This window comes from Arachis ipaensis, chromosome B3, assembly GCF_059453495.1.
Source record: "Arachis ipaensis isolate K30076 ecotype BB chromosome B3, ASM5945349v1, whole genome shotgun sequence".
In the NCBI taxonomy this organism is placed as follows: Eukaryota; Viridiplantae; Streptophyta; class Magnoliopsida; order Fabales; family Fabaceae; genus Arachis; species Arachis ipaensis.
In genome coordinates this window covers 23,513,718-23,581,784 of record NC_142438.1, presented here as the reverse complement: position 1 = coordinate 23,581,784, position 68,067 = coordinate 23,513,718, and the positions used below count along the sequence as shown (strand labels likewise).

At 34.8% G+C, this 68,067-nt stretch overlaps 3 protein-coding genes across 3 annotated transcripts; 2 read left to right on the top strand and 1 right to left on the bottom strand.

Annotated features, from left to right (window-relative positions):
- Nucleotides 1-10,578: 10,578 nt before the first annotated feature.
- Nucleotides 10,579-11,474, top strand: LOC107634225 (glutaredoxin-C9). Its single transcript, XM_016337789.3, has one exon. It carries the CDS (start codon nucleotides 10,724-10,726, stop codon nucleotides 11,228-11,230), a length of 507 nt encoding a protein of 168 aa, XP_016193275.1. The 5' UTR covers nucleotides 10,579-10,723; the 3' UTR covers nucleotides 11,231-11,474.
- Nucleotides 11,475-12,957: 1,483 nt separating this feature from the next.
- LOC107629814 (phosphorelay protein) lies at nucleotides 12,958-17,314 on the bottom strand. Its single transcript, XM_016332708.3, has 5 exons — nucleotides 16,739-17,314; nucleotides 15,434-16,013; nucleotides 14,932-15,044; nucleotides 13,870-13,974; nucleotides 12,958-13,666 (listed from the first exon to the last, which is right to left on the bottom strand). The coding sequence occupies exons 2-5, from the start codon at nucleotides 15,846-15,848 to the stop codon at nucleotides 12,995-12,997; spliced, it is 1,305 nt and encodes a 434-aa protein (XP_016188194.1). The 5' UTR covers nucleotides 15,849-16,013; nucleotides 16,739-17,314; the 3' UTR covers nucleotides 12,958-12,994.
- Nucleotides 17,315-28,824: 11,510 nt separating this feature from the next.
- LOC107632601 (uncharacterized) lies at nucleotides 28,825-31,437 on the top strand. The gene is made up of 3 exons (XM_088507869.1): nucleotides 28,825-29,165; nucleotides 29,257-30,249; nucleotides 30,328-31,437. Exons 1-3 carry the CDS (start codon nucleotides 28,862-28,864, stop codon nucleotides 30,768-30,770), a joined length of 1,740 nt encoding a protein of 579 aa, XP_088363995.1. The 5' UTR covers nucleotides 28,825-28,861; the 3' UTR covers nucleotides 30,771-31,437.
- Nucleotides 31,438-68,067: the final 36,630 nt, after the last annotated feature.

Genomic DNA, 68,067 nt, shown 5'->3' with positions numbered 1-68,067 from the left:
GCGTTTGTTGCGTTACTATTGCTTTGATTTGTTATGCCGATTTCACGACTAACCGGTTTCACTATTTTGCTGCAGTGGGAATGTCTGCCAAAGTGACCGGTCTTGAAAATTTATTCAATACCTTTCTGGCTAGCGATAGCGACGAGGGACCGGCCAACGAGAACCAGGAGGCTTCACCCGAAAATAACGAGAGCCAGGCAGTGCCACCTCCCAATGCTGCCGAGGTGTCGGCCCAAAATGCTGATGGAGCGCGTGTTTCTCCCATCCATGACGAGGCCGTCGGTACTGGCGATGACTCGACCTCCAATCCACAATTCGAGGAGGATGATGTGAAGGTTATCAGCAACCCAAAGAGGAAGAGGTCGTCCTCCAGTCCTGAAAGAGCCCTCATTGTGATGGAGATGAACTTCGATGCCGGGAACTTTATAGACTCCCAGTTGCTTCCCGGCACGGAGGAATATTTCCACGGCTCTGACCTCCCTGGGCAGGCGAGGTGGATGTACCGTTCTCTCCTTCGCGGCGCCGCCATAGCAAGGAAGGCCAAGTTTGAGCTGTCGGGAATGCAGTCAGTGCAGAGGAAGCTCGAATCCTCTGTTAAGGCCAACAACCAATTTAAGGTGGAAGTTGAAACACTTCGGGAGTAGCTGTCCAAAGCAAATGAGAAGCTCAAAGCTGCCGAGGAGAAGGCCACGGTGGCTGAGAAAAAATTGAAGACTTCTGATGCAGCCGTTTCCCGGTTAACCGAGCGAGAGCTTACTTTGGAGGGTCAGCTCAACACCGCGCAAGATCGGGTGGCTACGCTGGAGAAGGAGCGCGACGAGGCTCTCTCTTCGGCTAAGGCTGCTCAGACTGAGGCTAATGAATTTCAAAGGAAGTACAAAGAGGTCGTGAAGCAGGGGAAAAGCGCCACACTGATGACCGAAGAGGCTCTTAAGGCCCAAGTGAAGATCGTGGCTCCTGACTTCGACACATCGGCAATTGGGGTCTTCAAGACCATTCGGGACGGCAAAATTGTCGATATGCCGAAGAAGTGATTTCTGTAATCTTATGAATTTTGTAATTTTCGTAGACCTTGTCGCATAGTTCGGTGAACTTTGTTGTTGTGCATGTTGGATATAACTTTAAACTACTTTAGTAGTCGCCTGGTCAGCTTATGATTAGTGTTCTTCCCCTCTTACTCGGTAATGCTTTTTGTTCTATCTTGTTGCCGTTTTGTTGGTATTGGCTTGTCACTTGTGTTTGTTTACCATTGCATTGGTAATTTGACGGAGCCGAGTCATGGCTTTATTGTTGCCATGGCTGCTTGTTATGGCATTAATTTGGTTGGTTCCCGGGGTGATCAGTCCCGGACTACCGTATCGTCGTCTCATTTACCATGTATCGTGAGAAATTTGTTGACATGGGATGTGTAAAAGGGAAAAAGTAAATTTAATCACAAGTGAATATTAATCGGCAGTTAATTAGATCTATGACAATAATAAGCATTCAACAAGAGTAATTTATTTAACCATAAAGCGACTTGGGTCTTACTGAGCCTCGCAGGTCGCCTACTCAGCGTATCTGGTCTAAGAATAAAACCTTCTTAGGTTACTTGCTTTCCATGTTCTAGGGACTTCCTTTTCGTCAAGTCTTTCCAGCTTGTAGGCACCCCTGCCGATTACTTCCTTTACCCTGTACGGGCCTTCCCAGTTTGCTGCTAGCTTGCCTTCTCTGTGAGTCGGTAATCCGATGTCGTTCTGCCGCAGGACCAGGTCATTTGGTTCGAACACTCTCTTGAGTACTTTGGCATTGTAGCGCAGAGCCATCCTTTGTTTCAGTACTGCTTCTGACAAATGGGCCATCTCTCTAGCCTCGTCAAATAGGTCTTTTTCCACAGCTTCTTCAACTCCTCCCAAGAGTAACCGTGGGCTCGGCTCACCGACCTCCACGGGTATTATGGCATCCACACCGTATGTTAGGCGAAATGGGGTCTCTCCAGTAGACGACTGCTGGGTTGTGCGGTAGGACCAGAAGACTGAGGCGAGCTCGTCAGCCCATGATCCCTTCCTTTTATCAAGCCGTTTTTTGAGGCCTAGCAAGATGACCTAATTCGCGGCCTCGGCTTGGCCGTTCGTCTGGGGGTGTTCCACGGATGAGAACTTTTGCTTTATGCCCAAATCGGCGAGGAACTCTCCAAACTTCCTATCAGTGAACTACGTCCTGTTATCGGAGATAACGACCCCGGGGATGCCGAATCGAGTTACTACTTGTCTCCACATGAACTTCCGACAATTTGATGAGGATATGCTGGCCAGTGGTTCGGCCTCTATCCACTTGGTGTAATAGTCGATAGCAACTATCAGGTACTTGACTTGCCCCGGACCGACTGGGAAGGGTCTGAGGAGGTCGATTCCCCAGTGTGAGAAAGGTCGGGAAGACGTCAATAGACTTAGCTCGGTTGCTAGTGCTTTGTGGAAGTTGGCGTTCTCCTGGCACTTGATGCATCTTCTTACGAATTCTTTAGCATCCTTCATCATCGCCAGCCAGTAGTAGCCAGCTCTGATGAGCTTTCTCGCCAGGGCTTTTCCCCCGATATAGTGACCGCAGCATCCCTTATGGACCTCTCTGAGCACATAGTCCGTTTGATCGGGACGCAAGCATTTCAATAAGGGTTGGATGAGTCCTTTCTTAAACAGCTGGCCTTGTATGATTTCATACTTGGCCGCCTCCCTTCTCAACGCCTTGGCCGACTTCTCGTCTTCAGGGAGCTTACCGCTTTCCAAGAAGTCGGTGATCGGGTCCATCCAAGAGGGATCTACCTTTGTTAGATGGAGGGTGACTGTTGGTTCTTTTATTAAGCCCTGGATGAGAGACCGATTTCCCGCTCCTGGCTTTGTGCTTGCCAGCTTTGACAGGAGATCTGCTCGCGTGTTCCTCTCTCTCGGGACGTGCTGCACCAAGACTTCTTTGAATTGCCTGGTTAACTCCCTGACCTTCTCCAGATATTTCTGCAGCAGCAAGTCTCTGGCTTGGTATGTCCCATTGATCTGCGAGGTCACGACCTGTGAGTCACTACATATTTCTAATCTCGTGGCTCCGACTTTCCTGGCCAGGACCAATCCCCCCCAAAATGGCCTCGTACTCTGCTTGATTGTTTGATACTGGGAATTCGAACTTAATCGACTGCTCATATACGACTCCCGTCGGGCTTTCCAAGATTATCCCGGCACACCCGAATGTCTGGTTGGAAGCTCCGTCCACGTGGAGCTTCCACCGTGTACTGGGTGTCTCGGTTGGGTCCCTTGTGACTTCTACCAAGAAGTCGACCATGGCTTGAGGTTTAATCGCCTGCCTGGGTTCATATCGTAGGTCATATTGGGACAGCTCAACAGCCCAAGTCATCATTCTTCCCGCTAGGTCGGGTTTCTGGAGTACCTGGCGAATTCCCTGGTCCGTCCTCACGATCACTTGATGGCCTTGGAAGTACTGTCGCAGTCTACGGGAAGTGGTCAAGAGGGCGAGCACTAGCTTCTCTAGTTTGCTGTATCTTAACTCTGCTCCCTGCAGCGCTCTTCTCACAAAATAAATTGGTTGTTGGATTTTTCCTTCCTCCCGCACCAAGACCGCTGCCATCGCTTCATCCGTTATGGACAAGTATAGGTATAGCGGCTCGCCACACTTGGGCTTCCCGAGAACAGGTGGTGTCGCAAGTATCTTCTTGAAATGCTCAAATGCTTCCTCACACGCCAGGATCCATTCAAACGCTATCCCCTTCTTCATCAAGTTGAAGAATGGTAGTGCCTTAGCAGCCGACGCCCCGAGGAATCGGGATAGCGCGGTGAGCCTTCCTGCCAACCTTTGAACGTCTTTGATGCACTCTGGGCTCTTCATCTGGAGTATTGCTTCGCACTTTTTCGGGTTGGCCTCCACCCCTCTTTGGGTTATCATAAACCCCAAGAATTTTCTTGCTTCCATGGCAAAAGCACACTTAAGAGGGTTGAGCCTCATGCCATGTTGTCGGAGGGAAGCAAATACATTTTCCAGATCGCTTATGAGGTCTTCAGGCCGGGTGGTCTTTACCAGGATATCATCTACGTATACTTCTACTGTTTTGCCTATAAGGTCGCTGAATATCTTGTTCATCAACCTTTGGTAGGAGGCCCCTGCGTTCTTCAGCCCAAACGGTATTACCTTGTAGCAATATATTCTCCTTGGCGTTATGAATGCCGTCTTTTCCTCGTCTGGCCGGTGCATCGGTATCTGATTGTAGCCGGAATAAGCATCCATGAAGCTCAGATACCGATATCCCGCCGCCGCGTCAACGAGCGCATCTATGTTGGGAAGGGGGTAGGAATCTTTGGGACATGCTTTGTTAAGATCGGAGTAATCCACGCACATTCTCCATTTTCCGTTGTGCTTTCTAACCAGGACTACGTTCGACATCCAGGTCGAATAGTCGAGTTCCCGTATGAATCCTGCTTCAAGAAGGCTGGCCGTCTACCTGGCCACCTCCTCTGCCCTTTCTTGTGACATTTTTCTTCTCCTCTGAGCTACTGACTTAGCTTCCGCCTTTACAGCTAGGTGATGAGACATGAGCTGGGGGTCTATCCCCGGCATGTCAGCTAGCGTCCAGGCAAAGAGGTCGCCGTTAGCCCTAATCATTTCCAATAGAGGTTCTTTCAAATTGTGTGGGAGGTTTCTGTTCACGAAGGTGAACTTCTCCTCAGAGTCGCCAACCCTGAACTTTTCCAAGTTTTCCTCCGGCTCGGGTCTAGGCTTGTTGTCAACCCCAGCGTCCAGGTCGGCGAGGAATACTCCCGATGCCACTTTGGATTTTTTTCTTAAGGAGAGACTGGCATTGTCGCAGGCGACTGCCGTTTCCAAGTCTCCCTTTATGGATCCCACAGATCCGTCATCAGCAATGAACTTCATTATCAACATCTTCGTACTGATCACTGCTCCGAGATCGTTGATAGTCTTTCTTCCGAGGATGATGTTGTAGGCCGTGGAGTCTCGTAGAACCACGAACTCCGCCATTACCAACCTTCTCCCCTGTCATAGTCCTATGGATAGCAGTAGGGAGATTATCCCATCAGGCTTGATAAAGTGGTCGCCCAAACCTACTACACCGTGCTGGTGAGTCTTTAAATCGGCATCTCGGAGATCCAAAGTATCGAACACGTTGCGGAACATGATATTTGAGTCGGCGCCGGTGTCTACGAGGATCCGTTTGATCAGGCCGGTTCCCACTCTGGCCGTGATGACCATCGGAGGATTTTCCGCGATCTCATCGAACCATTGGTCCTCTGGACCGAATGATATGGACGGAATCCTCTTGGAGTTTGGCGCGGGGTTAGATGATGAGACCGCTAGGACTTTGGCGTCCTTCTTGTGCGCCGACTTTGACCTTAGAGCCACGTCTCTTCCGATTACCACGTTTACTATGGTAAGGCCGTGCTCCTGGTCCTCGGGTTCTTGTCGCTGCTTTACTGTGCGGCTCTTATCCTCTCAATCTCAGTCCCGATCTCATCTTCTCGGCTCCCTGATGAGATGGAAGAATTCGGCTAGTTTTCCATCCCGGATCGCTTGTTCCAGCGCATCCTTTCGGTCAAAACAATCATGTGTTTTGTGCCCATAGCCCTTGTGATAATCACAATAGAGGTTCTTGTTTCCTCCGGTTCTGTCCTTTAGAGGTCGGGGCTTCGACAGAATCTCCTTCTCGGCTATCTGCTGATAAACTTCTACAATGGGGACTGTGAGGGGGGGTATAGTTGGTGAACTTTCCCACTCGGGGAAACGACTTGAATGTCTTGGCCGGCACTCCGTCTTTGGCGTGCTCCTTCAGCCTCTCCCCGCTACCGTGCTGCCGCTTGTTGGCTGCCACCACTTGACTAACTTCTTCATCGTTAATATATTCCCGAGCTACGTTCTGGATTTTCTGCATCGTCCACACCGGCTTGGTGGTAAGATGCTTCCTAAAATCCTCGTTCAGAAGTCCATTCGTCAAACATAAGCTGGCCACCGAGTCGGTTAGGCTGTCAATTTCTAAACACTCATCGTTGAACCTATCCAAGTATTTTCTGGTCGGCTCGCTGGATCTTTGTGTCACCCTGAGTAGGTTAATCGGGTGCTTTGCCTTTGCAATGCGGGTAGTGAACTGGGCCAAGAAAGCACGGCTGATGTCTGAAAACTTGACAACAGAACCTTGCTGGAGGTTATTGAACCACCGAATTGCAGGTCCTGCTAGGGTGACCGGAAAGGCGCGGCATATCACCTCGTCGCCTACTCCTTCCAAGTTCATCCGGGCCTCGAAGGCCGTCAGGTGTTCTTGTGGGTCTTGGGTCCCATCATACCTCATGTCCGTTGGCTTATCAAAGTGTTTTGGTAGCCGGACCTCGAGGATCGAATGATGGAAGGGGGTTGCACCCATGATCACAGGACGTCGCGTTCTCTTCGGTCTTTCAGCGCCGTCCTCACGACTTCTCTCGGGGGTTGGTCTCCTCACAGGTCGGGTGTAGATTACGGGGTCGCGCCGTCTTCTTGGCACTTCCTGGTTCTCCTCCTGGAGACTATCCGATCCAGATCGCGGGCTTGGTGTACGCCTAGAACGACTTCTCTGGGGAGTTCTCCCTCGGGAGAACGCGAATAGTTTGGTTCGGTAGTCTGTTGACGACATCCCTAGTCTGTCAGCTGGTGTTCCAGGTTCTGTACCCTATGTCGCAGTTCTTGCATTATTCTGGCACTATCGCTACCTGCTCCCCCAAAGGGGCGTCTCTCTTAGGATCGTGAGGGTGGCTCGGGTTGTCGCAGAGGAGACCTTGTACGCTCGCGGGAGGAAGCCACCGAGGCTGCCCCCCTGGATTCGGCTCCACTGACAAGCTCTACAGGACCCATCAGGAAGTCCATTTGGGCGGATCTCCCACAGACGGCGCCAATGTTCGGAAGGCCGGGTACCTGACGGTTCGTGGAGGTCTTGAGTTTGAGTGCGGGATCCCGCCTGGTAGTGAGGTGTAGGAGCGAGGGTAGGAGCGGCCGACTTCCCGAGGAGTGGGGGGTCACCTGCAAAGACACTCCGACGCCCAAGTTAGGGGAGTGTATAGGTGATGTGTAAGCAGAGTAATGGTGATGTACCTTGGGGGAGAGGTAAGACCCTCCCCATATATACTCTGTCAAGAGTGGTCCCCGCGAGGGCAGACCCACCTTCCTCGAAGCTTCTCAATATAGTTGTAGCAGTGAGCTGTAAAGGACGCGTGTCCGGGTCGGTTGTTGAGCGTCTCATGTCCGCCCGTTCAGGTCGGGTGGTCTATGGGCTGAATCGGCCAGCATGACGTTTGGGTTGGGTCGTAACAATATAATATAACGAATAATTAATATTAATAAAAAACTAATTAACTATTATCGTTGACTGATGAGAGATTCGTCGAATTAATTAAATTTTTTATTTTTAAATTTTGAAAACACATTTTATCGATAGTTTGCTAATAATAATCCATTTTACCGATAATTTTTGGACGTAAAAATTATTCAAATTACCAATGGAATTTTGAGGCCAAAATTTTAATATATGAATATTTTTAATGTAAAATACAACAAATATTATTTTAATTGAAAAAATACAAAATGTCAATGACGTTTTGTACATGATTATAGTAGTATTTAACACACAGTTTGATTCATTATGGAGAATTTTATCCTTAATAATACAATATTAAAAAAGAAAAAGTTCGAATTTTGACCTACAATTTTTTATTGCCGATACTTTACCAATCTAAGTAGTGTTTGATATATTTTTTTACAAATGAGAACAATTAGGGAACCAAAAGCATATCAGCTAAAAATCAGCCAAAATGTGTTTGGGTTCCATGAAAAATCGGGTTTTGGTTTGTGTTTCGTGATCTCAGGAGCGGTTTTCAAACATATTATTCAAAAAGTGATTTTAATTAAACGGTTTTGTTTACTTTTTGGCTGGTCACATTTTGGTTCCATATACTTTTCCTTTACAAATATAATTTAAAAAGAAATTTATTTTAATTACTAAAAATTAATTACGTCATTTGATTTGTTTTCTGAAAAATTTTTTTAGTTGACTGAACTTTTTTTAAAAAGCTTAAAAAATAGATGTAAGATAGAATTTGTCCAATCTTTTAGATGTATTGTTTAAAAAAAGTATTTATTAAATAAAAAAATTATTTTCTAATATAAATTTTTTTTTTATAAAAAATCTTATTTTTATTATTATTACCAAAATTAACACGTTTTCAAAAGTTTTTTTTCGCTTTAAGATGTTAGATTATTTTTGGATAAAAATTTATATACAATTATTTTAAATAAAATTAATACTTAAAAATTATTAAAGAATAATTTAATTTAATTAAATATTAAAATTATCTAACCATGTCTAACTAGTTTGCACCTTACTTTTGACCTTTAAATATTTATATACACGTTAATGTAATTTTTCCGGACGTGGTGGCGAATTACGGACGAAGAAGGAAGCTTCCTCAACCACAGTTTCTGCGCCTGCCGCTGTTGATTTAAAGTGCAAGGCCCATCGCATCAACGCTCAACCACGGCGCTTACGTCATCCTCGATTGATTTCTGAGCTACGTGGCGCTTCCTGTGCAGGTTGGCGACAATACAATGACGTCATGTTATGGTAAGAGAATTATCCGTGCCACATGGTGGGCCCCAGTCACACCCTTACGTCATGCCACGCGGCTCCCGTGCGCGTCATCCCTTTTCATTCATTAACGTGTGTCTCGCGGCGCTCTTGGTTTTCATGCTTCCTCATGAGTTTAGTTTTGTTTTATTTTTATGAAAATATATTTAATAGCACATTATGTCAGAAAAACATTTATTCTTTCTGCAGATATAATTATATAAAGATAGTATTTTCATATAACTTCAATTGTTTTGTTTAATTTTTACCTCCCTCCTCAAACATCTTTCAAAAGTAATTTCTAATTTTATTGTTTTAACGTAAAACTTATATTTGTTCTAGAAATTATTTTTAATATGAAAATAAAAATTATATTTTAGTTAAATATTGATATTTAAAATGTATTATAGAAAATATAATCAACATATATTCTGTATATTAGTTAAAATATTGATACATTTTTAATACATACTCTGTGTATTATCAAAATGATAATACGTATCTAATACGTATTTGTATATTATTAAAATATTAATACGTGTTTAATATATATTTTGTGTGTTACAACACGCAAAATATATATTAACTTTTAATCTGTAAAATTTATCCACATGTAATTATATTAAATAATTTTATTTTCAACAAAAATATTAATAATTTTTTTAATAAAAAAAATTAGCCTATTTATCCAGTTACTCTTGTTTAAACATCTAATTAGATCATTTCTTTTTACAATTACGTGCAGATAAAAGCTAACAATATAATAAGATTTCTAAAGATAATCCTTAATTTTACCTCTAAAAATTAACGTCAAATTTAATTTAATCTTTAAAATTCTAATAGACTTAAATTAAACTCTAAAATGTATAATCGTAATTCGTATTACTTCTTGAATTAGTTTTTGTTAATTACATATTAATTTAGTACATTAATTTATTATAATTTAAATTATTCATTTAAATTTTATGTGATTGAAATTTATTAAAATTTTTAGAAATTTGACTGCAGTTTCTAAAATTCCAAATTTTTTAAATTAAATTTATTGTTGTCGTTTTTGTGAAAATATTATAAAGTTAATCAAGTTTATAAAAAATTTAGTACATCTTATTCATAAAAAACTTAAATGAAAAGTCCAAATTTTGATAAATTACGTACAAAATTAACACGTAATTCATAAAAACTAATTCATTGTTAACGTAAGTTATTATTGTAAATTTTAAAATTTAAATTGAATTATTTATAATTTTATAAATCAATTTGGATTCAATCTCAAATTTTAAAAGGCAAATTGAATATTAACTCAACTTTCATATCCTATCTATTTTCCATTTGGGGTACAACATCTTTTTTCTTGTTTGTAAAGGAGAAAGAATAATTATTCAATATTAAAAATAATTTTGTTAAAAAATTAATTTTTGTTTACCTAATAACTATTTGTAATAGATGAACAAAAATTTAAAAATTAATAATAATAAATAAAAATTATATTATTAACCGAAAAAATTAATTCACTAAAATAAAAATTATAAATATATCATAAAAAATATTAAAATTATCAAAATTTATTATTTTTAATTATTATTTAATTACTAATTTAATTTTTTTAATTTAAATTTTTTAGTCTAATAATTTAATAATATATTTTATTTTATATTTTTAAATATTAATAATTAAAAATAATAAATTATAATATTCTTACAATATTTCTCTAAGTTCACAACTCATTAATCCAAGAAGGATAGGGATATGCAATTGCCGTCCCGTGAATAATTAAAACGTACGTAATAAAATAAACAAAGGAGGAAGTGACACAAATCCAATCAAATGCTAATACTACCAAAAAATAAAAATAAATAAAAATATCACCTTTAATCTTTGGAACCTTAGAAAAGAAAAATATATGCTTATATTGGCGTTGACGTTATCATCATCATCATTGTAAGTGAAATAAATAATATCACCCACTCACCACCCCACCTCTTCAATTCAATACCCCCATATTTTATATATAAGCCATGGCTCCCCTAAGATTCAGCCACCACACATTAATAATTTGATCATATTCATTATAATAACCTCAACACCATGCAACAAGCAATACCTTACAGGTCATGGCGAATTGATCCACACACCCACACCACCACCACACACTTCACAACCCCACCGCCACACTCAGAAAGCAGGGATAACAACAACAAGAAGAAGAAGAGTAAAATGGTGGAGAGAATAGTGTTAGAGAACGCGGTTATAGTGTTTGGGAGGAGAGGGTGCTGCATGAGCCATGTGGTGAAGCGGTTACTTCTTGGACTTGGTGTCAACCCTGTGGTTCATGAGGTGGAAGAGAACGATGAAGAAGGCGTTGATGGAGAATTGCAAGCAGCGGTTATTGCTGCCAACAACAAGAACAATGAAGATTATTCTGATGAAGGGTATTTTAGGAATAGCAGTAATAATAATAATAATAATAAGGTGCAGTTTCCAGCAGTGTTTATAGGTGGAAAGTTTTTTGGAGGATTGGATCGAATTATGGCTACTCATATTTCTGGTGAATTGGTTCCCATTCTCAAACAAGCTGGGGCTCTATGGCTGTAATTAACTCATATATATACCATGGTTTAATTTCCTTTGATTAATAAATTATGATCATTTTTCTTCTTTTCTCTTTTCGTTTTATTTTGTCATAATATGTATTGATAATGGTAAGTGAAAGCTAACATACTTATTTTGATTTCATGATGATTTCAGTCTTTTGGACATTTGGTATATTTAATTATTTTTTGTAAAGTTGAACCTGGTACATAGCAATAACACTACCGCCTAATAATGGTTTTCTGATTGAGTTTTTGTTAATTCATAGATTAATATCATTGAAAATTTTCTCACTTAAATTTTCTTTCATGAATTCCTTTTTTTTAGTTTAAATTTAATTAGTAATCAATATAGTGTTTTAATAAGTGACGAATGAAAGTTGAAGAAATATGTTCAAATGTATTAGAAAAGGAATGTTACAGCTTACAATGCTGTTAAAGTGAAGCTATTCATCGCATGTGCAAATTATAAATTGTAAAACAAATAGAGTTATAAATATGACTCTATTTAATAAATGGTACTCCAATGAAACATTTTAAATGAAAATAGGTCCTAAACTGGGTTTTTTTTTTTCCTCCATTTTTGCAGAACAAATAAATTCCTTTTATTTTCGGATCTGTATACAATTCAATTTCATCTTCTTTGAACCACCATATATGATCCATCGAGTCTTAAAGAGTATATTCAGACTCTGTTAGAAGTTAGTACTTTTTGTTAGTTGCCAACAGCTGAGCACTCATAAAGTCTATTTTCCATAAAGTTCAAATTAATTAAAATGATGACTTAACGTAGTTTTTACTTTCTACCATCTTGTTGGATGACTGTTCAATGCTCAATAAATAAAAACGCAAATTGTCGAAAAGAGAAAAGAAAAAAAAAAAAAAAAAAAAACCTGATCATAGTTAAATCAAGAGTGTGCCATACTAGAGATGTTCACGGGTCAGGTTGGTTCAAGTTTGGGTGAAATGAGAACCAAACCAATTGAATTGTAATTGGTTTGTATTGGTTTGATTTGGTTTTACATTTTTTTTGTGGGTGTATCTAAATCAAACCAAACCAATTAAAAATAAGTTGGTTCAATTCAAATAATTAGATATTGATAAAACAGAAATTCAAAAAAAAGAATTGAAAAATCAAAAATTTTATTTTAAAAATTCTATAAATATAATAAACATGTAAAATCAATAAACAAGTCAACAATATTCTAACAATATCAAAATACTCATAACAATCTGCAATTATAGCTAAATACTAAAGTCATTATCATAATGAAAAGTCTAAACACATTAAAATCCAAACTAAGGAACGACGGCGATGCTGTTGGAGAGAAGACGAGGCTACCAGAGAAGATGACGCTGAAGACCAAACACTAGATAGATACTCTTAAAGTGTTGCGCTTGTGAGAATATAGTGCGAATAAATTTGTGATGTTATAATGTCTAGCGTTGAAGGCTGTCCGATTCGTCTAAAAAAAAAAAAAAAAAAACATAAGAATCAAGACTTAGCAACACTATAGCTCATCATAATTCGCCAATTCCTTTTCCTAGTTCTTGTATTATTTTTTCTTCATTTAAGAGTTCCATACGCAGTAGTTATTGATTTCAATGTAGTCCCTACAAAATGCTTGATCAAAGCCCAAAGGGCCAGTTTTGCAGGACCAAAATTCCATTCTGAAAGGGTCCGTCTAACCCAAAAAATGAAAGAAAAAAGACGGTCTGAAAGGTTAGGAGTAAGTAAAAAGGATCATTTTTCATTCACCATGGATAATCAAAGTGTACCAAACCATGAATCAAAATCATCTGTTACTTTAGACTTGCTTTCAGAATGTGAAGATTGTCCACTCTGGAGAACAGACTTTTCTTCCCGTGGCCTTACTAAAACATTTGGATTTGTCAAAGTAGATGTTTCCTCTAGCAAGTCATCAAGTACATCATCTAAACTCGCACTACTTGATGCAGTTTTTGGAGCAACTGACTCTCTTTTTGAAATACCAGGAGGATCCACCTTAAAGGCCCCCAATGAAACAGATGGGGTATTAGGTTTATAACCTTGGGAATCTAGAATCTTGGTTTCGCTAAGCGAATCTAGAAGCATGTCGAGTTCCTTTTCTGCATCAGCTGCCTCAAATGTTGAGTGCTTGCGTCTTGTATCTTCAGCAGGAAGTAAATTAGCTTCCACACTTGGAAAAGATGCTTTACTTTCATGAGAACTATCAACTTGTTGAAATTGAATATCGATGTGGTTCACAGAAAGTGGAAAGTCAGCGGAAAAAGTACATGCAGCATGGCTGCTGCCAGAGGGAGTAGATGATGTAAACTGATCTATAGCTAAAACATCCGAATTTACTTCTTTGGACATAAGATTGCCTAGTTCACTGTCCTCTGTATTTTCCAGTTTATAATTTTCTTCATTGCTTCCTTCTGCCAACCCTTCCATGCTCTGTAAAATAAACCACGTTAATGCAGCATAGTGGAATTTGCAGACTGCTATAATGTAAGATTTCAACATTAACTTGTCTCAACTTATTCAAATGTAGAACAAAGATACTTGGACCTATTAAAAGTAAAATCCCATGTAAATAATGAAAAGTTATTTAAAATTCTGCAAAGATATAGTCAGCAACAAATAGAGAGTGAACATACCAGTTCAGTTGGTAACAGGTCAGGCTCAATGAATAATCTCTTTGACAATTCAACTTTTGCAAGATTTTCAGCTAGAGCATGCAAGTTCAGTGAAATAAATGATGCCTACATGAAATCCCAATTCATGGTAAGTAAAGCAACACTATGATTGGTGGACCGCATATATGCCAAATATTCAACTATAGATTGTGGAATGTTTCATGGGCAAAACTTGATAAGAATAGCATAATTACAATTCCCCCGATAATAATAATTTGCAGAATAAATATTAGTTGACAAAGCACTAAAAAGTGTGACAAAACTTTCAAGTTGAACAAGCACAACCAATAAAACCCAAATAAATTGCTCTATATTGTGGCACTGTAGAAGCTAAAAACACTAGTTCTAATGATAATAAGTATCTTATAACAACTTTAGCCTGAATCATATGATATAACAACAATATAGGAAGTAACTACAAAATTCACCATGGTAATTTCAGAGATGCTAATTCATCAACGACGTAATCACAAGTTCAAACAAACAATGATATTTAAAATTATGGATGCAAGTACCAAAAGAATAACATAAAATAAAGAAATATAACAAAACTTTTTCAACCAGTAAGGTAAAACCTTTGTCATAAGCTTAGTTCACTCAACTCTCTCAACCGCATGTGTTATTACGAAGTTCGCTAGGATGGCTGAGTTAAAACTAAAACCAACCTACTTTGCTATTGAAGCCACAAATATCAAGAACATATCACAATACAAGATTTTATACATCAATTAAGTATATCTGTCTCTATTTTTCTCAAAGCGGGAGGATGAGCACAAAAGCCAGCACTATAAAGTTCTTCCAATACTTTATTGTAAAAAAATAAAATATAAAAACACCAAGCATTCATCAAGTTTTAAGCATTTAGAAGGTAAGGTGTATGCAGCTGCCTTTATATATTCTTGAATAAAAAATATGATCATAACCATCTCCTCAACAGCAAGAAAAATATTATTCAATATGTGCAATATACTGATCTTATAATCTCATTAACATCAAAACAAGTAAAGTGACCAAATAAATTACCTCCTGATATGCACCTGGTTTTTCCTCTACCACAAAGTTATCATCTCCAATCCACGAGACAAATCCCTCTCCCCTAACCGCAAGCATAGACCCTAATCCCACATTGAACTCACCTGAAAAATAAATAAATAATCATAAAAGAAATACAACATTTAGATTAATTCAACAACAAAACAATATCAATCTCACTCGAAGTCTCAATGTTGAAAACACTTTCGAGCAACAAATCCAAAATTTTGTACCAGGAAGTGTCCTCCAACAAAGGCAAACACCCTCCAAGCTTGCATTAAAACATCAATGGATACAAAAATTCCAGAAGGTTTAACAGTTCAATAGCATTAAATAGGCTAGAAAAGCTTAAAATTAAATAAATAAAATTGAGCCTTGAAAAGTGCAGGGCACAAAGCAAAACGCTTAATTAATCTACAAAAAATTGTTACAATCTCAGTCGAATTCTCAATGCCTCAAAAGCTTTATCTTCCAAAGCAGAAAAAGATCGTACCAGGAAGAGTATCATCCAGAGAAGGCAAACCCTCCAAGCTTGCATCTGCTTGAGACCGAGCCTCATCAACAAGGTGCCTAAAATCTGCACCTTTACTTTTCGGTAAAACAGCACCATCGTTGGGTGCTTTGGTCGCACCTTCAGCAATCACAGAATCGATTTCTTCATCTTCATCGTAGTATCGATCCCAATTGTTCGGGAGTGCAGAAGAAGCACGAGAGCTAGAATTGCGATTCACAGTGGTTCCTTTCTGGTTCAGTTGCTTCTTTCCAGATCCAATGATGTCGTTTGAGACATCAGAAGATGAAGACGGAGATGATTGTGATGCTGTTGGGGTTTTGTGCTTATGGTGAGGCTTTTTGGTATGGTGTTGTGTGTGAGCTCGCTTTGATTTTGCTAACGACTTCACATCCATTTTTGAACTTGAAAAACAGTAATTAACTACTAATACGATTCATCATTGGGTTTTATGTGAAAGATTTTCGATTATTGGGAATAAAGTGGGATTGATTTGGTAGATTAGGGTTTAGAGATGGCTTGAATATTGGAGCGCAAGTTCTAGTTCCGGACTCCAGATCCACTGTTACATTCCAAGTAAAGTTTTTAACTTTAGAATTTCTAAAAATTAAGTACTAATCAAGCTCAATTGCTTGACAATCAAGATAAGCACTCCAAGAGAGGAATTCTTGTGATATAAGAAACAAAAAAATGAATTCAAAGACTTAGAATTGAGAACATAATTAGTGAGAATCAATACACACTGATCATATTATTTTGAACTAAAAACTGAATCACACTTCCAAATACAAGGTCTGCACTATATATATGGAAGTTATTGACCTGAAGCAGAATAACTAACTAATCAAGAGTCTAACTGCTCTTCTTTCACTCTTTCTTGAACCAAATCTTGTTCTATTACATTTGTATCCTCAATACTAATCAAGTATTCAACAAAAACTCATAATCCAAAAACTTCTCAGCATCCAAAACCATCCAAAGCCAGAGAATCCAAAAACAGAAAACTAAGCAAAGAATACACACTCAGCATCCAAACTAAATTCAGAATCACATCAGCAACAATCCCAACTCAGACCACAAAAATATTTCAGAAAATCAGCAACTCAGAATAACAAAATTATTAGAAAATTTAACAAAACACCATCATCCATCATCCATCAAATTTTAACAAAATAAGCAAAAATGAACAAAAACAGAAAAATCAGCAACTCAGAATCAGATTTCAGCGACTCAGCATCAGGAAAATTAACAAAATAAGAAAACATAAATTGAAGTAGCTTTGCTTACGGCGTCGAGGGAGGAAGAGAAGTGACGGCGAGGGAGGACGGAAAGTGAGCTTGGACAGAGAGAGGGGGGATCGAAGACAGAGGCTTGACGCGAGAGAGAGAGAGCGAGAGAGGGGGCTCGACGACGAGGACAGAGCCACGAGTTTAGGGCGGGCTTGACGACGAGGACGGAGGCGGCGACGCCAACAGCAGTTCCGAGCATACCTGGCGACGCGAGGAGAAGGGATCCAGGACAAGAGGATCGACGACGGCGGCCTGGACGCTGGCTGAGGAGAAGAGTTCGTCGGCGACAGCGGCACTGGGCGCTGGCTGCTGCTGCTGCTGGCTGGGCTGGAGCTCAGAGAGAGAGTGGCTGCTAGGGTTCCGTTTGTGAGAGAGAGAGAGTGAAAAGGGGGGTTATGTATTTTTTTTTTTTAAATTAAAAACCGAAATCTTTAAAAAACATCCGTCTGGTTCAATCAGTCCATCGGTTAACCGCCGATTCGATCCCTTTTTTATCGAGTTTTTGTTAGATAATTTTTCACTTCAATTGAACGAGTTCGAAGATCAGTTCCTAATTAATTTGATTGAACCGACTGATTCGGTTTAGTTTTTAGAACTATGATATATACACACATGTGGAGGGATCCAAACGTTGTTAGGACATGGGACGATAGTAATGAGATAAAGTTAGATATATTTGTATACAAAGATGATCAGTTCACTCGTCTACTTAAATAAATATTGAAAATTTGAATTTTATCTTATGTATGCAGTAATTCATTGGTTAGTGATATATCTTTACATGAAATTTTGATCCACAATGAATTAATTCTTAATCTGTCGAGTTAAAGAATACCATAGTATATTCAATTATGTTAAATACAACTAAATTTTCTAAGCTGACAAAAAGTAAATAAGTATGCATGTTATAGATTATTTATTACATTTAAGATTGAAAATATGTTCATCGGATAATGTCTAGCATTAACAACTTAAATCAATTACATGTTTAATTCATCATTTGAGATTTTAGCAAGATTCTAAAAAATGGATCGGATTAATCGGTTCAACTAGATTAACCAAAAATTATTTAAATTTGTATGATTATTTATAATTATTTTTATATATATTTTTTAATTTGTATAATTATTTAAATAATATTAAAAATTATTGTTTGATAAAACAATTGTTATAATGGTTATAAAATTGTTCTTTAAAATAGCCAAAGTGAACAATTTTATTTTGTTGCTATAACGTAATGAAAAATTAGACTTTAACAACACTGTAAAAATCGTTGTCTAAGACCATTTAATAGAACAGTTTTAAAGTGTAATATTTCGACAACAATTTTTATGCGTGTCTTTTGTAATTATACAATTGGTCTCTATACTTTTATTGAAATTATAAATTGGTCCCTACATTTTAAAAATTTGTAATTGGATCCCTAAAAAGATTAAATTTTGTAATTTAGTCTCCACTGTTCAAACAACGTTTAATTTAACAGAATTTTCATCAGTATATTCGCTATTTTAAACATGTGAGTTGCACGTGTTTAACAGTAGGGACTAATTTACAATTTTAGTGAAAGTATAAGGACCAACTGTATAATTTAACCATTTGAAAATGACCAAAAATTTTTCTAGACTATCTGAACTCACCCCACCCCTTCCCAGCTCTCTCACTCTCACTTTTTCACTTTCCAAAATAGCACCCCACCCAGCGCTCTCTGTCTCTTACCTCTGTCTACCGCATCTGTGCTCACGAGTCCTATCTTGTAACACCCTAACTTTTAGCACCTCATGATTGTACTAAAAGCTCAGGCGTTACTTACCTCTAAACTTGTCTATTCTATACTATTTTTATTTAATATTGAGCCTTCGTAAATACGAATCGAAACTTTCATCAAGAAAACGAAGAGTTGGTACTTTAAATTATTTAATCACAAAATTATATATATCCACGTAGCATTATATACATAGACTTACTCAAAGATCCTCAAATATAATTCCTACCCCTCTAAAAACTAAAACAATAAATGACGAGCGAAAAATAAAATCTAACAACTCAACTTGTAAACAAAATCTTCTATACTCTTGTAGTTCCGCACTAAACATTCACACTTGTAACTGAAAGGGGGTGGAAGTAGGGGGTAAGAACTGGGGAGTTCTTAGTAGGGTTGGGGTGTACAGTTAAGTTCGTTCCATTATGTTCCCAGTCAATAACAACATTCAATAAAATATAATCCAAATAAGTAATTACAGAACATAAAAATCCAATCACAATCATACACAATCACAAACAAATATGCACAAAGAAGTATGATGCATGTCTAGTCCTATACAGGCCATGAGCTCATGTATCGGTTTGTTACTCGATTCCCGACACTGGTCTTGAGATAAACGTTTCGTATCGCCGTCCTTATCTTAGCCAACGTCCCATCCATGAGCGTTACGCATCGCCATCCTCACTGAGCTATCCCTATAGTATCAAGTGAGCGTTACGCATCGCCGTCCTCACTAGACACTTGGCACTAAGGCCCAACATCACTCAATTTCTTTTCAAGTTTTGCTCTCTACTCTACTGCGGTAGAGATCCCTTTAATTAATACATTCTTTCATTCCTGCCCTCTGCTCTCCTGTGACAGAGATTTTTTAGATTCTTTTAATATTTGTTCTCTGCTCTTCTCTAACTTATAATAATATTAATAATATTTTTACTAGTTAATATTTGTAATAAAATGTTAACAATAATAAAAATAGAATAATTTAAATGGTAAATAAATAATATATATATTTTTAAAACTTAGTTTATAAAACCTTTATTTTAAACTTTTATTAATTACTTTTTAAATTACAAATTTTTTAATATTCTATTTTTAACTTTAATATTTTATAAAATTATATTTGAACTCTCACTTATTTTTAAATTTATAAAAATAACCCTTAATTTTTATGAAATATCCTTTTTACTCCTAAATTTTACTTATTACCCAAAATACACGAAAACTTATATAATTATAAATTAACCTCGATTTTTATATAAAAATATAATATTACCCTTCAAAAATAAAATGTAATTATTAATCTTTCTTTTATACCAAAATCGAAACCTTTAACTTTTCCTTTCAAAATATTACTTGTATTTTAATCCGTTTTCGAGTCTTTCGGTTATCGATTTTTCTCAACTTTTAATTTAATATTTCAACTACCAAATCTCATCAATTTCCTCTAAATACCATATCACAACAGTCCCAAAATCATTAAAACAACCACCACTGAGTTGTTCCTCATAGCCAAACCAATAAATCACAAACAACAACAATAATTCAACAAAATTTTAACATAAAACTCAATCAAACTCAACAATAATCAATCAAACCAACATTTATTTATAAAATTTACATTTAATTATTATAAAATTACCAAACCTACCTCCGTACGAAATTGAAATCAACAAAAATTTCGGAAAAGCTTTTTGACTAAACTACCGAAGAAAAAAATGTCAGATATCATCAGTGCTTCCTAGAATTCTAATTAGCCAAACCCAAGGGGAAGAGGAGCTACGTCACCATTAACTTCTACTGGACAAAAGTAATGCTAACATATAAAAGAGAAGAATACGAACACTTTTACCGGATTAAATTTTTTATTGGAATTATGGATAGCAAGAAATCAAAGCTGGAGTTTTTGGTGTGGGTCACAATTTCCTCATCCAAGCATTCGGTCTCTCTCTCTCTCACTATCTCCCTTTCTTATTTTTTTTCCAAGTTCATTTGGTGGTATGAATGAAGGAAATGAAAATACTCCAGGCTAATAAAAATAAATGGAAATTTGTGGCAGTAAAGTATTTAGGTGTCATTACCATATAGATATACATGTACATATATGTCACGTTAGGCTTTCTTTATTTCAATTTCCTTCGGGCTTCGGCCAAGGGAAATATACATATATACATATAGTAATAATAATAATGATAATGATAATAATCAATTTAATTTTTGTCTAATTAAAATATTTTTTAATAAATAATTTAAATTTTAATAAAATAAATAATAATTAAATTAAATTTTAATAATTATAAAATTTTATTTAATTATTTTTATTAAAAATAATTTTCTTAAAAATTACATCTCAATATAATATAATAACTTATAAATAGTTAATTATTTAATTTTTAAAAATATGGAGTATTACACGTCTCGCCTCCTTTTTCTGTCTTGTCTTTTTCATCCGGTGGGACTCGCATCGTTGCTATTCTCTCTCGCCAGTTTTTGCATTGCTGTGCTTCGTCTCCCTCTCCTTCTCCTGCGTTCTGCCTTTACATTATCAAAAAAGTTTTTTTTTAATTTATTTTTTTAGCTATTTAGTTATTAGATTATAATATGTTGATTTGTTGCTGTTTTTATATGACTATGGTAAATTGAGCTACTATTATTATGTTGATTTGTGGAGGAAATGGAAGAAAGGAGGGGAAAGAGGGAAAGAGAAGAGATAATGGAAGAAGGGGACGGGGCAGGCTTTAGCAGTGGTGGATCAGGGTGGTAATGGATGAAGAAGAACAGAAATGCTGAAGAGATGATGAGGAGGAGGAAAAGGGAGAAGAGGAAGAAGAGGACGTTATGGTAAATGTGTATTTCTTTTACGGTAAACATTATTGAGGATCTAATTACAAAATTATATTTTGTACAAAGATCTAATTACAAACTTTTAAAGTGTAGAGACCAATTTACAATTTCAGTGAAAGTATAGGACCAACTGTGTAATTTAACCTTATTTAAACAACATTAAACAAACCGTTGTTTAAAAACAAATCATGGTAACGATTATAAAACCGTTCTTTAAAATAGTCAAAGAGAACGATTTTAATTTGTTACTATAAAATAACGAAAAATTGAATTTCAATAGCAACATTATAAAAAATCGTTGTCTAAAATTATTTAAGAAAACAATTTTAAGGCGTTGCAAAATTTGGCGTTACTAAAATTCATATGTTGTACTGCATGTCCTCCACTTTACTACTTGAAGGTCGAACAGCAAGTCTTGATGCTCAAACAAAGGTACTAAGTACCTTTCGATTTCGACTTTTTTATACCATCTTTCTTCAACTTTAAGTTATTCGTTTCTGTGTTTTTGTAGTCGAAATTGTTAATAGTCGAAACACTATCTTATCGAAAAAAATCTTTTTTTAACCAATAATTAAGTATAGATAATTTGATATAAATATATAGATATCGATTGGTAACCTTTTTTTTAATAAATTCTTTTATTTATATAATATCAAATAAAAGTGCCATGTAATGCACTTTCTTTTATATATAAACTATAGGAAGAATTTCACCTATACCAGTGTACTTTACTGGTACACTGGTGTATATTAAATCTGTACCATTAAAATATTAATTAAAAAATATGAATGGATGAGAATTTTTAATGTAACATAGGTTTATAAATGGAAAGCATTGTGAGGTGTGTACCAAATTTTACGTTCCACGAGGCATGATTTATGAAAATTACACCCTGCTGTCCCTTGACACATACTTTTCTTGTTGGTGGCTTCGTGGCTTGGTCGTTGGTTACTTGAATGGCTTACCTTGTGTGTTTTTTTTTGTCATGATCTTTTGTTTTGATTTGGCTTATTCCTTTATTGTATGGCTAATGAATCTACTATCCAACATCCTCTAAAATAATATGTAAGTTATCTTTTATCATGTGTCAAATTTTAATTGGTTACCATTTTAACCATAATTACATTATTTTATAATTTATTATTTAAGATGGATAATAATATAATTTCTTAATACCACTTCTGTTAATTAAAGTACCTTTCCACTCCTCCATTCTTTCTTCATGGCGTAGCTTTCGTTCTTCCAAGCATCGCCATTGTGATAAGAAGCGCCAACGTCGTCGTCATCATCTCTTAACGACGTCGTTAAATTCTCATCGTAACTTTACCGTCTTTCCCAATATAACCAGTGTTGACCTTATCGCTATCTCCTATCCTCTCATTCGATTCCTCTTTCTGCAGTGGATCACTCCTTATCAACATAATTAATGGTTAGTTTGGTTATTAAATGTTTTTATTAAAAAAATATGTCTTTATTTAATTAGATGATAGAACATATATATTCATATGTAAAATATAATATAATAAAATAAATCTATTCAAAGTACTTAAAAGTATAATTAAAATTAGGAACATACAAATATAATAATAAAATTTGTATTTAAACAAATAAAAACATATCTTTTATCATACATAAATTATTTAAAAAAAATGAATAAATGGTTAAAATTAATAACACAAATTTAAAATGATAAAATCTAACTTTTTTACCAGTATTTTTTATAGTATTTTTATTCTTTTAAATTTAATTTATTAGTACTTTATTATTTACTTAATAATTAAACAAATTATTTTTATGAAAAATTATTTTTTGTATTATTTTAAAGAAGAGACCAATATAACAGTTTAAAAAATAAGGTAAAAATAATATTTTAAATAAAAATAGTTAATATTAAAATTTTTAAATACAAAAATAAATTGTATAGATATTTAAGAGATAAATATGAAATATATGCATAAAATAAATAAAACAGACAAAAATAATTCTCTATTTCTCAAGAGTACTTCTATTTATATGTTTTAGTTATTTTAGGCATGTATTTCATATTTATCTGTTAAATATTTATACAATTTATTTTTGTATTTAAAATTTTAATATTAAATATTTTTTATTTAAAATATTATTTTTACGTTATTTTTTAAACTATTATATTGGTCTCTTTTTTAAGATAATACAAAAAATAATTTTTCATAAAAATAATTTGTTTAATCATTAATTAAATAATAAAGTACTAATAAATTAAAAATTAAAAGAATAAAATATTATAAAAAATACGGTAAGAAAGTTAGATTTTATCATTTTAAATTTTTGTTATTAATTTTAACAATTTATTCAATTTTTTAAAATAATTTATGTATGATAAAGCATATGTTTACTTATTTAGAGTACAAATTTTACTATTATATTTATATCTTAATGATTTTAATTACATTTTCAGTACCTTAAATAGATTTATTTTATTATATTATATTTTACATATGAATATATGTTCTATTATGTAATTAAATAAAGGGATAAGTACTTTTTTCGTCCCCAAGGTCTGGGGTCAAAATCAAAATCGTCCCCGACCTTTTTTCGTTATTAAAATCATCATCAACGTTCAAAAGCACTTTAAAATCATTCTTTTCCAAATTCTTGGACCAAACTACCCTCATCATCATCATTCTCCTCTTCACCTTCCTCACCCCACCACCTCCACTGCCACCAACATTACCACCACAACCACCACAAGCACCAACACCCACACCAACACCACCACCACCACCACAACCACCAACACCAACACCAAGAACACCAAATAACAGCAACAACACCAAACCAAGAAGCAAAAACAGAAAACTAGAAAGCAGAAAAGTAAGAAAGCAGAAGCAAGATGCAGAAACAGAAAGCGATGCAGATGAGGCGGCGAGGCGGAGGCGGCGAGGCAGAGGCGGTGAGGCGGAGGCAGCGAGGCGGCGAGGCGGAGGCAGCGGTAGTGGCTCGCGTCTCCTCTCTCCCTCGCGATCCCCAACGGCGACGGTGACGGCGGCTCCAAGCTTCACCGCCGCCGTCTCCCTCCCCCCTTTCCCCTTCCCCCTCCTCCTCCCCCACACCCCTTCCCCCCACCCCCACCCCGCGTCCTTCCCCCCCCCCCCCCCCACCACCCCCCCCACCACCCCCCACACGCATTCTTTCCCCTTTCCCCCTTCGCCGGTGCCGTCCCCCCTCCCCCCTCCCCCCTTCCCCTTTCCCTCTCCCTTTTTCCTTCTCCCCTGTCCCCTCGCCCTTCCCCTTTTCCCTTCTCCCCTGTCCCCTCCCGTGCTTTCTTTTTTTTTTTTTTATGATGATGAAGGTATTTTGGTCCAAGAATTTGGAAAAGGATGATTTTAAAGCGTTTTTGAACGTTGAGGATGATTTTAATAACGAAAAAAAGTCCGGGACAATTTTGATTTTGACCCCAGACCTTGGGGACGAAAAAAATACTTATCCCTTAAATAAAGATATATTTTTTTAATAAAAAATTTAATAAACAAATTAACCATTAATTATATTAGTAAGGAGTGACAGGAATTTAACAACGTAGTTAAGAAATGATGCACTGAAGAAAGAGAGATTGCGTGAGAGTGCAGTAGATGACGAAGACGTCGATGCTTCTTGTCACGACGGCGACAACGATGCTTGGAAGGACCGAAGCTACGCGATGAAGAAAGAATTGAGGAGTGAAAACGTGCTTCAATTAACGGGAGTGAGATTTTGATATTTTAAGAAATTATACCATTACACATCTCAAATAATAAATTACAAAATAATCCAACTATGGTTAAGATAATGATCAATTAAAATTTGACACATTATGAAGGATAACTTACATGTTATTTAGAGGGAATTGGGTAGCATTCACCTAATTATTAAATTTGATATTTTTTTATTTATTTTTTGGTTCATAATTTAGGCTGAGAAACTCGATTGGCAAATAATAAATGGAACTAAGTCTTACACATCTATTAATATAATGTAGTAAATAACCGTGTCACACTCTCTTTTATTCATAAAGTAGTATTTTTAGTCCTCTATATTTGGAACAAATTTTAATTTGATTTTTAATATTTTAAATATTATTTTTATTCTAAAAAATTTTAAACAAGTTTAATATAGTTTTACCATTAAATTTAACACTAATAATTAACAAAATGAGTGATATAGACGTTAATAACACTACTAATTAAATCATATCTTCTTCTATATATTAAAAAAATATAGCCAAAATTTTTTAATAACATTTTTCTCATTTTTTTTGGTACAAAATTTTAAATCTTAATAATCAATGAACGCTTCAAAATCAAAAGAAAAATTTTTATATTAGTGACCGTTGGTGAATCGATATTACTTACATACTGAAATCGAATGTTATCGGCTATTCAATATGCAAATTATTTATGTCAAATTTAATTGAGACAACATTAAACCTGCTTAAATATTGTTTGGAATTGAAATAAGAGATTCAAATTTTTTTTTTATTGAAGTATGCCGTTTGAAACATTAGGGACCAAGGCTATTGTCTTTTCTACCGCGGAGAACTACCCAAAAGTTTGGTTATATAAGTTTTTCATATTTGAAACTAAGATTTCATTAATTATTTAACATTAATTTCACAATAGGACTACATTTTTTTTTTTTACCAAAGATAGGAGACTCGAACCCGCAACCTCTTAAATGAGTATGGGAAAACTATGCCATTTGAGCTATAACTCATTGGCACAATAAGACTACATTGAAACTAAATAAAACTTTTTTTGTATTCAAATAGGACTTTTTAAACTTTGGGTATTAAAACAGGATTAAGCCCAAACGTAGAGAGTCAATTTAGTACTTTATCCTAGATAAAAATTATAAATTAAGTTTCTTCAAGCTATTTTTTATTAAAAAATACAAATATTTTAAAAATTTTATTTCTGTATTTAATGTAAAACCTATTATGAAATATTCTAAAGAGTAAATTTTCTAATATTTTCTATTTACCATCAAAATTTAATAATAAATTTTTAAACTAGTAAAAATGATAGGATGGTTAATTTTGTTTCCTCATTAGTTATTTAAAATATGACATTTTTAATGTCAAAATTAAACAATAAATTATAAATATGATCTTTTTTTATTTTCTCATGTCTTTCAACAAACCAAGAATGTAAACTTTTTTTTTAACTGGGTTAGAGGATCTAATAACGAACCGGACTGCAAGCTAAAAGGATCATTAAGTCAACCTTTGGGGTCCAATAAGCAATCACACACTTATCAGTATGGCTCAGCTCATGACAGTCCAAACTCCAAACGACTACACTGAGCCGTCTTTCTTATATTCTTCCTTGTACTCTTTTGACATTACACATAATAAAACAGGACAAAATTTATTTTTGTCAGTGATCCGTACATAGTTCACCAAAATACCAATAAAGTAAATGGTATACTTGAAAGTTTTCCTAAACTATATATACAATCTAATACATGCATAAACCAATTAAAACATAATATAATATAATATAATATAATATAATTATGTATGTCCTATGAAATCTACTCGTATTTAAAAAGTGTAGGATCACATTTATATAGCAGATGAATCTCTGTCGATACTGGTTATCATTATCTCAAATTCTCAATATATCTTGCTTCATGGAGATAGCCAAGAGCCATTCTACAATATATTTATTGCAATGACTAAAATAATGTCAAGATATTGATGAGGATTATTTGTTCGAAGACACTATAGTCAACCACATACAATAATTATTGTTATTTTGTCTAGGCAAAGAATTATATTTATTTTTTCTAACACACTTTTTACTGGTGCGTTACTTTTTTTTCCATGAAACTATTTTTTTTTTTACACTTTTTAAATAATATTCTTTTTCAATTTATTTAAATTTTTACATAAGCTTTTTTTATTTTTGTCATATGCTAATTTTTTTGTTCATTAAAAATCAAATTTTAAAATTTTCTGATATTATATCAAAAAATTACTTCGACTAAACTTAAATCGATAAAAAAGAGTTCGTGAATAATTATATATCTTCGTATATTTTTCTACCCTAATAATCTTTTAGAGGCCACCATCAACTTAGGCAATAAGGTACATGCATAACAAAGATCACTTTTCATACATTATACATTTTTATTCCTTATGAGCGGCCAATACGTTACGTACACTTTTATTCCTATAAGGAAGGGATTCCCGACAAATTGTCTTTTTTCCCCCTTCCCCATCATAATTTGTCAATGATTCAATCAAATAAAGAAGGACATAATCCCTATAGATTTCTTCTCGTATTAAACCTTTGTTCTTCCTCCATTAAATAAATAAATTGTTCTGTTCTCTTTCTTTTTATTTTATTTTATTTTATTTTTTGAGATTGTGGATCTTTAGTTCTTTACTATAGTGCTCAAATAATTCTTGATGGGTGACATTCCCAGCAAAGACATAAAAGATAGATAGTGACCTTTGTTTACCATAATTCAACGACTCGAATTTCGTGACTAAATAAATTTCTGATTTGGGCATTGTTTGGTTTCTCTCCTCCTTCTACTCTCCTTTTCTTCAATTTATTTACTGGTTCGTATTTTTTTTTTCTTTTCAAAATTCACCGTTAGTAAATGACTAAGTGGCTGATTTTTTTTTAATAAAAAAAAATTGGAGTTACGCATTGAAATAGATATATATAAAATATTTATACTAATATGGGCTGATTTTTTTCTTATGGAAAGAAGCCATGTGTATCACCATGAAATGGAAGGAATGCAAAATATTGTACTGCTATGAGTCAGAGACAAAACATGACTTACGTTTTATATTTGTTAAATATTTTTTAATTTTGAAATAAAATAAACGTAGCTTACGTTTTGGCTTTTTAAATTTTTTTTAGCTGGCTTTTAAAAAAACGCACCTTGCGTTTTTGCACCTGAAAAGGCTGAATTTTTTTTTGAAACCCACAAAACGCAGGTTGCGTTTTGTTAGTGTCAGAAACTTTTTCTTGGAAGTCCAAAAACGCAGCCTGCGTTTTGTGCACATAATAATATTTAAATTCACAAGTTTGCCTATAAATACGAAGTCCGGTTTCGTTTTTCTTCATCTTCACTTCTCCTCTTGGTTTTTCTTTCATAAAATCCTCAATAGGGTGTTTTTTTGGCAGATAACTGTGTCAAAAAAATAGAGTTAGTTGAGGCTGAAGTTATGGAAGGTGTTGCAAACTTGCGAGTATATTATAACGGTGAGGTTATATAACAAACACACATGAAGGAGTGACCTTTGTTTGTGAATGTCCATTGTCATTTGCCATTCCATGTACCATGAGTTTTGTCGAGTTGCAAAATGGTCTTTGTAATAACATTCAAAGCCACATTTTGAAAAGGGTGAGCAATCTTTTATACAGAAGTCCTGTGCAAGTATTTGGTGGGCTAATACAGTTTCAAATAATGCCCATCACTGACGATGCCAGTATGCAGCAGATGTTTTATATTTATCAACAAACCCGATCTCAAGTGCCGATGATAGAGCTGTACGTTGAGTTTGAACAGCAGTCGGGGATGAGTACGGTCGGCGAGGAGGTCAATGTTGATGAGCTCGGGGATATAGATTGGGAAGAAGATAATAATGATAGCGAAGAGGAATTCGAAGCTAACTATGAAGTCGATGACAAAAACGATGACGGAGACTTGGCAGGCAATCCGGCGGTGCAAAATGAAGCGAATGCCGTTGTAAGCCAACACCCGTTTGGTGTTCCGTCTTTTATGCGGACTCTAGATCTCGAAGCCATGCATGCCCCGGAATTTCCTGAGTATGCGAATACGGGTATGTTATGATTATTAACTCAAGTTTCTTGTAGTGCTTAAATAATTTGCCTTGTCTGAAATTGATGTTGGTGCGCACGTCGTAGGTGAAGGCAACGTTGCGGCGGAAGATGGCGAGTTTAGTGTCGAAATGGAATTTGGTTCGAGAGAGTCAGTGATGTCTGCAATCAAAAGCTACACCATCTCTAGAAGAGTTGATTACACTGTGTATGAGTCTGAGCCGCAGACATTCTATGCGAAATGCAAGGGGTATGGTGCAGGGTGCGACTGGCTTATCCGAGCTAGCTTGATTCGAAAAAAAGCTTGTTGGGAGATCAGGAGATATAATGGGAAGCACACGTGCACCATGGGCACGATTTCACAAGATCATGCCAAGTTGGACTCAGACACAATTGCAGATGCCATTAGGCCGTTGGTCGAAGCAGACCCCTCGATAAAGGTGAAGTCCGTTATTGCAGAAGTTCAAGGCAGGTTCAACTACACTGTGAGTTACCGCAAGGCTTGGTTGGCAAAGAAGAAAGCTGTCGCAAAAGTTTTTGGTGATTGGGAAGTTTCTTACCAGACTCTGCCAGTGTGGTTGAAAGCAATGACAGTGAAGATGCCAAGGTCTCGTGTTCAAATTAAAACGCTCCCCGTTTACCGTAAGAGTGAGGAGGTTCAAGGTGTAAGAGTTCTGCACCGCATTTTTTGGAGCTTCTATCCGTGTATTGTAGCATTCAGACACTGCAAGCCACTGGTGCAGGTTGATGGCACGCACCTGTACGAAAAATATAAAGGTGCACTTCTGGTAGCTGTTGCACAGGATGGGAATCAAAACATTGTGCCTATTGCATTTGCAATTGTCGAGGGCGAGACAGCAGACGTGTGGGAGTTTTTCCTAACCAATTTACGGAGATATGTTGTTACCATTGATGGTGTGGGTATTATTTCTGACCGCCATACCTCCATCGACGCTGCAATAGCTCGCAGTAACGGTGCATGGTCACCACCAAGGGCGTGGCACATGTACTGCATCAGGCACATCGGGTCCAACTTCTTAAGGAGGTTCAAGGCTCCATATTTGCATAAATTCGTGGTCAACACAGGTATTTCAACTTGCTATTATGGTTCTATTCATAGTAAATTTGTGGCACCTACTTATGATTAAATGGTTTGTTCAACAGGCTATTCTAGGACGGAGCAGGAGTACAACAAAAACTACCAAAGGCTTAAAGAGCGGGGTGAGGCATATACTCAATGGTGCGATGAGATCGATGTTGAGAGATGGGTGTTGGCATTCGATGGTGGTCATTGTTGGGGACATATGACAACAAACTTGGTGGAGTGTATAAATTCTGTCCTGAAGGGTGCACCCAACCTTCCTGTGACTGCCCTTGTCCAGTCAACTTTCTATCGGCTGAATGAGTTGTTCACTCGGAAGAGTACTGAGGCTCATGACCGTCTCCGCAACGGATTCACGTATTCAGAATTTGCAATGAAGAGAGTTGAAGAAAGCTTCCGACGTGCAGGAAACATTGTGGTCAACCGGTTCGACAGGCGCAACGAGATGTTTGAGGTCCGCGAAATGCAAGATGGTACCATTTACACTGTTAATCTTGCGCAATGACACTGCGACTGTGGCCACTTCCAGGTTGAGCGACTTCCATGTCGCCACGTGCTTGCATGTTGCGCCAACCAGCGTCTTGATTGGCAAGTGTACGTGCACGATGTGTACAAGATGTCTCAAATTTGCAAGGTGTACAGAGGCGAGTTTGTTCCGATGGGAGACCCATCTACGTGGGATAGATACGAAGGAGCGAAGGTGATCGCCAACTGGACATTGAGGCGCGCGACAAAGGGAAGACCGAAGTCAACCCGCTACTTGAATGAGATGGATTCGCGGGATATGCGTGGTCCTCGCCGGTGTACGGTTTGTGGACGCGAGGGACATAGCCGCAGCCGGTGTCCTCAGGTCCAAGCTCCGCTGGAGGACATTAGTGGCTAAGCTTTTGTGTAACTTTATTATCCCCTACTTCACAGTTGTATGTGGCTTTTATGTAACCTGGTCCTCTATTTTAAATTAGTTAACACTTATTAAATCAATAAATATTTTAAACTTGTCATGTAACTTTCTATGTTGTTAACTTTCATTCTACGCGGTAAACACTGAATAATAATTAAGCAGGATAATCTGGGACGTCTTTTATGCGAGCACAAAGTTAAATATATAACAACAATAATACTTAACACTACCAAGTCATAATACAATACTGAATAAAACACTGAATACAAAATATGACAATGAAAACAAAACTAAACTCTAGCAGTATAACATAAACTGCAACTGACTACTTCCTCGGTGCCTTCTTCGAATACAACGACGGCGTGTATTTTTCCGGAGGCGCAGTCTGTGTCCGTAAGTTATACGGATGACCTTGAGATACACCAGCATCCAGACCCCCGAAATCTGTCATGCTCGAACTGCCAGTGTCACATATCCAGGAACCAGTCACCCCCGAAGCACTCGCTCCACCAAGGTCATAACAATGCTGAACGTCATCCCCTAAAACATCCTCTTCCTCCTGAGGGCATTCATTCAAGTCAAATAACTGGGTGCGCGGTGGTGCAGAAGGACTGACATGATGTACATGCCCCGTAGAGGTGTCCACGTCGAAGTCACTGGCATGACCTGATGAGGCGCGACGACCAGCAAATTGCATAGTTGGAGCAGGCGCTTCCTGCTCTCGCGTCGGAAATAGATGTGTTGTATCTGTATCTCTCAGGACCTGAGACAGGCTGAGGCTGTCCGCTGGAACCAAGGGACTAAACTGCTCGCCGGGTGGAACTACCAAATACTGCTGGTCAAATGCCGGCATCTGAAACTGCGGCTCATATGCGGGCATCTGAAACGGCTGCTCAAATGCCGGCATCTGATGCTGCTGGTCATATGCAGGCATCTGAAAATACTGGTCATATGCCGGCATCTGATGCTGCTGGTCATATGCCGGCATCTGAAACTGCTGGTCATATGCCGGCCTCCAGCATTCTACCAAAGCACTCAGTAGTGTAGAATGACCTCTCATTTCGCCGACTCGCGAAACGAGTTGAAACCCAGTCAATGCCAGTGTCGCAGCAGCTACCTCGTTAAAGGTATCTGGCAGATCAAGTTTTCTGGGCAACAAATTCCTAATACCCTACAACAAGAAAATTGATAGCTATTAAAATTCTAAATAATATCAGTTAATAATTTATTCAAAAAAAGAGTTAGCAATAATAATTATTAAGTATTATTATTACTATCTTAAAAAATAATAATAAATTATTAAAAATTCATAAATATTGATTACTCATAATAACCAGTATTGTAAACAAATAATAATAAACTAATCATAATAATAACAACAAATCACTAAAAAATAATAATAACTTAATACACTACACAATATTACCACAAATAATAAACAGTATTCTGTTATTAAATAATATTATTTATTATTACAATATACTACCTAACTATTAAAATTAGTAAAAAAAATTTCCAAACAGTGTTAAAAAAAACTTTTTACTAAACAGTAGTATTATAAGTTATTCTCACTATCATAACCAGTATTATAAACAAATAATAATATATCGATCATAATAATAATTACTCAAATATAACAATAATAACCATAACAATAACTATTTATTATATTGATTTTTTTTAATGACAATAACAATAACAATTAATAATTTTTTTTTTAATTAAACAAACATTGTTAAAAAAAACCGTTGAGTACAGCATTATTATCATTATCATGAAAAATAACAACAAATCACTAACAAATAATAATAACTTAGTACACTAACTTAACAAACCAGCATTATAAACAAATAATAATATACCAATCATAATAATAATTACTCAAATATAACAATAATAACCATAACAATAACTATTTATTATATTGATTTTTTTTAATAACAATAACAATAACAATTAATAATTTTTTTTTAATTAAACAAACATCGTTTAAAAAAACCGTTGAGTACGGCATTATTATCAATATCATGAAAAATAACAACAAATCACTAACAAATAATAATAACTTAGTACACTATCTGATTTATTATTAAAAAATATTATTAAATTATTCTCATTGTCATACCCACTATTATAAACAAATAATAATGTAATATTAATAATAATAATAATAACAATAATAATAATAACAATAATAATAACACTACCAAAAAAATTAAACGGTTATGAGAAATAAATAATAACATAATATTAGTAATAGTAATATTACTAACCACAGTACTAATTACAAACAAAATTTAAATAAATATATATTAAACTAAAAAATTTACTTACCCATTGAGGATGATCCAAATATTCAGTAATGTGATCTTCAGGTTTAGTAAAATCACGAACTATTTTTCAAATGATGTCTTCACTCTAACCAGCCCCGTTTTGCTCTTCTTCTTTCTCACTAAACCACTCAGCAAGCCTCCAAGGGTACCTCTCACCATTGCCTCTCTCTCTCAACAAGCCTTTCACTTTACAAAATTTTCTTCCTGCGTTTTACATTGCACTCGCGTTTATAGCCCCTGGAACTGATGTCCTGAACACGTGTCATGCATGTAGCAGGGGAGCCTTCAAAACGCAACCTGCGTTTTTACCTGACAGCTTCAAAACGCATCTTCCGTTTTGCTTCTCCAATGCGGTCAAAAAAGCAGTCTTGGTCTGCATGCAGGGGACACAGGGACAAATTTCGCTTGTTGGAGCTACTCCCCTTCAAAACGCATCCTGCGTTTTGCAGCATGCTAATAGCTTTCAGAATTTCTCATGCAGGCAAAACGTTTCCTCCATTTTGCTTTTCCTGCCACTTGCAAGTCCACATTCCAGTATTACACGCCATGCAACAATATACTTGAACATCACCATTTTTTCCCCATTCATTAATTGACTAATATGATGTCAGAACAAAACATAAGTTATAATTAAATATTTTACTTTTTAATTTGAAACCTGCAAAACACAGTTTACAATTTGTTTATGTATTATTTTCTAAAAACAGAAACCTACAAATAGTAGGATGTGATTGATATTTTTATTTTTTTTAATTTTAAATTTACAAAATACATGTTGTATTTTTTAATTATAAAACATAGGTTGTTTTTTGTATAATTAAAATATTTTAATATGAGAGTCTTATCTATAAATACTACGCCATTCATCTTTTATATACTTGATTATTTTATGACAACTAATAGTGTCAACAAAATTAGGTGAGGTGAAATTGAGACTGTAAGAAAAGTATTATAAATTTGGAAGTTTATTATAACGGTGAGATCATACAATACGCACACGAGGGAGTGACTTTTGTGTGTAAATTTTCTTTTTCTTTTGCTATTCCATGCACTACACCATGAAAGCGGTCTGTGTGATAACGTACAAAGTTACATTTCAAAGAAGGTATGCAACATTTTGTATAGGAATTCTATTGTTGTTTTTGGTAGGCTAATACAGTTTCAAATAATGCCCATCATTGACGACGCATGTATGTAGCAGATGCTTTTTATTTATCAACAGACCAAATTTTACATGCCGATGATAGAGTTCGTTGTACGTTGAGTTTGAACAACATATGTTCATGGACGCGATTGATGAGGAGTTAAATATGGATGAAATCAGGGACATCACTTGGGAAGAAGATAACGACAACAATGAAGAGAAATTCGAAGCCAACTATGAAGTCAATGACAAAAACGATGACAGAAACGAGACAGACAATTTGGTAGTTCAAAACGAAGTAAATACAGTTGTCAACCAGCATCCATTCGGTGTTTCGTCTTTTATGTGAGTTCTGGATCTCGCAGTCATGCATGCTTCAAAATTTCCTGAGTATGCGAATATATTATTTTATCTAATTAAGTTACCACTACGATTTCTTTATTTAGCTTTGACTGACTAACGATGGTTTGCATTTGATAGGTGAAGGCAATGCAGTGGAAGAAGACAGTGAGTTCAGTGTCGGAATGGAATTTAGTTCTAAAGAGTCAATGATCTTTGCAATCAAAAGCTATGCTATCTATAGAGGAGTCAATTGCACTATATATGAGCCGAAGTTGCAGACCTTCTAATCTATGCAAAATGCAAAGGATATGACAGACGATGTGATTGGCTTATCCGAACTAACTTGATTTGAAAAAAAGTTGTTGGGAGATGAGGAGATACAATGACAAACATACGTGTACCATAGACACTATTTCAAATTTTCAAACAGCAGCAACAACAGCAGCAGCAGCTGCGACGACGACGATGATAATAATAATAATAATAATGATGCCCAATTGGGATGCCAACAACTAGAAGCTCACCGCGAGGAACATGTGCTATCCACGACATACGCTTCCATGCCCAAACAAAGAGTAGAATTAGGAGGCTATCCATCTCTTTACAGTTGTATTGTGATGCATGACACAATAATCTGTATATATAGATGTGCCAAAGAAGCTGCCCCCAACTATAATTATAAATGCGATGGAAATCTCGAAATGCGATGGAAATCTCGAAAAAGGTAAAAACTTTGAATTAGCAAAACTGGTTGATTTGTCTGGAAACATAACAATTATGTTCCAAACAAGAAGAATATGTGAGCCCAGACATACTACTAGATAGATTTTTGGGTGTCTAATGACTTAGTTTCTCTGCATTACCGAACCCAAGCTAGGTTTACCTTTCTCAATGTGTGATCGTACAGACTCGGTTGCCTACCAAAAACTGCTAAGAAATTCTCCACCAAGAACGAGTGATTGCTGTCTATTATGCCCGTCACGGGATCCCCATTAATCGGCAGGCCAAGAATATGTATCATATCTTTTAGGGTGACAATCATTTCTCTAACTGGAAAGTGGAACATATGAGTTTTCGGCCTCCATCGCTCCACTAAAGCACTTAACAGTGCAAAATATCCTTTTACTTCGCCTAATTGCAAAATGAGATGAAACCCGATTGATGCTAGGACGGCTGCAGTGATCTCGTAGTAGGTTTTTGGCGAATTAAATTTTTTTTTACAAAGTACTGATGTCAACTGATTAAATTTAATCCCCTTCGGCATTGCCATCAAGGACCAAATCAATCACAAGAAACAGATCAGCCAATAAACATAAACTAATAGTCAAGTAAACAAACATACATAATCAAAACATTCCTCAAATGCAATACGTTGAAATGAATTTTTTGTTGTGTACTTCCACCACCTGTGCTGCATAAGAAGTCAATGTACTCACTTTCCCCACTTTATCCATCTATGCTCCTCAATTATTGCCTTTGATTCCCATTCTTTTTTTGCCTTGTATTCACTTTCTCCTTTAAACTCCACAGTTGTATTCTGGAATATATGTTTTATGTTGCTTGTCTTGTTTCTTAAAAATCTCAACTCCCAATTTGTATCCATATTTCCATGTAACCACTTTACAATGTTTTTATTATCAACCATCATTTTTACATCTTCTTCTTTTACTCCTACTTCTTCGAGAACAAATTGTAAGGACATTTGTAGTCCAACCAGTAATGCATCTCCCATTGACTCATGACTCACAAATTCGCCCATATAACAGTGTATTTCTTCATTTGGTTCCTGCAAATATCCACCCACACAAAATATATTTCTATCTGATTTATACCCAATACAGTTCCACCATATCCATTTCCTGTCTTCTTCAAATTGCACTTCTCTCCTATGTACACAACTTCTCACTTTTTTCACCTCATACCATTGGTTAACTAATGTTTTTACTTTTTCCCACTCACTTTTCCATAAAACAACTTTATTCTCAAAGATTTTACTATTCCTGCAATTCCAAACAGTCCACAAAATAGCAAAGAATAACATAATCCATTTTTTTGACATATTGCACACATCACAATTGATCCATCCCTAAAACCAAGTTCTAACATCATTTACTTCTACCCAACACACACAACCCGCATTCAAGGCCATAGACCACAATTTTGAGCAAAAAGAGCAATGAAGAAAAAGGTGGTTTATCGACTCCTGTGCCTTCTCACACAAAACACAAGTCCCTTCACCTTGGCTTATGATTCCCTTCCTTATTAATTTGTCCTTTGTATTCAGCCCATCTGTTATCACAAACCACACGAGCATCTCAACTCTAGGTGGTACCAATCCTCTCCATAGATCATCAAAGACATGCTTCATAGTTGGCTCTCCATATATTTTTCCTTCGGCTACATTGATGAATGATTTCACATTGTATCTTCCATCCGAACTAAATCTCCATGAGGCATTATCCATGTTACCTGCACATAAGAACACACTATCTAAAATGTTATTTAATTCTTCTATTTGTACTCTCTCCCTCTCAAAAAAATTCCTTCGCCATTGGAGACTCCATACCCATGATGAACCGATCCACACCCCACACTCATATATAGTGCTATTCTTCTGATTTGAAACCGCAAAAATTCTTGGAAATTTATCTTGAAGTGATACATTTCCAACCCATATATCTTTCCATAACCTTGTTGCTTTACCATTTCCAACACATTTTCTCCATCCCTCCTTGCAAATTTCTCTGTACAGCTCATTCTTCTTTGTAAGGTTCACAATCTCCTTCCATGGACCATTGGATCTTTTATCATTGTGTTCTTCAACCGGCATGTTCTTGTCTACATCATAACATGATCCAATTACTCTCTTCCACAGTGGTTCATTTTCATCCGAGTACCTCCACCACCACTTAAACAACATGGCTGCATTTTTCATTTCTATATCCCCAACTCCAAGTCCTCCGTGCTCTCTAGGCTTTTGAATAGTGCTCCATTTGATTGTTGGCATAAATTTCTATTCGTTTTTGTTTTCCCAGAAAAATCTCCTTTGCACCTGTATAATTTTCTTTGTAACTTCTTTTGGCATCTTAAAGAGGCCAAGAAAATACATAGGCAAGCTATTTATCACCGATTTTATAATTACCAATCTCCCTGCCTTTTTTACAATAAACTCTTTGTAGCCTGTAGTAGAAAAAAAATATATTAATAGTATAATAATAGTATCAATAGTACAATATTAATTACAATAATAATAATGATTAATAATAATATATTAATAATAAAAACATATTATAATAATAATAAAATAATGTAATAAAAGTATAATAACAATATAATAATAACATTGACATTCATATAATAATAATAATAATATTCATAATTAAATCATAATAACAATAATCATAGAAATATTCAAAATAAACAACAACAACAACAACTAACAGGAACATTATATAACAAAAAATCTACTAATAAAAACTATGATAACAATAATAAATAAATAAAATTATCTATAATTAAAATAAAAAAAATATTTACACATTAAGGATTATCCAAATATTCAATCATTTGTTCCTAAACTAACATAAAATCACAAACTATTTTAACACAAAAAAACTTTCGTAACCCTAAACAAAACGCAAATGAATATGCGAAACATATAAAGGCCCAACTTGCATACATGTCAAACATGCAATACGTCTCTTTGTAAAACGCAAGTTGCGTTCTTCTCTGCCCTCCTACAAAATGTAGGTTGCGTTTGGCTTGGTCCAAGAAAAAAGTGATCAAAGCAGAATGTCTTGTCTAGATGCAGGAGATATGTTTCGATGCGTGATTTCATCTCTTAGAAAAATGCAGGTTGCATTTTGCAGCACCAGTTCACTTTTTTTTTTCTATTGTTCTTCTAACAAACGCAAGTTGCATTTTGCATGTTTGTAAAGTTTCAGATCCAAATTATTACATAACACACTATGATACAATATACTTAAATGACATCACTTTTGAATTCATTCTGAAATTAATTTCTATTAGTAAGTATCTTAGTATTTTTTTTTGTGACTAGCAAGTATCTCAGTATCTCAGACTAATTTATCATCCCAATTAAATCATTGGATTTTGATGGCAAAATTATTTTGAATCACATTATTAGAATAGGTTTGGTTTATATTTTCAATTTCAGTGTTTTTATTTTTAAAATTTTGTAAAAAAATAAAAAATAAAAAAATTCTTTTTTTATATATTGTTTTTTTTTTATTTTTTCCTTCACAAAATATTTTAAAAAATTATTAAAAATAAAATAAAATATAAAAACACAAACTAAATATACTTTAATTTTCTCTCTTAGTTTTTAACTCAGAACCTTTAGCTGTATCTCTTGATGTATGACTAAAGAGTTATTCATAATCATATATATGTTCTTACTTATTAGTATTTAACTAATTTATAAATTAAAGTGTTAAGTAATATTTTAGTTTTTATGGCTTTGGCCAAAAATCAAAATCGTTTTTAAGATTTTTTTTATGTTCAAAATTGTCTCTAATACTAACTTTTGATTTAAAATCGTCATTTCTCTAATTTTTGGACAAAAATATGCTTTTTCCTCTCTCTCTCTCTCTCTCTCTCTCTCTCTCTCTCTCTCTCTCTCTCTCCTTTTTAAAATGCCACCACCCCATACTACTCCTGGCTCGGTGTCACCTGCGACCACCGTCCTCACGTCACTGCGCTTGACCTTATTAGCCTCGGCCCCTCTGGTATGCTCTTCGGCAATGTCTCCGACCTCCCCTTCATCCCCTACCAACTTCCTGAAGAGGAAGAACCCATGCTATGAAAATCGGAGTCCCAATCACAATCCATTGTTTTCGTAACATTAGCACGATCCATCACCACCGTCCTCGATTATTGCCTCAAGAAGCTCGATGACGTTATTTCTACTTTCTCCTCGCACTCGTGCCATCATCGTTCAATAACCTCTCGGTCACTGCATCACTTTTTCCACTTCATTCACAAGTACACCCGCCGATGTCGCACACTGCCGCCATCACCACAATTCCTCTACCAACTCCTTTTCCCCTTCATCCAACATATACTATTCCCTCTTCACTCACTGTGCCAATATTTTTCCTCACTACACATAAAACTCTAAAAATCGTCGGATTTATCAACAGACACAGTACAATCTGACGGTATAAACGTCACCAGTAATATTTTACCAGAGGATTTCTAGTTTCTGACGTTAATTACCGTCGAAAAGTTATGTCAATAACTGTGTTTAGAATGGTCAATTTGATTTGGTGTTACTATTGGATTTTTCCAACGGCTCATACTTTACCTACTAGAGGGGGTCCATGGAAGGATATCTGCCAGCTGCAGGTCAGAGATAGTAATGTGAGAGATAAGATAATTGCGGGGTTATCTATGGAGGTGGGTGACGGAAGGAGGACGCGATTCAGGCAGGATGTCTGGCTACAAAGTGGCTCGCTAAATATGAGTTTTCCGAGACTTTTCTCTATTTCAAACCAAAAAGGATCTGTCATAGGAGATTGTCGGTTTTGGGATGGGCTAGAGTGGATCTGGAACTTCCAGTGGAGGTGAGAGTTATACCAATGGGAGTTGAAATTAGTGGATCAATTACACGAAACTTTAAGGCCTATTAAGCTAGCACATGATAAGCAGGATAGAGTTGTTTGGAAGTATGACAAAGAAGGTATTTTTTCAACTAATTCCTTTGTACAGGTGATGCAGTCAGAATCCATCCCGGAGGAAATAACCAGCTACAGCTTCACCAGAACTATCTGGAAAGGTTTGGTTCCGCCACGTGTGGAATTGTTTATTTGGTTTACTTTGATAGGAAGAGTGAATACCAAAGAAAGACTGCAGAGACTGGGAATTGTTAGGCAGGGTGATAACATATGCGTTTTGTGTAAAAAACATGTTGAACATATTCATCACTTGTTTCTAGGCTATGAGTTTACTTGGCAGGTGTGGTGTCAATGGCTATCTAATTTTGGAAGATTATGGACTATCCCGGGCTCACTAAAGGAACACTTTGAGAGCTGGACAGGCGTGGCTAACAGGAAGCAGGGTGAGCGCAACAAGTGGATCATATGTTTTTTCTCAGTTATTTGGAACGTTTGGCTAGAGAGGAACCGGCGGATGTTCGATAATACGGAAGGGAGTGCAGAGGAGGTGTTCCATAAATCTGTAATCAGCTATAGAGAGTAGAATAGCTTGGATCCCTTTGGTTGTTGATGGCAATGCCGGAGATGATCCTAGGAACTTTTTCCTGGTCGTTATTTTTTACATGTTCTTTTGTTTCTTAGTTTATTACCGCTCCACGATTTTGTGTTGAGCTCCTTTGTTCAAAAAAAAAAAGTTAGTGCCTTTTTAAACATTTTTTGCATTGATTAACGTCAGAAATTTTTCTCAAAAATTCCGACGGTAATATTATTTAATAAAAATAAATTTAAACAAAAAATAAAATGTGTCGTCGAACTTATTCCTCACAAAATTCGACGGTAATATTTTAAAATAAATAATACATATTTAATTTTTTAATTGTGATTATCATAATTATAACCAGATTAAAACTAGATAAAAATCAATAAAAACGGAATGTTTTATTTTGTTTGTTAATTGTATAAACTGTTATTGTTATAAAATTCTTAATTAGAATTCAAAACTAGATAACTCTTCAAGTTTCAATCACCTGAAGTAACAAAAATTTGTTAGTATATTTATCGGTTTGTTTATTTTGCTATTGGAGTGTCTTATAACGTTATATAAATTATAAAATGTTGTTTATTGCTGTAGTTGGATTTCTTTAGTTGTTGAAGTTGAAGAGTATTGGTAAAGTGGCGAAAGAAAAATGGTATATTTTTGTTCGAAAATTAAAGAAGAATTGTTTTAAAATAAAATTCAATATTAAAGATGGTTTTAAATTAAAAAAAATAAATATTTTTTTTGGTCAAACTCAAAATTGTTGAGATCAAAATCGTACTTTAATACTAAATAAAAAAAAAAAGGAATAATTGATACTATAAGCTAAGTCCTGGTTGATTCACCTTAATCATAAAGAAATTAAAGGTGAAAGCTCGAGAAATGGAGGGTGTGTCCTTTATTTAGTTTTGCTTTATCAGGCTAACAAAGAGAACCTTAGTAACATTTGGGTTTCATGGAACGTCATTATTGGTTGATTTTAATATATAGTCTGGTAGTCAATTCCAAATCCCTGAGGCGACAGTAATTGCCTCTTCAACCTTTAAGCGCGTTTTCTAATAACACAATTCTATCCCTAATGAGTTAAATTCTAAAATAGTTTTTGAGATTAGTATTGTACATAAAAATTATTTTTAAGATTTAAATTGTATTAATTATATTTTTAAAATTGACAAAAATGTATTATATTAATCCTTTTAATTAACTCATTTTCATTAACAATATGATGATATAATTTAATGACGTAGGCTGTTAATGACACATGTCACTTCATAATTTGATCACATATAATGATATGATGATGTGATAATTAATAATACATGACATGCTGATGTGGATGATTGTGCCATATGTTACAATATTATTTTGTCACGTGTCTATTTATGCCACGCATCACAATAGTATTCGTCCACGTGTCATCATTGTAAATATACCAAATCACTTTGCATTAAGTGATTCATTTTAGTCCCTGAAATTGAATATCGTGCACCAAATTAGTCCCTTCACCAGTTTTTTCTCTTTTTTTTTATAAATTCAAAATTCTCAATATCTTTAAATTAATTAATTTCAATTCTATTTTTTCACGTGTTATTCAAATGCAAGTACTTTTATAAAATATTTTTCTCTTGCGAATATCCCTAACGGTCTTGGAGTTGACGTGAAAGCATTTCAAATATTCTCACTACCATCTTTGACCTCTTTCAGTGTTTTTATAAAATATTTTTTCTCTTGCAGATACCATCTTGGAGTTGACGTGAAGGTATTTCAAGCGCCCTCACTACTATCTCCAAACTCTTTCGTCTAGACTGAAGAGGTAGGAGATGATGGTAAAGGTGCTTGAAGTGTCTTCAGTCTAGCTTATTTACACACAACGAAAAAATGTATTTCATAAGAACAAAAAAAATTATTTTAATTATTGATTTTTCATTAAAAACACATGTTTTTTGATGAAAAATGTGTCTAATTAATCATATAATTCTTTTTTTTTTATAATAACAGACTTATATATTACAAAATTTATTAATGTTAAGTTTAAAACTAAAATCTTAAAATTTTTTAAAAAGTACTCGTATTTAAACGATATATGAAAAAATAGAATTGAAATTAGTACATCCAAGATATTGAAAATTTTAAATTTAAGAAAAATTGATAAAAAACTGGTGAAGGGACTAGTTTGATATACGACATTCAATTTCAGGAGCTAAAATGAGTCACCTAATACAAAGTGATGGACTAATTTGGTGCATCTACAATGATGACAGAATAAATGATACATGGACGAATACTGTTGCGACACATGGCACAAACGGATACGTGTTCAAATAGCATTGTAACACGTGGCACAACCATCCACATCAGCATGCCATGTGTCACTGGTCACCACATCATCATACCATTACATGTGGCCAAACTATGGAGTGACACATGTCACTACCAGCCCACATCATCAAACTATGTCATGAAATTGTTAATGGAAAATGAGTCAAGAACTAATATTGTGCACTTTTGTCATTCTCAAAGACATAATTAATGTAATTAGAATCTCAGAGACAATTTTAGTGCACGACGCTAATCTCAAAAATCATTTTGAGATTTAACTCCTTTTTTAACATACATTAACTTCTATTATTATTTAGCATATGTATAAGTTACGATTTTCTAAAAGTAATGGGAATTTCGAACTTTAGTTTTCTTAATATATATATATATATATATATATACCCAAATTAGCGGTAGGAAAATTTTAATTGGATACTTTTATTTTTAATAAATATTTATTATTTTAGAAGAACAGATAAATTAGTTCTTTTATAAAGAAATTTAATTTATTTTATAATAAAATTTTTTAAAAATTTATTTGTTTAATACATGTATTTGTACGTAGGGATGACAAACGGATATGTCCGCTCCGTCTCACCTATTCCGTTCAGCCAAAAATTTGTTATTTGGTGGGTTAACTTATTCTACCTTGTCTATATAAGAGGTCCTAAATTTCTACCCCATTCCGCCTAACGGCGAATTGGTAGGTTGACGGGTTAAGCCCGCCAATTCTCTCTTTTTTTTAAAAAAAAATTATTAAACCATTAAATATTAAAACAACAAGTGTAATAGTTCGTGCCATGCACGTGATAAGATTGAAATTATAATTTAAAATTTTTTTGTTAAGATTAATTTGAATTATAATAATTTGATTAATAAAAATGTAATATATTATGTATTGTTTATTTTTCTTAATCTAGTATTAAATATATTAACTCTAAAATAGTTATTAATTAGTTTTAGTAATTTACTTTTTTCAATAAATCAAACATATATACTCAACGTGACCATAAATAACCTAGTAATACTTAGACCCACCAACAATTTTTTATATGTTGTTTTACTGTCAAGTAAAAACATATCAAAATCAGCTCAAAATAAATAATAAATTATTAGAGAATTCTAATGCACAAAATTCTTTAATAAACAATAAATAATTTAAACCCACTAAAAAATAACTCAACACTTTTCTTTGGTATCTGCAAAACATATACCTAAAATAATATTATATCAATGTTAGTATACAGTTTTACAATCATCGACCGTATTTACTATACGTGACTCCTTCTTAAAAGTTATTCTACATACGTGTGCAGTCGAAAGATAAATTACTGGACTTTATTTTATTTTTCTAAATTACTATAATTATGCATTATTCATTAAATGTTACTTGTAATATAATTATAATATTGTAATATAATTATAATAAAGATATTTTTCTAAAATAAATTTAGAAGAGAGAATAGTACTTTCATTTTTGAGGAAAAAATGAATTCGTGAGGAATTGACACTTCACTTTTATTAGTTGATAATGTATTAAATATTTATTTTATATAATTATAATAAATATATTTTCCTAAATTAGTATAATCATGCATTATTCGTTAAATGTTAATTGTAATATAATTATAATAAAGATATTTTTCTAAAATAAATTTAGAAGAGAAAATAGTGATTTCATTTTAGAAGAAAAATGAATTCATGAGAAATTGATACCTCACTTTTATTAGTTGGAGGAAAAATCCAGTTTTAATATATTTCTCGTTATTATATATTTTTCTCTAATCATATATCCACTGTTTTCTTTCCTTCATTTCAGTATTTTGAATCTGAGTTTAACTTGTCATAGTTCTCACTTCTCAGTTATTCTATTAGATGTAGTTGATAACTATTGAAATTCTTTGATTAACATAGGAGAAAAATATATTATTATATGATAGAATTAATATGAGTATATTTTGTTATTAAATACACAAAGTTAATGTAAAATAAAATTACACATAAAAAAAGCAAAGAAAATAAAATTAAAATAGCAAAAACGATAAAAAGATTATTTTTACAATTTTGTTTTGTCATTTTTATGTATAGAAGATTAGAAAATAATAAACTTTTGACTAAATTAATTTTGTATTTGTTGTATTCAAATTAAATAAGTAATAAGTTATATTATTTTAATTTATTCCTTAAATTTATATATCATAAAAATTAAATCAATATACATTGTAACACCCTACCATACAGAGTCTTATGCTTAAGTCATAATTCAGAGATGGCAAGGTATTACGACCTCTAAAACAAAAATTTAGTACGTATAGTAGTATGAATAATTGATTATAACTAGGAGCCTTTGTAGAAAAAGGGGTAAACAAAAACCGTAACTCGAACGCGCAACACTCCGATCGATAACGTAACGAGCAAAGGATAAGCTAACGCAAGATCATATATATAAAGAGTGTCAAAAACGGGAATATCAAGACTCAAAATCCGGCTGCGAAGATAACCGGTCCGAGCATAATAATATATACATATAATAAAATAAGGAAACCCCAAAGGAAACCCAAAGGGACACAAATACATACAACCTATTCTCCAAAATCCCCTCTAGAAGGAGTCATCACAGTTTGTATTATTTAATGGAGATAAAAGTATCTAAACAAGATATATAAACCAAAACAGAGTCCCAAGAACAAAGGATCTTCGCTAATCCAGAAGTCTCCAGCATGCCTCAACGAGAAGCCTCGCGTCCTGCATCTGAAAACCACAAAATCCGCATGGGTGAGAACCAGAGGTCCCCAGCACGGTAACAGCTTCCACATATATAATACATAATAATAGAGGAAAGCCAAAGGCAATCCTAGAACTTCCTCCAGATAATATCAAAGCTTATAAACAAGCTAAACCATATAAGGGTATCTGACTAAAGATTCTTCAGTCTAACTAATACTTCCCTTTCCAATTCCTTCAAACCTCCCAACCACCAGCAGGAGTATATAATAGCAAACACAATTATATCAGACAAAGAATATACAAATAGGAGCAGTTAAGACATTTAGACAATTAGCAAGTAATATGCAGTCAAATAGGCAATCTCAAACAATTCACATAGTATGCATATGATGAATGCCTGTCCCTAGTGGCTGATGATATCATCTGTCGGTTATAGAGCCAACCCGACAAGTCCTGGTAGCTAACCATTGGACTGTCCCTCTGTCGCGCATCCCCAACTCGAGTTATACTCGTTATAAACTTGATCATAAACATGATCCATATCCATCACCCTCACTGGTGAATATTTCGGGGGCGAGCTCATCCGAGTCTTTCACAGTGCCCGGCCACACTTACGACATAGGGTCAACAGAGTCTCGAGCCTCCACCTGGAGCACGTGGTGGCTAGCCACTGCTTCCTCCCAGGGATCTCGTGCCTCTGATAGTGGAAGTGCAAATCTCAATTATCAATAATTCAGCATAAGCATGCATAAATTCTCATCCATGGATCAACATCCATATCAGCCATCCGGCTCACGGTTCAGTCCAGAACCAGCCAATATTCATATTATACACAGCCTTTCCGGCTCACGGTTAAATCCATAACCAGCCGTTTCATTAGCAATTACAGCCTTTCGGCCCATGGCTTAACAAGCACTTCCACCACCATCCTCCGCATCTCACATAATCATCTTGATCCTCATTGATCATTCATTTTTCCCTTGCTTCACTCGCAAGTTACCTCATTCACTAGCCCCTTTTTAATAGCTAGGCATGTCATAATGATTTAAGACATAAATGGTGAGATCGGAGGCTTAGAAGTATGAGATTTGGCTTTTAAAACTCAAAAATCAACTTTGGGATGAAAACAGGGCCACGCGTACGCGCACTCCACGCGCACGCGTGGATGGCCTCAAAAACTCATCGACGCGCAAGCGTCATGCACGCTAACGCGTGGATTAAAGATTTGCCAATCGACGCGCACGCGCCAACCACGCGTACGCGCGGGTGTTCTCGTGCCCCAGGCACAACACTGGCACAGTTCTGGCATAACTCTCTGGAAAATGGCTGGGCATTGGGTGCAGCACAATCGGCGCGCCCGCGCACATCACGCGCACGCGTGGATGGCGCTTTCTGGAAGATCGGCGCGTACGCGCCAGGTACGCCCACGCGCAAGGGGTCATTCTGCTAAAAATTTTCTAAGTTAAAAGCTGCAGAATTCACAGATTTAAACCCCAATCTTCCAACGGACATAACTTCCTCATTTTAAATCGTCTTTCACCCGTTCTTTGAACGACATGGACATCCCGGATCCAATTTCATTTCTAAACAGATTTGGTACAAAACGGAGATCCGTAGTCCAAGTTATGTCCCGCCAAAGTGTGCCCAAAAACCATATTTTCATACAAAACCACAAAGTGCCAATTTCAAAACAAGCCATTTCCAACTCTTTTCAAAACCAATCAAAACATGCCAAGTTCATCCCGTTTCTTTGAAATCAATCAAAATATATCAAATTCAACATCAAGCCTCCTCAACTCACACATTGACACATTACCACAAATTACCAAAATCACTATCTCATCATTTTACCCCACTTCACCCAAGTGGCTCAAACTCAAACACATTGACATATCATATACTATTCCTCATGCCGATTCTCAACAACACCAATTCCAATAAATTATTATTGTACACAATCAACATCATACTCACCATCAACATGGTTCAACCCACAATTCAACCATAACCAGTCATCAAGTATATATATCACAACATGCATATTTCTCATACATCATACCACTAAGGCATTAATAATCATCATCACATATATGACCACATCATATATCTCAATCATTCAACAACATCAACAATTCAATGCCTATCTTAGGGCCTCTAGCCTAAGTATTTCCTACCACATTACATATTAGATACGGGAAACCGAAACCATACCTTAGCCGATTTTCCCAAGCTCCCCCGGAGCACTTCCAAACCACTTATCCACAAGCTCTCAAGGCCTCAACACCTCCAAGAACAGATTTTTCACCACCAAACCCTTTCCAAGCTTTTCAAAGTCACCAATCAAGCTCCAATACCCACACATACACAACCTAAGCCACAACCATCATACTCATACACAACATCTCAAAACCCAAACATCATAGAACAACAAAATCACACTAGGGTTGAGAATCTTACCACACCCAAGGTCCAAGGAGACAAGATTAACCTTCTCCTTCAAGAGAGTTGGGTCCTATAACATCAAAGAACCCAAAATCTCAACATTTTACCCATGAAACTCGAAAATAAGGGCTGGAATTTCGAACAGAAACACGTGGCTTACCTCAAGATTAGTTGTATGGGTTTTGTAGAGCTCTCCGCGGTGAACGCGTGGCCGCAAACGGAGTGGCAATCGGAGCTCTAGATCAAAAGTTATGGTGGTTTGAAGATCAAGTGAGAGATAGAACTTGAGAGAGTGTTCTTCCTCCCCTCTCTTCAATTTCAGCGTGTTTGAGTGTGTTGTGAGGAGAGAGAGTGCTGAAAACTAGGGTTTTGGTTTAGTTATGTTGGGCCAAGGGCCCACTTTGGGTCCGGTTGGCCCGGTTTGGCCCGTTCGGTCCAATCTTGGTCCGAATTCTATAAAATTGGTACCGAAATTCTCGTCTCAATTTCCTCTATCATATTAAGCCATAAAAATATCATTTTTGGCTTTCTAGAATAAATTCTCATATATGGGTTAATTAGCCGTTAATTAACCGGGTCTTACATTCTACCCACCTAATTGGGAATTTTGCCCACAAAATTCAAATTCGAATTCAATTACCTGAGAATAAGTGCGGATAATCCGTTCGCATCTCCGACTCAAGTTCCCAAGTGTGTTCCTCAACACCGCCTCGACTCCAAGCCACTTTGACTAATGAAACCTCTTTTCCACGCAACCGTTTGATACTAGTATCATCAATTTTGACTGGAGCCACTGGAAGCGTCAAATCTTCTCTTAACTGAACTGATTCGGGTTCTAACACATGGCTAGCATCAGGAGTGTACTTTCGAAGCTGCGACACGTGAAATACGTCGTGCAGGTTTGAAAGATGGGGTGGTAAAGCCACCCGATACGCCACTGGCCCAATCCTCTCCAAGGTCTGAAATGGACCAATGTATCGAGGATTCAACTTCTTTTCTTTAATCGCTCTACCTACTCCTGTGGTCGGAGTAACTTTCAGGAAAACATGATCTCCTGCCTCAAATTCTAAGGGCTTCCGCCTTTGATCGGCGTAACTCTTTTGACGACTCTGCGCCGTAAGCATCCTATCTCGGATCTTCTTGACTTGTTCAGTGGTCTCAGCTATCATTTCCGGCCCCAACAAGCCTTTCTCTCCAGCTTCATACCAACATAGTGGAGATTGACATTTTCTCCCATACAAAGCCTCATACGGAGCCATTCCGATGCTCGCATGGTAACTATTATTGTATGCAAACTCTACTAACGGCATATACCGATCCCAACTCGCTGGTTGGTCCAAAACACAAGCTCTCAACATATCCTCTAGTGTTTGGATCGTCCTCTCGGATTGACCATCTGTTTGAGGATGGTACGCTGTACTCAAGCTTAATCGAGTTCCAAAAGCTTTCTGAAATGCACCCCAGAACCTCGAAGTGAAACGAGGATCTCTATCAGAGATTATAGTAGCAGGTACACCATGGAGTCTCACAATCTCCTTTATGTATAACCGAGCTAGCTCCTCAAGGGTGTAAGTCATCCGAACGGGTAAAAAGTGAGCTGACTTCGTCAGTCGGTCCAGATCACCCAGATAGCATCAAAACCAGTCCTAGTCCTTGGCAATCCTGACACAAAGTCCATTGCAATACTTTCCCACTTCCATTGCGGAACCTCTAAGGGTTGCAACATCCCGGAAGGTCTTTGATGTTCAATCTTTACCTTTTGACAAGTTAAGCACTTTGAAACATATTCCGCCACATCATTCTTCATACCCGGCCACCAAAACATCGCCTTTAAATCATGGTACATCTTAGTACTTCCCGGGTGAATGGAGAATCCGCTTTTATGTGCCTCCTTTAAGATATCTTGCCTCAAAGTGCCAACATCCGGCACCATGATCCTACCCTTGAATCTCCATAACCCATCTTTTTCTTCCGACACTCTCCACTGTTTTCCTTGCTCGATAGCCGGTAACACCTTCCATAACGCTTCATCATTTTCATGAGCCTTTAGGAGTTCGGACTTAAAGTCACTCGAGATTTCTAATCGGCTCAAACACAAGGTTCCAGATACTTCTCGAGCACCAATTTTTAGACTCTCGAATCCCTTGAGCAACTTCTCCTCTTGAAGCATCATCCAAGACGCGTATAACGACTTTCGACTTAACGCATCCGCCACTATATTCGCCTTTCCAGGATGGTAATTTAACTCAAAGTCGTAGTCCTTCAACAATTCCATCCACCTTCTCTGCCTCATATTAAGCTCTTTCTGATCAAAGAGATACTTCAAGCTCTTATGATCAGAGAAAACTTGGAACTTAACCCCATAGAGATAATGCCTCCACACCTTCAAGGCAAACACAACCGCAGCGAGTTCCAAATCGTGCGTAGGGTAACTAACTTCATGAGGTCTCAACTGTCGTGAGGCATACGCCACCACATTATGGTGCTGCATCAGCACGCACCCTAGACCCTTCAATGAGGCGTCACAATACACCTCAAATGGCTCATTCGGCTCAGGTAACACTAACACAGGTGCAGTGGTCAACTTTTTCTTCAATGTCTGAAAGCTCTCCTCGCACTCAGGAGTCCAAACAAACGGAGTGTCTTTGCGAGTTAACTTTGTCAACGGCAAAGCTAATTGCGAAAAGCCTTTGATGAACCTTCGGTAATAGCCAGCTAAACCCAGAAAACTCCTTATCTCAGTTACTGTGGTTGGTTGCTTCCAATCCATCACAGCTTCTACCTTGGTTGGATCTACGACTATTCCCTTCTTACTCACCACGTGACCCAAAAACTTCACCTCACTCTTCCAGAACTCACACTTAAACAGTTTCGCATAGAGTTTCTTCTCCTTTAAAATCTGCAACACGGTCCGCAAGTGTTCCGCATGCTCTTCTTCAGTCTTGGAGTAAATTAGTATATCGTCAATAAAGACAACCACGAATTTATCCAGAAACGGACGGAACACTCTATTCATGTAATCCATGAATACTGCAGGAGCGTTCGTCAACCCAAAGGACATTACAGTGTACTCGTAATGACCATAACGAGTCCTGAAAGCGGTATTAGGGATATCCTCACCCCTCACCCTTATCTGGTGATAACCGGATCGCAAATCAATCTTAGAGAAAACCCCAGCTCCTTGTAACTGATCCACGAGATCATCAATCCTCGGCAATGGGTACTTATTCTTTATGGTGACCTTGTTCAGCTGCCTGTAATCCACACAGAGTCGCATACTTCCATCTTTCTTCTTTACCAGTAACACTGGAGCTCCCCACGGGGAAACACTTGGTCGGATAAAGTTCTTACCCAACAATTCCTCTAACTGAGACTTTAGCTCGGCCATCTCTAACGGTGACATCCTATAAGGAGCACTTGAGATTGGTCCCGCCCCAGGCACCAATTCAATAGCAAACTCGACCTCTCGGTTAGGTGGAAATTCCTCAATATCATCGGGAAACACTTCCGGAAACTCACACACTACCGGAATCTGATCCAACCTTTGATCATCACCCGAAACACCCGCGGTTAACAACAGGATACCCTGACATTCGGTTCCAGAACAGTTCACCATCATTGAATTCAAGTAATAATTATTCACCACAACCGGCCCTTCTGTATCCTCCGGCATAAGGTACACCGACTTGGTAGAACAATCAAGCAGGACATGGTTTTCGGATAACCAGTCCAATCCCAAGATAAGATCAAGACCGATCATCGGTAAGCAGATTAGATTATGGACAAAATCACGCTGCTTGAACCTAAACGAAACTTTCGGGCATCCTAGTCTAGTTACCATAGCTTCATGGGTAGCATTATACACTTTTAAGTCATAACCTAAGGTTACGATCTTCAACCCTAACTCATGGGCTTTCTCAAATGCAACGAATGAATGCGATGCTCCCGAATCAAATAAAGCATTTAAAGTTTGACCAGCCATTTCACAGTTACCTCGAATGAGTGTCTCGGATCCCTCTGCACCCACAGCTGAGGTGGTGAACACCCGACCCGTCTGTTGTGCTTTCCCAGCACCTTGCTTTTGCTTCTCTGGACAACTTGCGGCTTTATGCCCCGCCTTTCCGCAATTGTAGCACAAACCCCATCCGGCCTTGCATGGTACTCCCGGATGGTGACTCCCACACCTAGTACAAGCTTGTTCATTCTGAGGTTGCTTCCCAAACTTCTTCCCTTGGAAATTGTTGTTGTTGTTGGGCCTCCTGAAAGAGCTCCCCCTCTTGAAAGACGGACCTCTAGGTGCAAAGCCCTTCCCTCGGTTCTGTGGAAATGAACCTTTGTGACTCCCTTTCTCAGCGGTTGCCCTTTTCACACACTCCTCAGCAACCCTACACTTGTTCACTAATTCGGAGAAAGTCCTAATCTCCATTGGTCCTACTGAACTGAAGATATCACTCCGGAGTCCTCCTTCATACTTAACACACTTCCATTCCTCATATTCCACCGAAGTCCCTTGGCACATACGAGAGAACCTGAACAGCTCCTCAAACTTGTCAGTATACTCTGATATGGACATAGTACCCTGCTTCAGCTGTAACAATTCAAGTTCCTTAGCCGTCCTAGCAGAAGTCGGAAAGTACTTCTTATAGAACTCTTCTTGAAAGACATTCCAGGTGATATAGTCATCACCCTGCTGCAGAAGACGTCGGATGCCTTGCCACCAATGCGACGCCTCACCGGTGAGCATATAAGTGGCAAACTCGACACGCTGTCCTTCAGGTACCACTTGTGCTTGTAATGCTCGCTCTATAGCCTGAAACCATGTATCAGCCTCAGTCGGGCTAGTAGTTCCCTTGAACTTAGGCGGATTAACCTTCAAAAAGTTTGCCAAGGTCATCGGACCCTGAACTCCACCTCCATCATTACCATGGTTGTTCATCTGTTGACCAAGAGCCTCAGCAGTGGCTTGCATAGCAGCAGCCATGTTCTCCAACGCAGCCATAAAGTTCACCGGGTCATTAGGATTATTCTCCGGTGCACGAGCATTCGTACGACCTCTCGCACTACCTCTACCGCGTCCACGAGGCGCCATCGGGTTCCTATACACACCCAACAATCGATATTAAGTTGATCAGTCTCAATATCGGAAGTCTAGTGCTTCAAAGTCCCAAATGCATGCTCATGAACGTTTATGCCAATTATATCAAGCAGATATACTAATAGCACATAACACACACACAGAGAATGCACACAAGCATAGTCAGTCCATCCCTCAGGCTCTATAGGAACGAACTGCTCTGATACCATAATGTAACACCCTACCATACAGAGTCTTATGCTTAAGTCATAATTCAGAGATGGCAAGGTATTACGACCTCTAAAACAAAAATTTAGTACGTATAGTAGTATGAATAATTGATTATAACTAGGAGCCTTTGTAGAAAAAGGGGTAAACAAAAACCGTAACTCGAACGCGCAACACTCCGATCGATAACGTAACGAGCAAAGGATAAGCTAACGCAAGATCATATATATAAAGAGTGTCAAAAACGGGAATATCAAGACTCAAAATCCGGCTGCGAAGATAACCGGTCCGAGCATAATAATATATACATATAATAAAATAAGGAAACCCCAAAGGAAACCCAAAGGGACACAAATACATACAACCTATTCTCCAAAATCCCCTCTAGAAGGAGTCATCACAGTTTGTATTATTTAATGGAGATAAAAGTATCTAAACAAGATATATAAACCAAAACAGAGTCCCAAGAACAAAGGATCTTCGCTAATCCAGAAGTCTCCAGCATGCCTCAACGAGAAGCCTCGCGTCCTGCATCTGAAAACCACAAAATCCGCATGGGTGAGAACCAGAGGTCCCCAGCACGGTAACAGCTTCCACATATATAATACATAATAATAGAGGAAAGCCAAAGGCAATCCTAGAACTTCCTCCAGATAATATCAAAGCTTATAAACAAGCTAAACCATATAAGGGTATCTGACTAAAGATTCTTCAGTCTAACTAATACTTCCCTTTCCAATTCCTTCAAACCTCCCAACCACCAGCAGGAGTATATAATAGCAAACACAATTATATCAGACAAAGAATATACAAATAGGAGCAGTTAAGACATTTAGACAATTAGCAAGTAATATGCAGTCAAATAGGCAATCTCAAACAATTCACATAGTATGCATATGATGAATGCCTGTCCCTAGTGGCTGATGATATCATCTGTCGGTTATAGAGCCAACCCGACAAGTCCTGGTAGCTAACCATTGGACTGTCCCTCTGTCGCGCATCCCCAACTCGAGTTATACTCGTTATAAACTTGATCATAAACATGATCCATATCCATCACCCTCACTGGTGAATATTTCGGGGGCGAGCTCATCCGAGTCTTTCACAGTGCCCGGCCACACTTACGACATAGGGTCAACAGAGTCTCGAGCCTCCACCTGGAGCACGTGGTGGCTAGCCACTGCTTCCTCCCAGGGATCTCGTGCCTCTGATAGTGGAAGTGCAAATCTCAATTATCAATAATTCAGCATAAGCATGCATAAATTCTCATCCATGGATCAACATCCATATCAGCCATCCGGCTCACGGTTCAGTCCAGAACCAGCCAATATTCATATTATACACAGCCTTTCCGGCTCACGGTTAAATCCATAACCAGCCGTTTCATTAGCAATTACAGCCTTTCGGCCCATGGCTTAACAAGCACTTCCACCACCATCCTCCGCATCTCACATAATCATCTTGATCCTCATTGATCATTCATTTTTCCCTTGCTTCACTCGCAAGTTACCTCATTCACTAGCCCCTTTTTAATAGCTAGGCATGTCATAATGATTTAAGACATAAATGGTGAGATCGGAGGCTTAGAAGTATGAGATTTGGCTTTTAAAACTCAAAAATCAACTTTGGGATGAAAACAGGGCCACGCGTACGCGCACTCCACGCGCACGCGTGGATGGCCTCAAAAACTCATCGACGCGCAAGCGTCATGCACGCTAACGCGTGGATTAAAGATTTGCCAATCGACGCGCACGCGCCAACCACGCGTACGCGCGGGTGTTCTCGTGCCCCAGGCACAACACTGGCACAGTTCTGGCATAACTCTCTGGAAAATGGCTGGGCATTGGGTGCAGCACAATCGGCGCGCCCGCGCACATCACGCGCACGCGTGGATGGCGCTTTCTGGAAGATCGGCGCGTACGCGCCAGGTACGCCCACACGCAAGGGGTCATTCTGCTAAAAATTTTCTAAGTTAAAAGCTGCAGAATTCACAGATTTAAACCCCAATCTTCCAACGGACATAACTTCCTCATTTTAAATCGTCTTTCACCCGTTCTTTGAACGACATGGACATCCCGGATCCAATTTCATTTCTAAACAGATTTGGTACAAAACGGAGATCCGTAGTCCAAGTTATGTCCCGCCAAAGTGTGCCCAAAAACCATATTTTCATACAAAACCGCAAAGTGCCAATTTCAAAACAAGCCATTTCCAACTCTTTTCAAAACCAATCAAAACATGCCAAGTTCATCCCGTTTCTTTGAAATCAATCAAAATATATCAAATTCAACATCAAGCCTCCTCAACTCACACATTGACACATTACCACAAATTACCAAAATCACTATCTCATCATTTTACCCCACTTCACCCAAGTGGCTCAAACTCAAACACATTGACATATCATATACTATTCCTCATGCCGATTCTCAACAACACCAATTCCAATAAATTATTATTGTACACAATCAACATCATACTCACCATCAACATGGTTCAACCCACAATTCAACCATAACCAGTCATCAAGTATATATATCACAACATGCATATTTCTCATACATCATACCACTAAGGCATTAATAATCATCATCACATATATGACCACATCATATATCTCAATCATTCAACAACATCAACAATTCAATGCCTATCTTAGGGCCTCTAGCCTAAGTATTTCCTACCACATTACATATTAGATACGGGAAACCGAAACCATACCTTAGCCGATTTTCCCAAGCTCCCCCGGAGCACTTCCAAACCACTTATCCACAAGCTCTCAAGGCCTCAACACCTCCAAGAACAGATTTTTCACCACCAAACCCTTTCCAAGCTTTTCAAAGTCACCAATCAAGCTCCAATACCCACACATACACAACCTAAGCCACAACCATCATACTCATACACAACATCTCAAAACCCAAACATCATAGAACAACAAAATCACACTAGGGTTGAGAATCTTACCACACCCAAGGTCCAAGGAGACAAGATTAACCTTCTCCTTCAAGAGAGTTGGGTCCTATAACATCAAAGAACCCAAAATCTCAACATTTTACCCATGAAACTCGAAAATAAGGGCTGGAATTTCGAACAGAAACACGTGGCTTACCTCAAGATTAGTTGTATGGGTTTTGTAGAGCTCTCCGCGGTGAACGCGTGGCCGCAAACGGAGTGGCAATCGGAGCTCTAGATCAAAAGTTATGGTGGTTTGAAGATCAAGTGAGAGATAGAACTTGAGAGAGTGTTCTTCCTCCCCTCTCTTCAATTTCAGCGTGTTTGAGTGTGTTGTGAGGAGAGAGAGTGCTGAAAACTAGGGTTTTGGTTTAGTTATGTTGGGCCAAGGGCCCACTTTGGGTCCGGTTGGCCCGGTTTGGCCCGTTCGGTCCAATCTTGGTCCGAATTCTATAAAATTGGTACCGAAATTCTCGTCTCAATTTCCTCTATCATATTAAGCCATAAAAATATCATTTTTGGCTTTCTAGAATAAATTCTCATATATGGGTTAATTAGCCGTTAATTAACCGGGTCTTACATACATCATTTTAAATTGTGTGATACTTAAATATATAATCAAATCAATTAGTTGATATAATTAATGCATCATAATGAATTATATTTAATGATTTAAACAAAATAAATTAAGAAACACTCTTAGAAACATGTTACGTTGACTCTATCATTAAATAAAAAATCGATTTTTATATAATAGAATCGATAATATAATAGACGGCGAGAAAGAGAAAGATAAACATTTTAGATCTTAGGTTGTTTTATTTGGATGTTGTAATGTGGGTATCACATTATTTGACTTATTCTACCCTGTGGACCTTTTTGCAACTTTATTTCAGTATCAATAGAATTTTACTACCTTTTAGTAATAAATTAAAATCCAAAATAAAATTAAAAAAAAAGTAAAGAATATAAAATTATTGATTGAAATTTTATTTTATTTTTTGTTATTATAACAGGTATTTTTATTTAATATACCAACACTGTACAAAATTAATCGTAAAAAAAGTATAAAATATAAATAAATATACTGAATTAAGAGATAAAATTATATTTGTTATCTCATTTTTACTTTTAGTAGCACAATAAAATATCATGTACTCAACATAATTTAAGATGCAAATCATAATTAATTATACTTTTTATTTTTAAATATTTAAAATTAATCTTAATATAAATAAAAATAATTTAATATATTAAATAAATTAATAGAATAATATAAGTTAACTATTTTTTTAATTAATTTTGTTGTTTTTTTTTACTACCTTTAAAATTGCGACTTTTTTTTTTAAATTTGACCGTGAAATAAAATTAGAGTTGTTGGTCTACACCATTAAAAAAATTAATACTATACAATTATATTTGTACATATAACATGTTCCTAAATTTTTATATGCTAAACTTAAGATTCTGTATTTCTTTGTTTATGTCATAAATAAGTATTATTTACAATGATTCGTATTGATTTAAAAGCTTAAAAATTTTTGTACGTATTAATTTTATATTTAATATTAAAACACAAAAATTTACTATGTTATTTTACTATTAATGTATGTAGTATTACATTATAAAATATAAAAATTAAAATAATTATTATATAGCTTAGATGGATTGAACTAAATATAAAAATATAAAACAGAATTGTATTATTAAATTTTAGTAATTTTAATTAGTTAATAATATAAAATAAGATAGAAGTGACTATTTATAATTGAATAGTTTTAGTTGATTAGACTAAAAAAATCGAAAAATACTCTAAATAAAAAGCCAAATTAACTTTAATATTAAATTCATTAATACGATTTTAATTTTATATAATAGTTAGATAATAAATTAGTAAAAGCAAATAGAAGGATGGCTTTAATTAGTATTTAATAAAATATTCATTTAGAATAATTAAAAAAAATAAAAGTATAATATTATTAAAAATAATACATTTTTATGTTTAAAGTATATTTAAATAAAATATTTGTAAAATATAAAATTTAGAATAACATAGCTTCATGAATATTAATCATTAATCAATTTTAAACTAACATAAAATTATAATACAATTTATTGACAAAAAATAATCAATAATTAATATTAATAAATATAAAAATCATCCAAACACTTTGATTAAAAGTATGAGTGGTTAATTATCATTTATTATTAATAATATTTTGTTCATAACTAAAACTAAAAATATAATTATTCAGATTTAGATTTTAGAAGAATAAATGTATAAGTAACAAATAATCTATTTTATCATGTATATTATAAATTAATGAATTAAACTAACTGATATAATGAATTATAATTAATTAATTGGTATAAATTATAATAAAGTATATGATATTTAAAAAAAATAAAATGAATAAGAAGAAAATAAAAAGAAATAGAAGAGATAAAAGACTACAATAAAATAAATTGAGTGTGAGAGTTTTATTTTTTTTTACAAATTTTATATCACATCCGTTTCAATAATAATAAATAAAAATACATCAACTTGATATCTAAGAGAAAATGATGAGATAAAATCATAACACAGTTCTAAAACAAAAGCTTAAATTAAACCATAATATCATTGCACAACACAAATTGAAAGTAATTTCACACTATAATATACCACACAAACAGGTAAATGACTTAAGCTTAATTACGGAATTTTTTTTATTTATGCATATATGATAACACCATGGTCTATAAATGCTTCATGGATAACATATCATATATTACTCTGAATGATGAGCACGGGAGTTGAAGAGTATGTGGTGGTTTGTGTCCACGATAGTTGACTTCTTGCGACGACGCCTCATAGGAAGAAAAAGAATTGTTGTTGTAAAAGCTACCTAATGAAAGAGTAATTGGTAAATGAATGATATTTTCTTCTAGCATATATGGTTTTTTATAGTGATAAAATAAAAATAGAAGGAATAAAATTTTATATTTTTATATTCGGAATAGAATTTGATATTTATCGTAATAAAATTAAATAATTAATCAGTTATAATTTATGTATTTAAATAAATAAAATAAATTAAATAAAAATATTTTTAAGAATTAATCAAATCAGTTAGTTGATACAAATAATTAGTATAATTGATTTTATTTAATTTATTGAATTCAAAAAAATAAATTATGAAATAATTGATTGAATTAATTACTTGATATAATTAATTTATTATAATTGATTGGATTTAATAAATTAAAAAAATAAATAGGAAAACATATGAGACAATGATTTTTTTAACTAAATTAATCTGTATTTATTGTATTTAATCATTATAAGTAACAAATCATCTATGCTATTATGTACCTTATAAATTAATGAATTAAAATAATTGATATAATAAATTACAATTATTTGATTGATATGAATTATAATAAATCGTGTAATATTTAAATATTTAATCAAATCAATTAGTTGATATAATTAATTTACTGTAATAAATTGTATTCAATGAATTATAAAAAATAAATTAAGAAACACGCTCAAAAGTAGTGACGGATCCAAAAATTTTAAATAGTTGGGATAAACATATAGCATATAAAAATAATAAAAAATATTTATAAATATATCAAAATATATAAAAAATAAATAATATAAAAATATTAAATATTAAATAATTTGTATATAATCATTATCAATATTAATATATTGATAAATAATAATATGGTTATTAATTTATCTTTCTGTAAATTAAATATAATAATAATAATAATAATAATAATAATAATAATAATAATAATAATAATAATAATAATAATAATAATAATAAATGAAATTAATCAAAATATAAATAGTTTATCTTCTAATCAATAATAAAAGTAAAATATTTTTTTTTTATGAATTATACACAATAAATGATATTTTAAATAAATGATATTTTTTATGTTATATTTTTTTCAATAAATGATATCACGGGTAATTATTATTATCATATATTATTATTATTATTATTATTATTATTAAAATGATTAAAAGTATTTTTAATTGATAATTGATAAGTAGTTTGATAATGTATTAAATATTAATTTGATATAATTATAATAAAAATATGTTTCTAAATTAGTATAATTATGTATTATTCATTAAATATTAATTATAATATAATTATAATAAAGATATTTTTTATAAAATAATTTAGAATAGAGAATAGGAAAGTTCATTTTGGAGGGAAAACGGAGTCACGAGAGATCGACACCTTACCTTCATTAGTTGAGAAAAAACCCAGTTTTAGTATATTAAGTAGATATATAATTTCACAAATATTTCAATAAACTTATAATTTCTAAAGACAAAAAAGATGATAATTTTTAAATTTTACAAACACTAAAGTCTTTATAATTCTAAATATCTAATAAACATAATCATCAACCAAATTTTTTAAAATAAAATAATAAAACTAATATTGTCCAAAGCAAAACAAATATTTTCAAAATATATAATTAAATATTATCCAAATCTCTAATCAATCGAACATAGTCCAAATTATAACTTAAAGTAAAACGAACAAACATTCTAAATACAAGCACAATAGTAACGTTCTAAATTCAATTATCATTTTAAAGTCAAAAGTTCGCTGGACAAGCCCTTTCCGTCCCGCCAAATCCCGACAAAACCTGTAGATTAGGTGGTGCGGGTTAGATGAATTTTTTTATTATAACAGTCTCAAATTTTTAGCTCGTTCCGTCTTTTTTGGCGAGTTACACGCATTACAAGAAACACACTGAATACCAGCAGATTTAGCAGCGTCTATTACGGTCAAATTTAGCGGCAGCTTTTGCGTTGAAAACAATCTAGATTCACTACAAGAAGTTACCAGAATAGCGACCGATTTAGTGACCGATTTGGGTGGTTGCTAAAACCATGGTCGCTAATCAGTTTCAAAATTGGTCGCTAAAATAAAAAATAGCAACCGTTTTTGTGACCAACAATTCCAAAGACATTATTTCCGTTTTGGTTGCTAAATCGGTCGCTAAATAAAAAAATAGCGATCGATTTTATTTTGGTTGTATTTAAAACTTATCGGTCGCTAATTCGGTTACTATTAGCGACAGAATTTATTGGTCGCTGAATCTAATTAAGCAACTGATTTAGCGACCAATATTGATTTGGTTCTGGAAATTCTATATCGGTCGCTATTAGCAACCAATTTTTTCGATCGCTATTCCAGTACTTTTTTGTAGTGATTTAGTTCCCCGAATTAATTATCGTCGGATTTTATATTCCGACAGTAATAAGTGGTGCGAAATCTTATTCCATTGGTGCTAACTTTACCCGTTGATCTTCCGTCAGATTTAGCCACCGGTATATCGTTTTAGTGAAACGCTGCGTTTACCCAGTTTACCGTCTGAAGTTTTTGCCGGTAAATTCGACGATAAAATTTGGGTAAAATGTGAATCCCCTCCCCTTCACTTCTGTAACTCACCTCTCTCTTCTCTCTCTCTCTCCCCTCCCATCTTCTCTCTTCTCCCCTAAAGCTGATGGCATCACCACCACTAGCTGGAGCCTTTATTGTCGCCGCCACTAGACGTTGTCGTTGCCAGAGTGTCAGTCACTGTTGGAGCTGTTGGGAATGTCGTTGTTGTTTGCGTTCGTGGTCACCGCTGTCAGTGTTGCTGACGTTGTCATCGTCACTGCTGCCTCCTATCACCACCATGTCTTTATCATCCTGCAGTCACCATCAGAGATAATTTTGGCATATTATTTTTTAAGATTTTTATGTGAGTTTAAGATTTTGTTAAGTAATTTACGAAATTATTGATCAAATTAGTGTAATGCAGTTTGTGATTAAGATTTGGTATAATTTTTTTATTTTTTTTATTTTTTTAGTTTCGGATTTTGTTAGGTATTTTATCATATTATTGACAAAACTACTATAATGAAGTTTGTGATTAGGTTTGGTTTAGTGTTTTTAGTTTTTCAAATTTTTTGTGAGTTTAAGATTTTGCTAGGTAGCTTATTTTTAAATTATTAATTAAATTAGTGCAATGAAGTTTGTGATTAAGATTTTTTATGTTAATTTAATATATATAGAAATTAAATTAAGTTGACGTAGGTTAAGTAGGGTGAGATTAAGAGTGCTTAAGCTGTTGGAAGAATTTGTTTAGTTTGTGGAATTAGTTTCATCTTGTGAATTTAATAAGTTTTCTTTTTTATTAGGACGGTGCTATTTTTCTGAGATTAATTGGAGTTTGCTTTGTTCGTATTCTGTGCATCCATGTTCCAGCTAAGTTTTCTATCTCTAAATATAATCAATTGTTTAAATTTTATGCCGGACTTACTTTTTCTATGATAGCGTTTCAGGACAGAAGTGGGAGAAGGTCGCGTAGAGGTGCCTTCTCGAAACTCTTGTTGTTAGAAAATTATGGAGGTATAAGGAGTTGCACACTAGAACGGTTAGGATTTGATGTGTTATTAAATTCGTGTTTGTTCTAATTAATGCCTGTAGCTGTTTTCTCTATGAAAACTGTTAAATCTGTTTGGTGGATGTCTCTGAAATAAGGAAAAGTTCTCCTGAAATTTTATTTTTATTGTCTAAAACATGTTTGGTTTGTGAGAAAATGATAATCGAATTTGGTTGGAGATTCTAATTATAGGAGACATCTTGCCGAATTTTCTAAAAATTTTAATAAGTTGTCATGTTAGATGAATTTTAGGGTGTTTGTTGCAAGATGATTTCAAGTAATCGTTTGTGAATGTATGATAGGGACAACAATGGCCAGGGGGTTCAAAACGTGAATTCTTTGAGGGGGTCGACAACGTTTGTTGCATATGTTTTGAACATGGAACCGTTTAGGTCTCAAGGGGTATCTAAGTGTCTATGTTGAAAGTGTCGGTTGACTAAATGGTTAGGACCTTCGGATATAACACTTCACCTCTACTACAATGGGTTCAAGAATGGGTATTGAATGTGAACAGAATACATAAAAGTGGATGAACAGTGAATTAACTAGTCTACCTCGAATTTCAATATGGCTAGGAGTCAATCGACGAGGGTCCGGATGGTTAAAAAACCAAATATGGAAGAAATGAATTGGGAGAGTAATCAAAAGAGATACAACGAGATGGTACTTGATGCAATAAGTGTTACTGATACAGAAGATGCTGAACAAAAGCCTAATTTAGAGACAAATAGCTTTTATCATTTATTAGAATCTGCCGTAAAATCCTTGTACAAAGAGTATCTTTATTCAAAATTGTTTGCATGTATTAGAATAACGACTATTAAGTTTGAGTCAAATCATATATTCTGTGTATATAATATCGATTTACATTTTTAAAGATTTCTTTACCATAATACTCAAAATGTATACACATATTTAAAAATGACAAATTATTTATATATTACACATTTTAATAAATATTATATTTAATTAATTTAAATAAAAAATTAGTCCTTCCATACATTATTATTGTTATATTGTAACAAAAAAAAATATGCTACTGCGCAATTATGCAACATAAAGAAACCAAGCATATCTCTCGAAAAAGCAAAATAAAATTTTGCAAATCCAAAAGAATATTCATGCCAAGTGCTGTGTCTTTTTTCCCTCAAAAAGTTGGCTGGCTGAAATGCATTGAGATCTTCTACCACCTCGACATTTGTACAGATAATGACCCAAAACTTAAAATAAAAGAAACAGAATAAAAGGAAGAAAATTAAAGAAAAGAGAATTATTAATAGTGTAATACAAAAAGGCACATTATTCTTCGGCTTTTCTTGAGCAGAAGCATGTGAGCTTCTGTAGTGGAATCCTAGAGATCAAACTATATGTTTTGTATTGTGCAATTATCCAAATTTAATTAAGCCAGGTCTAATTAAATTGAGTTAGTCGAATAATTAATTTATTTATTTATTTAAATAAATATAAAAAAATTTAAATTTTATTTTATGTATATAATAATTCTTTAATTAGTATTAATTTTTTTAAATAAAATTTAAATTTGTGATCGATTAGTCTCCGATCTATTAAACTGAAAAATATCGTAGGTAACAAAAAAAATTAAACAATGTCTAATTCGTTGAAATTATGAACTTTACAAGATTACCCTTTATAGTCCTCTGAGGTTAATTATAACCTTATAACCTAAATATAAACTTTATATAACAATATCATATATGTCATATTCATAGGCATTGGGAGTTGTATATATATAGTTTACCTACGCTTGAATTGAATATTGAAGCACCTAGAAATCAATTTGTATTTTTAAATTTAAGGTAAGCATTAGGAATAAACAGCAATATCACAAAAACCATGTCTTCTAGTCCTAGATAAAGAATTATCAACAGCGTTCAATTAGAAATTCGTTCAATTAGCTAGAGAATGATTAATTTTTGTTTAATTAACTTTTCACAAAGGACAATATCGAAATATATACTCTCTAATTTTACAATAATTGTAAAAAAAGTAAAACAAAACAAAATAGATTTTAATAATGTATAAAATTGTATGTGCTAGTAAAAAAATTACTTCAAAATAAATAAATATATGTAATCAATATTTATTTAATTAGTTGTCTCAGTTAAATTTAAAATGTAAACAGAAAAACTAATTAATATTATCTTCATATTAAAAATTGATAGTTAATTTTCCTTAATAAGTAATTTTGAATTCATACTTTGAATATGTCATTATATATAATAAAATCAATATTTGGAGAACCACATCTTTTCTATTAACTATCTGCTCGATAGCCACTATATATCTTCTCTGTCAATTCGCTTTTTTATTGTTGTTAAGTTGAATTATTCTAAAAACAAAAAACAAAAAATAGCATAAATCGGATGAGAGTCATTATCTTGTTTCATATTTTATTTAAGGATTTTTATTCTTCCAAAAAGGTACAGGCATATAGAAACACAAAATATGTATGCCCAATAGAATTATCCACATATTCAATAAGATTAACATAAATTAAAATAAAATATCAAAAACATTATGAATCTCGTTTTTGTAAAATCAGACACTTTATTCTGCATTTCTATCTGCTATCAAATTTTAAAATTCGAAAATTAATTATCTCTAGGGTTTAACTCCATCAATCAAATTAATGCCATCTAAATTATTTTGTTAGTTTCTAATAAAAAATATTGACATAAAATATTAATTTACACACGTTATTGTTAAGTATTTACATATTACAAGTTAGACGAATTATGATAAGACAGACAAATTAATCTCTTGATCATCCCACAACTTCCTTCAATTCCTCTCTGACACTCCCTCCCTCCACAACAGCAATCGCCGCCGCCGCCTCCTCATCATCCACAAACCTCCTTCCTCTACTCCTCCTCCATTGCCCCTCTCCTCCACCACCACCACCACCACTTCATTTCCTCTCTACCCTCTTTTTCCACCTCCAAACACAACAAAGGAGGGTATTTTTACTTGTAATTTATAAAGGAGTCATTTTATATTTTGGAGAGTATTTTTCAAATAATTATAAAAATAATAAAATTACCAATAATAATTTATAAATTTAAGGTATAATACATGAAATGTAAACAATAGTAATATTAATGATTAAGTAAATACATAATAATATTTAATTATTTATAAATGGTAATTTCGAAAATATAAACTAGATAAAGATGATAAAATTAATAATATAATAATAAATTACAAAAATAATAATAATAATAATAATAATAATATATTATTATTATTATTATTATTATTATTATTATTATTATTATTATTATTAAGAGTTAAGATTACCATAAACTTATATAAAAGAAACAATATTTACAAAATCACGTGTTTATTTGTCTAAAAAATAAAAATCAATGGCTTAGTGATAATTTTTACTTTATTTTTGGTCTAAAACATCTTTCTGTGCATACAAATAAATAATTGATTTATTAATTAAATATTTTTTCAATAGAGCATCAAATATCTCAAAGGAAAAGTCTAGGGTCAGCAGCTTTGTTAAATTTTGGCTAGCAGCAAAGAAAAGTGAGCCATTAGATGAAATTTCACACCATTAAAATCATTATTGATGACTATTTGATAGTTACAAATCACAAAAGTTGATGGCCTAGCATCCCTCTATTTCAAATTACTAATGGAATATTGTAGATGCGTCCGATAAAAAGGACCATAAAGATTGAGAACTATAAATAGCGTAAAAATAGATTAACTTTAGAGTTTTTTTTTTTTTTTTAATGCTTCAAATGTATGTAGTGTAGTTGGAAGAGACAATTATATTAAAATGATAAAGCTATCTATTGATATAAATTTTGAAGAGTGAATAATATAAGTTGGTAGAAATCATTATTGGCGGGTATAATTTAAAAAAAAAAAGGTAAAAAGTCCAGAAATAAAAGAAAAAGTTAAGAAAGAAATTCTCATTATTATTAATAAATATAAATATAAATATAAAGTTCTAATGCTTGATGAGTAGTATTATCTATAAAGAAAGAGAAAACATTATTGTATATATATAACAAGTGGGTTTTTCTTCAATTTATTTGAATCAAATTATTATAAAGACCCTTGGTGACAACAATTTGCTTTTCCCTAAACCCTTCTGATCAATTTTGAAATGGCCACTGTTTGGGGGGGACCTTAGTTTTGAATAGGAATCTCACAAGGTGTTATTGAAAGTTGAAAGCATTGGGGGGAGGGAGAGAATATTCTAAGGCCACCAAAGTTCAACAGCTAAAGTCCAAAGTTAAAATAATAAAGAATGTTAGAAAGGAAAAACATGATTAGATTATGATTAATAAGGATGGTAGGAAATTTAGAAGGAAAAGTGAAGTCAGCCCACAAGGGAACGACTGCTCAAACTTCCAAAAATTCACTGCCTTTGTCAGCTCCTTACTTGCATTATGCATCTTCCCTTCTCAACTTTTCATATAGTAAATAATCTTCCCCGATTCATTTACTACTTTCTTGCCTTAGCCTCCTATGACCTATCATGCAAATATATAAAAAGAATCCTATTCATTTTCAAAGACTTCATTCATAAATTAGGGTTATTAATAAAAAATTAATTAATACTACTGAGTTTTTTACATAACTACTTATAACCAAATGGGATATAGTCTTTTTTTTTTTTAATCATCATTGAAG

Bases quoted from the DNA above. Each gene is read 5' to 3' on its own strand.
- LOC107632601 (XM_088507869.1), top strand. From the start codon at position 28,862: ATGATAGAGCTGTACGTTGAGTTTGAACAGCAGTCGGGGATGAGTACG. The intron at 29,166-29,256 runs GTATGTTATGAT...TCGTAGGTGAAG, and splicing joins TCCTGAGTATGCGAATACGG to GCAACGTTGCGGCGGAAGAT. The intron at 30,250-30,327 runs GTATTTCAACTT...TTTGTTCAACAG, and splicing joins TAAATTCGTGGTCAACACAG to GCTATTCTAGGACGGAGCAG.
- LOC107634225 (XM_016337789.3), top strand. From the start codon at position 10,724: ATGCAACAAGCAATACCTTACAGGTCATGGCGAATTGATCCACACACC.
- LOC107629814 (XM_016332708.3), bottom strand. From the start codon at position 15,848: ATGGATGTGAAGTCGTTAGCAAAATCAAAGCGAGCTCACACACAACAC. The intron at 15,045-15,433 runs GTACGATCTTTT...TTTATTTTTCAG, and splicing joins TCTGGATGATACTCTTCCTG to GTGAGTTCAATGTGGGATTA. The intron at 13,667-13,869 runs GTATGTTCACTC...TTTATTTTACAG, and splicing joins ACCTGTTACCAACTGAACTG to AGCATGGAAGGGTTGGCAGA.